Consider the following 71,466-nt stretch of genomic DNA (forward strand, 5'->3'; position numbering starts at 1 on the left):
AGGCTTAACTGACTGAGCCACCCAGGCGCCCCTAGTTTTTTTTAGGACATGTTAGAGTTTGGCATTTTATTATGCACAATGTATCTATGGATGTATTTATGTCCCCACAATTAAAAGTAAATACTACAAAGGCAAAAAATCTTGCTCTCTCCTCCCCAAACTCTATCTCAGAATGGCTATGTATGGATTTCAATAAATTCATGTTGAAAAAATAAAACACTTCCTATGTGCATGACACTCTCACCCAGATGTATTCATTGACCCGTCCTCACAACCTAGCATGCATTATCATAATTGTAAAACTGAAACTGAGTGTGGGGATGAGCACTGGGTGTTATATGGAAACCAACTTGACAATAAACTATTTGTAAAAAAAAAAAGAACAAAAAAAACCAAAAAAACCCCTGAAACTGAGGATATAAAACTACCAGTTAATATTGCATTGCTATTAAAATGCAGAGATAAGGCTCACACATAAGTTTTGTTGTTTTTATTGTTAAAGTTTCCCAAAGATCAGTGTTCTTGCTTATAATACTTTGTGATATAAAATGGAAAAATATCGGTTGAATGATGACAGAGTCAACTGTTGTAATGACTTTATCCAAAAGGCTGAGCAGTAAATTGAACCATAAAAAGTCCCTTAAAACATTCCAAAACCCTTGTTCTTGATCTTGCCAGTTTATTTCTATTTGGAAGATTTTTTGTTTTTAAATATATGACAATGAATAATTTTTGTTTTAATATTCAGTATCTTAAGTAGTGTAGATATTTTAAGAATCTTTGATTTTTTTTATTTTTTTTAAGGTTTTTTTTATTTATTTCTAGGAGAGAGAGACAGCATGAGCAGGGAAGGGTCAGAGAGAGAGGGAGTGACAGACTGAAACAGGCTCCAGGCTCTGAGCTGGCAGTCAGCACAGAGCCCGACGCGGGGCTCGAACCCACCAACCGCGAGATCATGACCTACGCGAAAGTCGGATGCTTAACCGACTAAGCCACCCAGGTGCCCCTCTTTGATTTTCTTAAAGGTGACAACAAGGTAGGCACCAAAATAGAAAATGGACCAATGTAACTACATCAAATTTAAAAAAATGTCTGCATGTCAAAAGAAACAATCAACATAGTGAAAAGGCAACCTATGGATTAGGAGAAGATAATTGGCAATTACATATCTAATAAGGGGTTAATATTCAGCATACATAAAGAACTTCTGCAACTCGCCAAAAACATAAACAATAAAATCAAATAACCCAATTAAAAAATGGGCAAAGGAATACACATTTCTCCAAAGAGGACATACATATAACCAATAAGCACATATAAAGATGTTCCACATCAGTAATCATTAGGGAAATACAAATCAAAACCACAATGAGACACTACCTCACTTCCATCAGAATGGTCACTATTAAAATAACAGAAAATAGGGACGCCTTGGTGGCTCAGTTGGTTAAGCATCTGACTTCGGGTCAGGTCATGAACTCATGGTCTGTGGGTTAGAGCCCCACGTCAGGCTCTGTGTTGACAGCCAGCTCAGAGCCTGAAGACTGCTTCAGATTCTGTATCTCCCTCTCTCTGACCCTCCCCAGTTCACGCTGTTTCTCTCTCTTTCTCAGAAATAAATAAAACATTAAAAATAAAAAATAAAATAAAATAACAGAAAATAGTAAGCATTGTCAAAGGTGCAGAGCAGTTGGCACCCTTGTGCACTATTGGTAGGAATGTAAAATGGTGCGGCTGTTATTCAAAATAGTATGGAAGTTCCTTGTACAATTAAAAATAAAATTACTATATTTCCTGTAATCCTACTTCTGGGTGTATATCCAGAAGAATTCAAAGCATAATCTTGAAGCGATGCTTACACACCTATCTTCACTGTAGGTGTGTAATTCACCTACACTTATTCACAATAACACATAAGTGGAAGCAACCCAAATGTTCATCAACAGATGAATGGTTAAAGAACATGTGATGAATACACACAATATATATTACACAGCCTTACTAAGGAAAGAAATCTTGTCACATGCGATAGCATGGAAGAACCTAGAGGATGTTATGTGAAGTGACTAAGCCGGTCAGAAAAGGGCATATGAAATATGATTCCATTCATAAGAAATGTCAAGGGTGCCTGGGTGCCTCAGTGTGTTAAGTGTCTGACATTTGATCTCAATTGAGTCACAATCTCCCTGTTGGTGGGATGGAGCCCCACATCCGGCTTTGTGCTGACAGTGCGGAGCCTGCTTGGGATCCTTTCTCTTCCTCTTTCTCTGTCCCTCCCCTGCTTGCACACTCACTCTCTCTCAAAATAAATAAATAAACTTAAAAAAATATATAAGTGGGAAGTTTTGAAGAATGCTATAAAATAAAGATAAGATAGAAAACAAAAAATGAGATTCAGGTTAAGGAAGCTAGAATAAGCATTTTTAACTAGTTCTAATAGGGGACCAATAAAGAGAGAATTGAGAATGCACTAGAAGAAATATTGAAAAAAATGACAGCTGAAAATTTTTTCTTAACTGATAATTCAATAATCCAGGAGGAAAAAATGGCTTACAAAGGAACATCAGTTAGAATGATTTCCAAACACACACACACATACACACATACACTAAAGGAAGTCAGGAAGATAATGGTATAATGTCTTTAAGCACTTTGAGTAAACAATTGAAAATAAACAGTTGACTCTTGAATAACATGAGTTTGAACTGTGTGGGTCCATTTATACATGGGTATTTTTGTTTTGTTTTGTTTTTCTTTTTTTGATAAAACAGTATAGTACTGTAAATGTATTTTCTCTTATGATTTTCTTAATAGTGTTTTCTTTTCTCTGGCTTCCTTTATTGTAAGAATGAAGTATATAGCACATATAACCTTCAAAGTATATGCTAATTGATTGATGCTAGTGATGCTTCAGCTATTAGTATTTAAGTTTTGGGGCATTCAAAATTATACATGGATTTTCCGCTGTGCAGAAAGTTGGGGCCCCAATCCCAGCATTGTTCAAAGATCAACTGTATATTTGCAAAAATTAGTTTCAAACAATTTCAGAATAAAACCACATTATGGTTTACCAACTAGGAAATTATAAAGAATGATCTTCAAGGAGAAAATTAGACAAAGTAAATGACAAATATTTGGTAAATAAAACATTGCAAGGATCCAATTATTTTTTTAATGTTTTATGTATTTCTGAGAGAAAGAGAGAGAGAGTGAACAGGGGAGGGTCAGAGAGAGAGGGAGATACAGAATCTGAAACAGGCTCCAGGCTCTGAGCTCGTTGTCAGCACAGAGCCTGAGGCAGGGCTCGAACCCATGAACCATGAGATCATGACCTGAGCCGAAGTCTGATGCTCAACTGACTGAGCCACCCAGGCGCCCCTGTAAGGATCCAATTATAATTATTATATCTAACTTGTGTATTTTTTAAAGGATTATAGAAATATTACATATAATTAATAAATACAAATAGATAAATTAGGAAAAGTAAAATAAGTGAACATGTTTTGATTCCATTTATCATTGGTGGGGAGGTTAGCATATTATTTCATTTTATTTTGCCTAAAGTAGTTCTGTCTAGTAAAATTTTAAGAGTAAGAGAAATGATTACAGTGTATAGATTAAAAGCTAATATAGGTTTTCAAAGTCGGCTAAGAAGAAAAAGATTCTATTTCTCAAAATTAAAGCTGACAAAGGAAAAAGAAAAACATTTTTTTAATGGAACAGGCAGAAATATAAAGGTAAAATGGATGAATTGAATGGCAGTATATCAGCACTCACAATTACAGCAAATTTATCAACTAAAAAGATACATTTTTCATAATAACAGAAAAAGTAAAATGTAAAAGGTAAAAAAGAGATAAAATTCATCATTAGCATGAAGAATTTCACACTATCACAACCAAAAATTTAATATAACAGAAAAAATATAATAGTTTTAAATATATTTGCAACTATTGATGATATTAAAATATCCATATAAAAATAATATAACTATCGGAGGATACAGAAAAAATTGAAAAGCATTGTGTTAGATTTCAAAAACACTTCTTTAAATTGTTAATATTCAAACAAATAAAAGTCAGCAAAGATATAGAAGATAGAAATACAAAATCTGGAACATTGATTAATAGAATATTCTATATTCAAAAATTAGAAATTAACATTCTTCTCAAGTTCAAATAAAGCACTTAAGAAATTGATTTCATACTTGGTCACAAGGACAAATTTCAAAGAATAGGTAACATATAAGCCCCATTCTCAATTCACAAAATACATAAGATGTTGACCAAAAAAAAATATATGCATAATTTAAATATAGTTGGAAATTAAGAAATCAGTCTAAAACTATCTGTGGACCAAAAAAGAAATCAGAATAAACCTAAAGATATAATATAAATATTAATGAAAATAATGTATGTCAAAGTGAATTTGAGTCCATGATATTAGTAATTCAAATATAACCCTGTTACTGAATTAGAAATTGATGTTCAGTTCAAATAAGGATAATTTCCTTTAAAATATAGAAAGAGGAATAAGGAAAGATATTACTTCTATTCAATAGTTTTTTGACAACATGGCAGCATAATAGAAAACGAAAGATGGAATTCATTAAAAATTAACAGAAGAGGGAAAATACTCTAGATTTTTACAGGTCATATAATTGTCTACATAGAAAACATAAAAGATTCTTCCAGATACATTATTAGAAAAAAGAGAAAGTGCTACTTATTTTCTCACTGAATCTCCGGAGCCAATACCGTTCCTTTATATTCTGTGATGCTGGGCATGGCTCCCACCAAACTATAGTTCCCAGGTGCCCTTGCCTGCAATGGTTAGGCAGAGAGATGTTAGAAGAAAAGTGAAAGGTGGAAGAAGAAGAAAAGAAACGGCTAATGTAGGTGTTGTTGTTGTTGTTGTTGTTTTGAACTTGACAACAGCTTCGAAAATACATGTAGAAAAGCAGTGGACCACGAACAACTAAGACACGCATGATGGCAAATGATGAAGTACTTGCCTAACTAAAAGGCAACATAAATTTGTAATAAGATAGTGTGGTATTGAAAAAGAATAGAAATACTGACCAATAGGATAGAATATAAAATATGTAACTATATTCACATTTATAGAAGAATGTGATATATGAAAGACACATTGCATATCATTATGGTCAATTAAAATAACTGGAAAAATTGATAATCCACAAGGAAAGAAAAACTTAGATCCTTCATTTCACATACAAAAATCAATTCCAGATAAATCAGAAACTTAAATGTGAAGCACAAAAAATTAGGATGATAGATGAATATATTTCTGAGGTGGAGTCAGGAACAATTATTCAAGATGAATCATTAAAGAAAAGATTGATGAACTTGACTATGTCATTAGTGAGACCCTCTGTTCATCAAAATGTATTGCAAAAAGAACTGAAGAATAGGCAGAAACTAAGAGAAGATAATTGCAACGTACATAACCTACAAGGGACTAATAACAAGAATAAAATAAAACATCTCACCACATCTGGGAAAGAAAAAGGCAGATGTTCCAATTTAAAATGGACCTGACTCTTCAGGTTTAGGTTTGACCTAAACCACTGTGACCCCCACTGCCCACTCCCCCAAAAAATTTTAAAAAAATGTTCAGCTCACTAGAAATTAAGGAAACAAAAATAAAAATGATAGAATAGGTTTAAAAAATAGTCATTTTGACTATTCAGTTGTCAAAAATTAAGTCTGACAATTTAAGGGTTGGAGGAGATGTAACCCTTCTTATTCCTTAATGGTGTGAATGTAAATTGGTACTACTCAGGTAAACAATTTGGCATTATCTTGCAAAGTTGAATGCTCTTTCATCTTATAACCCAGTAGTTCCCTTTCTACAGAGTTTCTTTAGCCTTAATATGCATATAATACAGCAGAGACCTTGGTAAATTGCAGATTTTCAGGAATGAGCCAGGATTTCTTGTTTCTAACAAGATTCCAGGTATATTTCAGGCTGCCAGTCAGCTTACACTTCAAGTAGCAAGGTAAATCCAACATGAACCTTCCATATGCACAGAGAGATGTACATAAAATATCCAAAACAGTCTTTTAAAAGAAAAAGACTGGCAATTTTGCAGTAATAGAAGAATTAATAACAGATAGTGCCTAGTGGAATGTTATATTGTAGTAAAAATGAATGAACTTTGGCTCCACACAGCAACATAAGTGAATCTTGGTAAAAGAATATTGAATCCAAAAGCAAGTGTGATATAATTTTTATGAAGTTCAATAATAAGTAAAATAAGCAACTATATTGATTAAGCATAAACATATGATATGAAATTATGAATTATGAAAATAAAATATAATCAACACACATTTCAGGACAATGGTTTTTATAGTGGGAGTGATCCATAGAAGGATAGCATAAGGACCAGAAAATAAGAAAATGGAACTTACTGGAAGCATTCTACTTCTTGGCTTGTATATTATACCCATGAGTATCATCATGTTACAAAAAATTAATTTTAAAAATTAATAAAGTTAATATATACCTAATCTAACACTATATATTACATATATAAACATATCTAAAAATACCTAATAGCATATAGTTCAGTACTTCATGTATCTTAACAGATTTTATCTTCTCAATTCCCCTGTTCAATAGATATATCATAAAATTACAAATTAAAAAACTGAAAAACAGAGAGGTAAGGTAACTTGCCTGGGTTTGCACAACTAAGAAATGGCATCCAGAGGTTTCTCGAGACAAAAGCCTAGAGGGCATGCTTGCTTTTTCTTTTACTTTCATATCTCACATCCAGTTCTTCAACAATTTCTAATAAATATGCCACCAAAATTTATCCCAAATGTGTCCATTTCTCTCCATTTCCACCTCTACCTCAGGCCCAGTGCAAGCTTCAGTTATCTGGCTATAACATCCTCAACATTTCTAACTAGTCTTTCTGCTACCTCTCTTATTCTCTCTTACGACTTGAATCATGCCTCTCCACAACTCATGTGTTGAAGTACCAACCCTTACTTTCTCAGAATAACAGTACTTGGAGGTCTTTTTATAAAAATAGGGTCCAAAGGCAACACTCTCTAACACCTGCAGCATTGTACCTGTCACACTTCCAAAGCTAGCCCCTGGGTGAGTGATTTTGCTTTGTGCACCAATAAATCATTGACAGACTTGTGTTGGGTAGTACCCCAAGAAGCTTCCGGGTGAAAGTTGCTCAGACTAGTAGAGCCCTTGGCTTGAAATCACCTAATTTAGAGATTGTCTGGTATTCCATTCTCCTTTGGGTTTCACCTGGATTCCCTCTCCACATCAATTCAGTTGTAAATATTGCTGAGAAAAGATGAGGAGGAAGATTAGGGAGATCACTGCTCTGCTAATTACAGTTGGCCAGTGTCAAATCTTTTCATAGTTCTAGTCCCCAGACAAACATATGGACTGAAAATCTGGGCAATTCTTATGGGACGTCAGCGTTTTGTTGATAGGAACATGGCTTTTCTTCTCTTTGGTTACTTAAACTACAGTTTCCAAGATTTTGCAGTCACTTTTTAGAATGTGTCAACTTGCTGGAAAAGAGAAAAATCCATCTGGCTTCCCATTTCTATGCTTTGGCATTTTCCCAGAAAAATTCTGGGATAAAGGTTTTATTTCAAAAATTTTAAATGGCCTTTAGCCCATAGTACAACCCTCTTGATTCTACATTTATTATTAAACTTTTACTGGTTAAGAATACAATGACCTTTATTTGTCTAAGATAGAAATTACAAGTATGACTTCATGTCTATTAGGATGTATAAGGAGGTATTCAAATGCCTTAGCCTTGAAAATGTCAAAAAGTTGTTCAAATTCTGAAGCAAGACTTGCTCTAAGCAGGATTTTCTTTTTAATTAAAAGAATAGGAAATCAAATGCCATTTGCTAAACTCTTTGGTCATGGCTTAGATATTAAAATTTAGATCATTTCAATCTCATTGAGTACCTAGTAAACAGACCTCAATCTATTTCTCAGAAAAGGCTGCCATCTATACAAATCAATGACCACACTCTCAGGAGCTGATATACCCACTTAAATTATTTTCCAGATATGGATCTTAAATGGCCTTCAGGGAAAAGTCCCTTGATGATTACTTCTAATTTCAGTTGATGACCACTTCCATCGCTGTCCCAGCTCTTGGTAAGGTTGGAGTTTCCTTATTATTAATTCTGTCTCAGGTATTTCTGAGGTTGTACTTCCTTTCTCCCCCTAAAATCATTTTTACCTTATTCTATTTGTCTCAATCCACTATTTGAGATATTAAGTTAAAAAGGTAATAGCGTAAAAAAAAAAAAAACCTAAAGGTAAGCTAACAAATGCCAACAAGTAATTCTAGAGCAGTTTTAGCTTACCTTTTTGCAATAGCTGTAGTTTTAAATATTCTCAATTTCAAACAGGACAACCATTGTAAATTTGCCTTAATCTCTAGCCTTTCTTTATCCTTCCCCAGGCGTAAGAAACAAGTGGACTTAGATTTCACTCAGACTTTGAAAAAGCAATTGGAGATACACTTCAGTGCTATTTGTAACCATGATAGATGTCCCCATTCTTAGTACCAGAGTAGACTTTCATTTTTGCACTTTTTTTTCTAAACTGTATCTAATTCTTTCTTTGGAGGTGAAGTATCAGGCAGCAATCTGCCAAATAATTCTTTTACTGTAGAAGTAAAATGCCTTCTTTGTTTCTTGGGTAAACCCATCCAGCACCTGCTGAGCTGAAGAATTCGATATGTAAATTCCAGTAGCCTAAGTCCAAGATCTCCCTCCCTGAGAGGATGAGAATGTTTACCTTAAGATAAAAGAGTCTTCTCTCACTTGCACTTTTTCCATCTCAAGTTTAGAATGGGGATAAAGGTTTGATTATTTATCTGGAGTGTAAGGTTTGGTGATGGGTTCCCTTCCCTCCACCATCCACTTCCCCCTCCTTTTTCGTCTCCTTTTCCTTCTCTTTCTTCCTCACCAAGGACCATACATAACCTAAGCTGTGGCAACAGACACAAACAACATTGATAAAATAAATACTTGAATTTCTACAAACCACCCAAATGCCTTTCTTAAAAAGTCAACAATTTTACTCAAAATCCTCATGTAATTATCTCTTTTAATAATCACAAGAATTCCATGAAGTAAATCCTATTTTTATTTTATAAACCAGAAGTGTGAGGCTCAGGGAATTTATATTAACCAACCAAATTCTCACTAATCGTAAGTTTTGCAGTTGAGACTTAAACCCAGATCTATCTTATCCAAAGATTACGAACTATTCTGTAGATACCATTACCAATTTTTGAAAAGAAGAAAATGAAGAGGTTTCTGACCAGGTGGTTTTACAGAGCAGAAAGGGCGCCCAGCAGGGAATAAAGAGGTCTGGGTTAGAGTCATGTTAGTTATGCCACTAAGCACCTGGATGAGTGATTGCTTTTTTGATCACTGATACCGTTACAGATGAATCAAGAGAACTGGAATAAGTAAGTCCCCAGTCTCTAAAAGTTTTTAATGTTTACTTATTTTTGAGAGACAGAGACAGAGCATGAGCAGGGGAGGGACAGAGAGAGAGATGGAGACACAGAATCCAAAGCAGTTTCCAGGCTCTGAGTTGTCAGCACAGAGCCCAGTGTGTGGTTTGAACCCACGAGTCATGAGATCATGACCTGAGTCAAAGGAGAATGCATAGCCGACAGAGCCACCCAGGAGCCCTTATAAGTTCCTAGCCTTTTGGGTGCTGAGATTCGGTGTTTTTTAATTGATTCAAGGCCACAGAGCTCGACTTTGGGATCACCAGGTATGTTAATTGTCTAACTCAGTCTTTTTCCTGTTAGGCCTCCTTGAAGAGCAGAAGATAGGGACACAGGCACCCCAGGCAATTGGACACATGCCACCTGAAAAGGAAGCAAAATTGGCCTTTGGCTCCTCCTGAGTTTTGTCCCTTTCAGCATTTCTCTCTAGTCCATGGTTTCCAGACCACTCACTTAATCTCCAGTAGTTTTATCGTACCTGAAGGCCCCTTACAAATACTCAGGGGGACACCCCAGGCAGAAAATAATCTCTTAAATTCTCCTCCATTCTTATATTCTTAAGAAAAAATATGTTCCTCTGTTTTGTAGATACAAATTGGCTCTTCTCTTTGCTTCATTCAAAGGCCTGGTCCATAACACTTACTCATTTTCAATGACCTCACCCCTACGGAGCCTCCTCACCCTCACAATATACTCCCTCTGCCTCATCTGGTCACAGTTGATTCTATTGTGACCGGAGATGAGTCCATAATATTCTCTCCCCCGGGAACTGAAACCTTCGAGGGACACACAGAGATGAATGTGGTCATCTCAAGGCTGTGACTTCAAGACAGAGTCCATCAACTCCCCGGGTGGAAGCCTGTGGGTGTTTTTTTAGCAGTTTCCTTCTAAAGCTGTAAAATGTTCATGTGTTACATAATTGCTTGTTGGTTTTTTCTCTTCCTTGCTTTTTCAAATAACCCTGGTATCTTCCTAATTAATCTACTTCTATGCTTGTTTGTTTTTTTAACTTTTTAATGTTTATTATTGAGAGAGAGAGAGAGAGAGAGCCAGGAGGGAGGGGCAGCGAGGGAGAGACAGAATCTGAAGCCGACTCTGTGCTATCAGCACAAAGTCCCACATGGGGCTCCAACTCAGGAACTGTGAAGTCATGACCTAACCATGATCCCACTCAACAGACTTAGCTCTTCAGCACCCCCTTCTATGTTTAAATTCTATGTAACTCAAAGAACCATAAGTTGATTTAGAGTGATTTGCCTCTTTCAGATACTTATAAAATGTTACCTTGCTCAGATTCCTTTAACTGAATTCTGAAACCTTTTGACAGATCTTCTCCCATGCCCCCACCCCTCCACTTGTCTCTACATAACATATATTTTATTTATTTTCATTCTCTAATTGTTTTATTCCTAGTAGAATAGAAGTTCCATGGAAGCACATACTTGAGTCTCTTATGCCCAATGCTCTATTTCCAGGGCCTAGAGGAGCTCCTGACACATACAAATTGCTTAGTAAATATTTCCTGGATATGTGGGCATTTATGGGACTGGATTTTTGGAGATAGTTTTTCTCTGTCACTCAGGACTTTGAGTATCCTAATAAACTCTCCTCTTTTTCCTTCTTTCTCTTTTTGTGCTTCTCTCTGTCTCCATCTCTCTCTCTCCTCCACAAGGCCATTTTTGCTTGTTAGTTTGCCTTTTTGTTAGTTAACAGATTTGTAGGATGACACAGATTCCCTGCCAAACACATGCTTAGGGTTCACTCTTTTCACTTTTTTAATAACAGAAAATAGAAAAAAATAAGGTTTGGATGTGGGCTTCAGGAAAGCTCAGGCTGCCTTCAATGTTGTTGGCCTTTGATACCTGACTCTGATGCAGGAAAAGGGTGTCTTCCATGTGGACTGATACTGTTATAGAGAGAAAAATGTCTCTGAAAAATTAATGTTTGTAGGGCCTTGACTTCTCCAGATGTTGGGAGTGGAGAAGAGGAACAGAACGCAGAGCAGTATAGAGACATGGTGAGCTCTTGGCCATAACTCAAGATCCTTTTCTACTAGGGTATGGGAAATTGAAAAGCTAAGAGAAAAAACAGATGTCTGAAAATTATAATAAACAGAAATAACCTGATGGAGGCCAGATTCTTTCCTCCACGAGCAATCCATCAGGTTTTCCTACATTATTAAATAAATAAATAAGTAAAACTTAAAAAGTGTGCCCTGAAGTTCCAGCCCAAGAAATAAAATGAGCTCATTATTAATATAAATTAAATATATGCGAATTCTAAAGGATAGCACAGAAAATCCTTCTTTTGTTTCGGGCGATCCTCCGTAATGTCTTTTTCCTTTCTTACAGAAACAACAATAGGATCAATCAATTGTGACATTCATGCCAGTTTATCAGCATATGTATCCCTTTCCCAAATGCTAAGTAACTGTAGAGGACAAACATGTAACTTCTTTAAATGCTCTTCTAAAAGCCTTCCATGCCAGAGACTAGCCCTGGCTTGTTTTTATGATTTTCACTAGAGAGTAAAGAAAACTTTGTGACTTAGTGTCATAAATGATTAGGTAGGCAAAATATGAGAAATACCTTTAGATATTACCAGGGGCCCATCATTCCTTACATGTTTTCTGTGATCTGAGGGGTATTCCCTATTAGTTGACTTCTGAACTGAAATCTATGATTTCTTACCATCCTCAACTCCAGATGCCCCCCTTCTCCCCATGGAACTCATCCTTGTAGAATCTTCCTAGAAGAGAGACAACATCACTTAAAGAAATTTGATAGAAACATCAAAAGTATATGAAATCATCTACTTAAGTTGTAAAACATGATGCAGTTCTAATCATCATATATTGCGATGTTTGTACATTTTAGGTCAAGATTGACATAACTGATGAGGACAAACGTTGAGCATCATCTTCCAACAAACACCAAAAACACAAAAACTTACCACAACTGAGAAACTTGAGTTTTTATCATCATCTACTGCAAATGTTAAAGAAGAAAGACAAATTGTCTTTTACAGCATAACTCCCGAGGTGTGCTAAGTGCAATCTTTTTTGTTTTGTTGAATGCTCTCTAGCTCCTTCCGAACCATATTTCATGCCCTAGAGAACCTCTACTTGGCTAAATACTGATTAACCAATTACAGTATCGGGTGAGGTGTTCATCAGCAATAATTCTAACAGCACCCTTTTAAAGACCTAGTCTGAGCACTCACTACTCAATATATCTCGCTTTCACACACTCATGTCAGAAGGCTTTGGGGGGATTGTAAATGCTCCTTTTTTTGTAAAATCGTTATTGTCCTTCCATCATGAAATCAGACCACACTGTCTTTCTCTGAACTTCCTTCCCTCCCTCTCTCCTTTTCTATTTCTTTTTTTCTTCCTTTCTTTCCTCCATCTGAGCCCTGTGACATTTCCCATTGCCTCATGCCAGTACTGCGTTGTATCTTGTGCTAAGCTTATTTACACAACCTCCTATCCGGCCATTTAGAATGAATTCTTTGGGAGAGATGTTGACCTCTATTTTTTCAAATGAAGACTGAGGATAACACTTTTGCCAAGAAGGATGCTGGTTTTGGGGGCACAAAGTAGCTCCCCACCTGCAAGTTGAAGTCTGCGAAGTGTGCCAAAGCATCTGCTGTGCTAGACCAGTTGGAAAAAGACTAAAGTTTCCTTTCTCTACGCTCAGGGAATAAGCTCATGATAACAAAGCAATGAGCAAAATGAATTAATAGTAAAGACTAATTAATGCCTTCTGCAGTGATGTGTACAAGTTTCCCGAGAGGTAGATGCAATACCTACAAAGAGGAATCCTGTCAACACTGAGAGCTGAGCTGCTCTACAGCACACTCCACCCAGCCCGAGGGGCTTTTAAACTGGATTGTTATGATTGATTCCATCTGGTGAAAATGGAAAGAAAACGATGCAGGTTTTTCATTACAGTCCCCACATTAGCATAGCAGCCAATTGGCAGGGTGTAAATTCAAGGTTTCTCTATTTTTCTCTCCCCTCTCATAGGCTACGGAAAGTTCTAAATTTTAAAGGACAACAAGGCTATATTTCAGAGGTGACAGATTGAAAATCTATGATGTTCTCTCTGTTTCAAGCTCTGTTTAAGTAACTCCTTAACAACAGATTAGGCTATAGCTATAAACACACACACACACACACACACACACACACACACACACACTAGTTTTGAATACCTCCGCTGGAGACCCTGTTCTCCAAGGAAGCACAAGGGGAAAGAAAATGTTGAGATCAAGAATCACGATTTAATTAAACATATAGAGCAAAGTTGCTCAGAGTGTTGTTGGACACTCTGAATGAGCATGACGCTGGAGCCATGATGAAAGTCTCTGGGCTCCTTTTCAAAACTACGAAGTCAGAATCTCTAAACTTAGGACTTCGGAACATGAAATTGTGACAAGCTTCCTGGGTGATTCTAAATATTAAGAATCCCTTAGGTAAGAGTATTGAAAAGATACTGAAGGATTCTGAAGAAATCTTCATTTCAAAATGTGCTTCTTTTTATCTTTTCGGATTATTCATAGAAGACATTATTTTTGAAGTCTGAATTTAGATCATTGTCCTTCTAAGAACTTAGTAAAGCATGAGGTGTATCTTTAAAATTATTTGGGGGCACTTTCCCCGATATTCATAGAGTGAATATGTTAAAAGCAGTGCAACTAATGACCCTTTGAAAAACTTAAAAAACCAAGAACTTCACGTAGACTTGCATAAAGTTTATGGATTTCAGCTAAAATCCTACAAATGAGTGTAGGGAGTGAGTTGCAAACTTAGGAAGACAATAAATTGGAGGATGTTTGAACAGTTAAAAATGAAGTTAACAGTGAAAATATTTATTGTCCTTTGAATGAAAATACTATTTGGAATTAATTTGTTTGGCTTGGGAGAAATTTATGAAACGTATAGTGGATTATGTGGCCAGTTCTTTTTAGATTTCTAATATTTCAAATGAAATCTGCAATTCTCTACCTGAGGGAGGAAAATGCTTAGTGGCAAGTACTCCTGGCCAAGTCACTTTAGACTCCAATAGCTTTACTTTACAAGAATTTTTTTCTATAAAGTGCGAGTGCTTGCTTGGTTTTTCCTTGGATATTTTTTTTCTCTAACAAGTCTCTAGCCAGTTCCAAGAAGACATAAGAATAACTGACTGTAATGGAAAATATACAAAGGCAAGTGCAATAACGATTGCATTGTTTTGGATACAGATCTCTTTATAAACAAAATGCTTGATCTCACTACAAAACTTAGCTAAATGTGAAGAAACTATTTTGTAGTTTGGAGATGCAAGAGAAAAGATATTTTGAAAACCGAATGTCTATAAGCCTTTTTGTTGAGGTGTTAAGTTTGATTTCAATGAGCAGGGACTATTTCAAAGGGCTCAGACCAACTGTCATTTGATACTGTTTTATCTCACATGGCCCAGCTGATCATGTTTCCCCAGGCAGGGGTGGAAAATGCAAGCATTTATAAAATTTTAATTTGATATTGGTCTTTCCCTTCTGGCTCTGTAAGGTAAATCCATCTTTAGTTATAGTAATTACACACACACACACACACACACACACACACACACTCACACACTGACATGTTAAGGATTCTAGAAATAAGATCTTCCGAATCAATAGACAACAGTTAAAATAATGTGGTAGCTATCATCCCATGGGATCATTATATTTTAAAAGTCAACTGTATTATAAAAATTATACAAAATGCAAAAAAACACAAGCAACCAACCAAACAAACAAACAAAAAAAACCCCACAAATATAAGAAAACACAACTTTTGGAATTGAATTTGTGGAAAAGCTTTGTGTGACATTTAAGTCACAAAATATAAGAATTGTCTCCAAAGGATTTAATCCAAGCTCCTCTAACACCTGAGCATATATTTTGTACTTTATACATATAATCACTTCATAATAGCCTTAAAAGCAAACGATGGCACAGAGACTTTGAGCAGACTCATTACGACGAATTAGGCTGGGAGACAGTAACTGGCAAGTGGATTGGGCAGGAACTTGACACCTGAGGTTTTATGAACAGCAGGGCAGACTCTCCCTTCTGGATCATTTGCATCTTGTATAGCACTTAGCAAGCTAAATCATAGCGATTTCTAAATTACTGTAAACTTGCATTCCTACTCATCTAGAACTGAATTATGGTGACATTTCTCTGCTTGAAAATGGGCTCCAGTGGCCACATAATCAAGAACCCTCCCCAATATTACTTTCATTCCCATCTTTCACATTATTTTTCTTCACCAAGTAACAGCTTATATTAAGACCACCAGTTATTGCCATATCCTAAAATTAACTACAAGCAAAATAAGTGATCAAAGACAGTGCCCATTTCAAAATCTTTATTCTCCTTGGACTTTCTTAAGCATTGAACATTGATAGGTAATTGGTATTAAAATATAAGTAAATTAATTTTTTCTTTTCTTTTTAAACTTCTAAATCAGTTTCTCTTTTTATTGCTTTTTTCCTTTTGTTTATTTAAATACGGTTTTATTCATATATTCACCAGGAAGAAAATCTCATTTATGCCATATACAAAATTATAAAAACCAGTTTGATCCTGAGAAGGAAAAATTATTGATGAGATTTTCTTCCATGCTAAAAAATACATACAAAGCTGATAAGTTTTCCTTCTTACTACTAGCAAATGTCTTTTTAAACATATTGTCTAAAGAACAATAGGCCTCAGACTGAGGCCTTCACAATACAATTGCTTTATTTCTGCTTCCCTGATATAGCAGACAGAAGCTGGAGAAAGTTTGCAATCTATTTGTTCAGAGTCAATAAATGAAATTCACAGTAGTTTCTGGAATCTCCATCACTACACACTGGTACCAAACATAGAATAACAAACAGGTGTTTTTGTTTTGTTTTGTTTTGTTTTATTCAAGAGCTATGCACAAGAAAAATAGGTTTGTGTTACAATTCTTCAGTACTTTAGCTATTGTGGCCATACAGCAGCACCAAACGTTTTTTCTTTATAGTTTCCTAGGTAACTTTTTTACTGAGCTTCAGTTGGGAATGACAGCCTTTTAATGGAAAAAGAAATAGCATCTTATCCAAAATTATGAATATGGAAACTATGGATATCGGCTTTAGCCAGGAATACGAATGACTGTTCCAACAAGAAAAAGAAAAGAACATTGTTACACATTTTAGTTGTTTCTCAGAGAATGTCTCCTAAAGAAAAAGTCAGGGTCTCAATTAGAAGTAGTGACAAGATGTACACATTACAAAATTAAATTAAAAAATTAAATTGCTGGGGTGCCTGGGTGCCTTAGTTGGTTAAGCGTCCGACTTTCGCTTAGGTCATGATCTCACGGTTCGTAGGTTCGAGCCTCGCGTCGGGCTCTGTGCTGACTGCCAGCTCAGAGCCTGGAGCCTGTTTCAGTCTGTGACTCCCTCTCTTTGACCCTCCCCTGCTCACGTTGTCTCTCTCTCTGTCTCCTAGAAATAAATAAACATTAAAAAAAAAATTAAATTGCTGGGGCACCTGGGTGGCTCAGTCAATTAAGCATCTGATTTCGGCTCAGGCCATGATCTCATGGTTTGTGAGTTCGAGCCCCGTGTGGGGCTCTGTGCTGAGAGCTTAGAGCCCGGCATCTGCTTCGGATTCTGTGTCTCATTCTCTCTCTGCCCCTCCCCCACTTGTGCTCTGTCTCTCAAAAAATAAATAAATGTAAAAAAATAACTTAAAAAACTAAATTGCTAGTTTAAAAAAGAGAACAATGCTACAAAAACAGTAACATTTATATAAATTAAAATACATACAAAGCAATGCATTGTTTATAGAAACAAATACAAAAAAAACCAAAGTGTGGTGCATAAGGAGAGACATAACAAAGGGGGATGAGGAAAATGCAAAATATCAATAAGATATGAGAAAGGCCTTTATGGGCAATTAACACAATTATCTACCTTGAAGCCTGGCTAAATAAACAAATAGAGGACCAGTTTTCTGATTTCATTAAGATGTGTGTGAGGGACGGGCGTCTGAGTGGCTCATTTGGTTAAGCATGCATTTCTTGATTTTGGCTCAGGCCATGATCTCACGGTTCATGAAATAAAGAAATGTGTTGGTTCCAGACTGTCAGTAAGGAGCCTGCTTGGAATTCTCCCTCTCCCTCTCTCTCTGCCCCACCTGGCTCACTCTCTCGCTCTTGCTCTCTCTCAAAAATAAATAAATAAACTTTAAGAAAATGTGAGGGAATTTCATAAACTAGCTTTTGCAACTCCAACTAGACTGTTTCCTTCTGGCATTATGACTCTCTTATTCCTTCATATAGTAGTGATGTTAAAAGCTTAACTTTGATGACTGCCTATGTTCTAAATGTTTTACATAAATATCAGGCCCCATCTTCTAAACAACCAGTGGGGTGAGTGTCATTATTGCCTCCATGTTGTTGAAGAAGAAGATGAGGCAAATCACCCAAAGTCTCATCTGGTTAGACACTGACCCTGAAATCTGCCTAGCCATTATACTCCAGCCTCCACTGAAATCCTTTGTATAGAGCCAGTGGCAAGCATCTCATTACAGATTATCTGTAGCTTTTTAGCTTTCCTGTAAAAAAATATTAATTTTTCCCCCCGTGAAGACATTACTACAGCAAAGTAATTAATTGGAATAGCCAACCCCAGAGAGAAGTTCTAATCAGCAGAACTGAAATTTCTATTGAAATAAAGGATACACATGCTAATTATTATTAATATTAATTTTTTTCATAAACAATTCTCACAATGGAGAAAAGAGTTAAGAATTAGATGTCTAAGAGGCACCTGGATGGTTCAGTTAGCTAAATGACCCATTCTTAATTTTGGTTCAGGTCATGACCTTGCAGTTCATGGGTTCATGCCCCTCCCCTCATGGGGCACTGTTAGCATGGAGCCTGCTTGGGTTTTTCTCTCCCCCCTCTTTTTGCCCTTCCTCTTCTGTCTCTCTCTCTCTCTGAAAATAAATAAATCAACTTAAAAGAAGAATTAGATACTTAAAATTCAAGGGGGAAGGTAACTTAAAATTATTGTATATGGAGTTAAAGATCGACTAAAAAGGTTATGAAAACCTGATCAAATTTAATCCCTGCTTCTCATCATATAAGCATCTCCTGAGCACCTATGATGTGCTAGACAATGTTACTCAGTGAAAAAATGAAAAAAAAATTGCCTGGCATTAAAAAGTTTATATCCTAGAAGACAGATGTAGAAATAATTACAAATTGTTTTAGTCAAAATTGAGTCTACATTGGTTACAGTAGTTTCTAAAAGGAGCATGTACTCATTTCTATAGGTGAAGAATCAAAGTATTAAAATATTGAAAACCTTTGGGGGAAATAATATGTTGGAGGAAATAATAATTTGAGTGTGTGTTCCATGGACAGATGAGTGGCAGGAGGATTTCTGGTAGAGGAAGCATCACTAGCAAGCCTTCAAGTGAAGATATAACAGTATATTCAGAAAACTGCAAGTCTGGGTAACGCTACAGCATAGGGCTTAATGATTCAGGGTGGGGAATCCCATCAAGAGAGGGAATACTGAGGTAAGCAAGGGACAAATCATGGAAAAGTCTCCTGTGCTAAAACAGGTCTAATATATGCTTTAATTCAGGCAATTTTATCTCCTTGGGTAAAAGACAGTCACTTCTTCATCTGTTTCAGCCCCAGACTCCTTCTCCACATGTAAGGAACTGCTCTTGATTGTAACCTGAGTGGGGTTCAGTAGCCCCTAAGTATCTATTGTCTTCCCACCCTCTTACAGCCAGGGTGAAACTTGTGTCAGGCTTAGCCAAGTAGATGCTTGTTCTTAGCTTAGAATTCATCTGCCGTGGACGCCAGTGAAGGACTCCAGTGAGCTGGGAATCTATCTCATAGTTTGCTGAAATACATATCACAAAATGGAAGTCAATGAAAGAATGCATTATGTGAAGTTGAGCCCTTGGTATATGATAAAGACAGAAAATCAAAACTTCTACAGAATGGAATTATGTATTCTTCCACAAAATGTAAGTCATTCTCTAAGTAAAATGTATTTTCCATGTATAACACACCCATTTGTTTTCACCAAAAAAGACTTTTGTGATGCTTATGGATTATTGATGGGAGGCACAGCAATAAAAATTAATTCCCTGGTTTCAATAAAGAAGAACAATCTGGAGCAGAAGAGATCAAATAGTGACATTTGACTGCCAATGAATAAAATAGATTTCCATTAATAGATATCAGGATCAATGTAAAGTCAGAAAGGTTTGATCCAAAAAAAAAACAAAAACAAAAAAACAAAACCAACCAAACAAAACCTTACTAATGGCCAATTGAGAATTAGAGATCTGGGAAAGAAGGAGATGTGAAGATCTCTGTGGAGTATTTGATTTGTAAAATTTTTTAAAAAGTAAAAAACAGAAACAACAAAAACAAAAGCCACCTAACAGAACTGCTCATCAGAGCCTTGGATGAGCCATTGTGAAATATGATGGAGAACTTCTGCCTTTCACTGAATTTTTACACCTCAGTTAAGTCATGGAGCTAGAGCTACCAGAAGCAAAGGGAGGGTATCTTGTCTTAAATAAGTACTTTGTAATGATATCACAAGTGTATGCATATGTATGTATATATGTATGTATCTATGCATTTAACCTGGTCTTCTCCTAAAATAACTGGAGGTAATTGCCAGAATAAATGTGTTGGGGGAAAATGTGGTCTTGAAACAAAACTAATTCCTAGGGACACAGGGCACTTCTGCAGTCCACGAGGGAGGGTTTGGAGATAAGATGACAAGTGAAGACTTTACCTTTGACCAACCTATACCCTTCTTGTGTTTATTTCCTAAATTGTTTTCCTTATAGTTGCAATAGATGACCTCGGAAAGTGATTGGTTTCTCATACCAGTTCTGTAACCTGTGTAAAATGGACCATTCTGATTGGAAAGACCAAGGTGAAAATTACAGAGCTTTCCACCACTATAAAAGACTTAAAATTAATAGTTATACCACTTCAGTAAAAGAATCAGAAATATTAGTGCCACTTTCAAAGATTTAAATGTGCAGAGTTAATGACTCCAGGCAGGTTCTCATTTGTGTTTGGTGGCGGAAGGATAGTTTTAGAGGATAAAAATGGATTTTCCAAAGTTTAATTAGATGGCAACTCCTGTCACAACTGCCATTCCATCTGTGTCCGAATCATTATAGCTCTTAGTACCTTCTCTGTAGCCATGGATCCAAATAATGCCGTTTTCCCCTACTTCAATAAACAAAATTACTAGAAGCAGTCTGTTTTCTTTCACCAGACAGGAATAGCAATATAATTTTGCCATACAGTTTCTGGATTGTGTTAACAACTTGGCTTTGTACCACATTTGAGTCTGCAGAAATATCATCTCAAAAAACATTATGTGATACAATCTAGAGGGTAGACTTCATTAGCTAGACACAGTGGTTGGAAACTTGAATGCCAGCACCCAGGAGACAAGTATAGTTAACCTTTGAACAACATGAGTTTGAACTACACGGGTCCACTTATTTGTGGATTTTCTTCAACAAATACAGTGAAGTACAGAAATATATTTTCTCTTCCTTATGATTTTTTAACACTTTCTTTTCTCTAGCTTGCTTTATTATAAGAATACAGTATATAATACTTATACCATACAAAATATGTGTTAATCAACTATTTATGTTACAGGTAAGGCTTCTGGTCAACAGTAGGCTATCAGTAGTTGAGTTCTTAGGGACTCAGAAGTTATACATAGAATTTCAACTGCACTGGGGGTCAGTACCCCTAACCCCTGCATTGTTCAAGGGTCAACTGTATAATGGAAAACCATAGGGCTGCACTGATTTCTTATAAAGGCTTAGGAATATCGTGTGGGGATACTTCTCTAAAGTGATGACAATTTGCTGAACCATGTATTTATTACCACTAGGAATTTTGGATTTTGAAGGCCACACATTACTACGTGCATCTCGGTGCTGAGAATCTGTAAGATGTGACTTTGTCCCGTGTCAAGACAAGACTCTCCAGACAGATAAGGTCACAGTGATCCTGCTGCTTGTCCTTCATCGGATTAAATAATGTCTAAAAAACGTAAAGCAAGTTGGCTTGCTATATGCAGTGTGTGGTAAGCTTTAATAAGAGAATTTAACTCCTAGCTTTCCAAACAAGGGCATTCTGTGTTTAATAAATGATTATTATCCTTCTGAGAAACTAGACCCAAGGAGAGACTGAACAAATTGATATTAGCTGCCCAGAAACTTAGTATTATCTATCTATCTAGTCTAATCTGAATTGCCCAGCAGGGCTGATCCCACAAGTACATGGCATAAATGAGAATAAGACCAAATAAATCATAGTCCTTTGGCACTGCTGTCTCTCCCTTTGGTCACACCTATGACCTCATGGAGGCTTTCTCTATGACCAACTGCCAGGGAAAAGTATAAATACACTCAAACTGTAATTTACATTATGTGACCAGCAGGAAGAGATTGAGAATGGATACTGCAACATACAGCTCTGATTGGAATGACCTGGCAGGCAGCTTGGTAAGAAGTTAAGAATACACATATGCGCTCGTGAATCTGCTCGTGATTCCTGGAGACACTACGATTCTCGTAGTATTTGCTCAGCATGCTGAATAAATGTTGCATCATAAGAAACTCTTTCTACAATGCTTTGGAGATGAGCTTTAAACTGATTTAAACTGATGGGCTTTCAAGCTGCTTACCTCTTGTTACCTTTGTATCACCTGAAGGCCAATAGTGTGAAGGCTAACTTGCCAGAAATGGAGAGAGCTTGAGAAGCTAGAAGAAAGTAACTCTAGAACCGAGCTCTTCTGGATAGCTGGTAATAGCTCATCTGAGAATCACAGAGGCAGTTTTAATTTTCTTTTTTGATTAGATAACAAAAGTCTTCTTGTAGAGTCTTGGAGCAACTGGTACCCTAGAGAGTCGTAAATATTAAAGTTGAATCAAAATATAAATAGCTGGGGCACCTGGGTGGCTCAGTCGGTTAAGCGTCTGGCTTCGGCTCAAGTCATGATCTCACAGTTCGTGGGTTTGAGCCCCGCATGGGGATCTGTGCTGACTGCCATCTCAGAGCCTGGAGACTGTTTAGGATTCTGTGTCTCCCTCTGTCTCTGACCCTCCCCTGCTCACACTTGCTCGCTCTCTCTCTCGCTCTCTCTCTCTCTCTCAGAAATAAATAAAACATTTAAAAAACATAAATAGCTTCTAAGTGGCAGGATTTATTAATAATTTCAGATCAATTTTTGTAGCAGGGCCTTAGGATGCTTCCAATACAAAGGCTAACCTATGGATAGAAGGTTACTTGCTTTTTTGAACAACAGAAACAATACATGTTAGGAGTATTAATAAAAATCATACTTATAAAAAGTACACTGAGAAGACCAAGAATTGACTTTTTCAATTTACATCCAGTTGTGAGGGTCTATGTACACACACATGTGTGGTTGATATAAATATGCATATGGGGCAGGGCCAGTGGGGAGAATACCTACCTGCTCATTAGCCAGCAAGAGACATCAATTCCCATGGGTCTTCCAGTAAGATTACTAGTGCTTTTCTCTTCAGCATCGAAGTTCAACAAAGCACCATCATATATGTGAAGAAAGTCTCCAATATGAAATACCTCTATAGGCCAAACAAAACCAAGAAAAGAAAAAAAGAAAGAAATCAAAGGAAATAAAATTATTGCAGGGTGCAGAAAAAAACTCACAATATTAGGAAAACCTTATCGTTCTTAATCTTGTGTTGAATGAGATGAAAGAAGATAGTGATAACATAAAAAAATAATATTTTAGGAAAGGAACAACTGAAGAATAAGTTTGCAAAGTAAACGTGTAATACATGATGTAGACATTTTAAAAATCACACGATAAAAGGAAATCAGTCAGAAAGCATAACAAAATTTTTAAGAGAAAATATAAGCGATAAGAGACTTAGACAATCAAACATGCACTAAGATTTACCAAAACAATTAGAAAAAAATGGATGGACTATATGTGCGTGAACTTCCAGATTGAAAGGACTCCTTGAGTGCCCACTGGGTGTTGAATACATCCCTTCAAGGCATATTGTTGCAGAAGTTCAGACTGAAGATGAAGGAAATTCTCAAAAGTTTCAGAGAGCAAAGAAATGTCACATTCTGAAAACTGGAAATTGTTACATGGGCTCTTGGGTGGCTCAGTTGGTTAAGCATCCAACTTTGGCTCAGGTCATGATCTTGCTGTTCACAGGTTCAAGCCCTGCATGGGACTCTATGTTGATAGCACACAACCTGGAGCTGATTTGGATTCCTTCTCATTCTCACTCTGCCCCTTCCCCTCTCACACTCTGTCTCTCTCTCTCTCTCAAGAGAAATTGTTATGGTCCTGGGCTTCTGTCACTGATGTTAGATCCCACAGGCCCTTGGAGCAAAGGTTGTATTATTTCCTAAATACGCTTTAAAGGCCGTACCTTAGCAGAGAGAGTGTGATTTTTGTGTTAGTTTTAATCCATACTTCAGGCAAACTTAGTTAATTTTTGAAGAAACCTTACAGTGAAGACTCCCTTCATAAATGTTCTAATGCTTGTTGCAGATAAACCCCCTTTATATAAGATACAATTGAGCTGAGCTTACTTTCACTGAACAGAACTCCTCTGTGTAGGTTGTAAAGGAGGATGATTATAGCCCCATCAACTGTGTGACAACTGAAATATGCTATTAAAAAAATCTAATATTATCACCTGCCAAATTTGCTCAGGTTGGTTTGTAACAATGAGAAAAGTAGGTTGAAGCAAGAGAATATGGAATTCCAAATGAGGTATCTTCCAGGAAAAACAGAACCTGATCTCTCTGATTTTCTTTATCAATGCTTTTATAATGCTCTATGTGCTTTAAAAGTATTAACTCATTTAATTTTCGCAACAATCCTCTGAGAGGGTATTCATTATCACTATTATTACTAATGCATTATCATCATCATCATCATCAATGTTATTTTACTGACAAGGAGACGAAGGTGAAAATAAATAATTGTTCAAAGTCTTACAGCTTGTAAATGGCAGAGATTTATATAAACCTAAGCAGGTCTGGCTTTTAACTGGTGCACTGTGTTGCCCCTGCTCAATGGGTGCAAAAAATTCTTCAATGGTTTTATAATTCTGTCTGATCCTTCAGAAAATATTAGTGCAATAGTTGCATATGTATGTAGAATATACTGTATATAATTTATATATATATAGGAAATAAATGCAGTATAGTGAAAGAATAATTTTGCACTGTTTCAGCACAAAATAACATTTATATTGCACAATAATGTATGCAGTAAATATTTTTTTAATCAAAGTTTGTGAGATGCATTCATTAGGAGTTATTGAAGGGAATCCAGGCTACAAATGGGGTAAAGAGGGGAGCAAAGCAAATATACTAAATCTTTTTACTTTAATGTTTATTTATTTTTGAGATAGATAGACAGCTTGAGTGGGAGAGAGACAAAGAGAGGGGGAGACACAGAATCCGAAGCAGGCTCTAGGCTCTGAGCTGTCAGCACAAAGTCTGACGCAGGGCTTGAATCCATGAGCCATGAGATCTTGACCCCAGCTGAAGTAGGATGCTTAACCAACTGAATCATCCAGGCACTCCATAAATCTATATCTAATAATTGCTGTTTAAAACTGGTCAGTCCAACAAAATTCACCCAAACAAGAAAATTAAGATTAGTGCTAAAAGAAATGCATAATAGAGTTGAACACATGGCCTCTCGCGAGTGGGTCTTACACTGAAGTAGGTAAAATGGGGATTGCTATCTTATCAGTTTTGTAGTGGTTTTGACCATTTAAAAGTGGCGTTACTATATTTTAAGTGTATTATTTTGAAAAAAAATTATATTATAGATGTATATGTGCGTGTTAGCTATATATTTTAGTGGATACCTTTCATATTTTTAAATTATTTCACATAATTTAGTGAAACAAAGCTGAAACTGATCTATTCAGAGAAAATTATTTCTCTTAGCAGAAGTCCAATCAATTATACATAAGCATAGCATCTAAGAGCACCCAGTGGTCCAACCATTGCTGAAATTGATATGTCAGACATATATACCAACAAATTTGAAATCCTACTAGAGTTTCATGTCTTATAGCTTTATACATTGCCTTCTCTTTTAAAACACCCATTGGGAAAATAATTAACATAAAAAATAAAATGTCCACAGGGGATGTCTGGGTGGTTCAGTCTATTAAGCAACCAATTCTTGATTTTGGCTTAGGTCATGATCTTATGGTGGTGAAATAGGGCCCTGAATCAGGCTCTTTGCTGAGCATGGAGCCTGCTTAAGATTCCCTCTCTCTCTCTCTCTCTCTCTCTCTTTCTCTCTCCCTCTCTGCCCTTGTCTCTCCCCGGCCTGCATATCTCTCTCTCAAAATAAAATAAAATAAAATAAAATAAAATAAAATAAAATAAAATAAAAATAAAGCAAATAATAAAAATAAAATGCCAATGGTATTCAAGAATGTAACAAGATAAATACTTCAATCTAAGACAATTTAGCAAAACAACCTCCCTTTTAATAGGAAGCAATAGAAGCAAGATAAGCATATAGGAAACATTGAAACATGCTAAAAGGAAGAAAAGAGGTTAAAAGAACAACAACAATAACAACACTTTAACCCCTCTTCAAGTTTCTATAAGGACATCCCTCAGGTAGGCTAGGCAAAGATGCCAATATCATACTGTCTGCTGAAATTTCTGGGCCTCATTTCCCTCGTATGTAAAAGGGGCAAGTTTGACAAGGTGATTTGTAAGTTCTCCTTGAGCTGTAACCTTTTTCACCATGAAATTTTCCCACATTTATCTGATAGTATCACCTCCATTATCTTATTTTATTTTCTAACAACTCTTTCTGGTAGTCAGGGCTGTTGCATTCTATGTAGACAGGCTCATGATGGTTAAATAGCCTGTGCAAGCTCAAACAGCTAGTAAGTTGCAAAAGCGAAAGTCTAACTCACATTTTTTTCTTTTTACCATATGTCTAAGATTGTCCACCATGTTCCTATTTACAGTTACTCAAATCAAAAACCTCGTAGCTATCAAAGTGGTGCATGTGCCTTTTATTTTTACCTGTTCATTTACTCATTTAGTAAATATTAAACACAAACTACATCCAAAGCTTCATGGACTTTGAAAATGTCAGTCATTAGAGAGGCAACACCAGAGCCACATCATGACACCTAGGCATTCTTTCTCCCTCTTGGCAGAATCAGGTAAGACTAAGTAAAGTCTTTCATTAATTCTTATACCAGCTAGCATGACTCAGACATTCTCACCACTGCGTTAATTTAATTTATTGAACTTCCACTTAAGCAGTTCCAGTGAAGACTTTAAGTCCCCATTCTCCAGGAATCAGTAATCAAATGAGGGTAGATTGGATTGTTATAGAAAAAATCAGGATAGAGACCGGCAGAGATTTAGTAACAGTGGAACACATCTTGTGCTTTCAGTCTGGAAGCAAAGACACCAAAATTTGGTAAGCACCATAGATGGCCATTTTTATTTATATCATGCCTCCCAGGGTCCTTAAAATGTGATTGTTTTCATATGCTCACAAAATGAGAAGGGAGAGTTGAGAATGATTTCCAGATTTCTGGTTTGGGAGACTGAATAAATGATAGCACTCAAAAGTATAAAATGATAAGAGCAGTTAGAAGTAAAGGGAGACAATGAATTTCATTTTAGATATATGCCTTTGAGGTACACAATAGGAGAGTTCTAGAAAGCAAGCAAATGCACACATAAAAGTGCAGATCTCTTCCAGAGGCTGTGTTGGAGATAAAGACTCAGGAGTCATCATAATAAAGGGAATGATTAAAGCTTCACAGTCCTACGAGAAATGTGTAGAGAGCAAGAAGGACACAGAGTAGATGGCAGAATCTCAAACGGTTCTAAATGCTAGAAACACTTTTCAAAATGTTAGAGGAAATGGAGAGCCTCAGGATGTAAATGGGAAAAATCCACAAGGAAAGGGAGAGGAAAATGAAGAGAGAATATCACAGAAACTAAGAGAAACATTTACTACAATGGGTGGGTCAACATTGTTGAAAGTCAGAAGCCCGGTAAGTCAGACACTAAAAAATTTCCAATATATCAGTAAATATGAAGATCACTGCTGATTTTTGTCAGAGCAAGTTTAGGGAAGCAGAAGGATTCGAAGCCATATTTTGGTGGGTGGATCATGGGCCCACTGGTCAACAGGAAATGAAGACCGGAGGCAGCCAGGAGGCTACTGCAACTTTCTTACAGTGAACTTGCAGCCATATTCGTGTAATACAATTAAGAAATGACTCAAGTAATTTTGGCTAAAAGAGAAAAATTAAGAAAGAAACAGTTGGAGTAGGCTGTGCAGAGCTGATGATCATTTGTTGTGTATATCCTGAGAGTTTAGGGAAAAGAAGAGAGGAACGTCAAGAACGCAATAGGCAGAAACCATTGTTTTGAGAAAGCAAATAGACTTTGAGTTTTTTCTTTTCTCACATAGGGGATGAGTGAACCTGGAAAGTTACAGGAGATCATGTCTGAATCAGATCTTAGTCTATAGAAGCTCGTAAACTTAAATTTCCCAGTTGAGGAGCATAATAGGGCTAATGCTAAAGGAAGGTTCCCATTTCCAGAAGCGTTTTTGAAAAGCAGGGCCAACACTGAGAGGTGGTCCAGTGCTGCAGAGAGATGGCAGAACTCTACTGACCTGCCGATGGTGAGCGGGGAGGCGGGCGGTTTAGGAAAGGTCTTTTGGGTCCAGGACCTTCTCCCCTTCACCGTTCTCCATCAGTGCTGACTGAATCACATAAATTAAGCTTCCTGACCCCAGAATAAGATAAATTTTGAAAAAACAAAATGTTTACAATCCATCGCCAGAATAATGTCTGAAGATTATTTTTATTTGTGTCTTTCTTCCAATGCCACAGCAATTCTTTCTCTCAAAGAGAACTAGACGACATTATCTTAGATCTATGTGTTAAAGAAGAAGAAAAAAACAGTGCAACATAATGTCCTGTAATGGACTAAATACAAAACATCTGTTCTAATGAGAAAAACAATCTCATTTTAATAATGACTTGGAATAAAGGTCCCAACGGGAAACAGAGATACAGAAATGATTTCTATAAAACAGAGCATAACACCATGTATAGTGCCAACATCAGGTACAGCTTCTCAGATTTCCTTTTACATTTTTCAAATGTATTTTCCCATATTTCCCACAAATGCAATATATCTAACTAGAATTCCAACATCTGTTTTATATGAGACATGAATACAATATTTCCATAGAAATAGAGGACATCAGCATTTATTTCTTTGTACTCATTTTAAAAAAAAAAACACTTTAAAATCTTTTTGTTACATTTTAAATCAAAACTGCCTTCAGTCGCCTGCTGGCTATACAGGTCTAGATACCAGCACGTTGCAACATCTCTGGAACGGTCAGTTCAGAGTGGCAGTTGCCCTGAATTTTTGTTATAGGTTCCGGAGAGCAAAGTCTGAATTTCCTGTGCTGAGCTGCCTAGGTACCGAGGTACTGTTGTGGTTGGAGGGGTTAAAGTTGGAGCCACTGGTGCATATATTTGAGGGAGGATTCATAAAAACACGACAGTGGAGCCTGGGTAAATCCATTACTGGGAATGAGCAGTGACCAATAGAAAGGAAAGAAGAAGATCCAAGAAGGCTGAGGTAAGCAATCTGCAGCCCTGTCAAAGGAGAAACAATAGATCAAAAGGTGTTCACAGTGACTGGTCAGAGGAGGTTTTACTTTTTCTCATAGGAAGCTTGACAGCATAAATTAAAAATAAATTGTTTTAGTCATAGATTTTTTTCCCTCTTAATTAAGTTTTAGCAAACTTCAGACTCAGACCCAGGACTCCACGGTATATTCCTGGACAGCAAGGTAAACTATTTTCGCACTTTTTAAAAGCTTAAAGTTACGGATTCAAAGTTCTGCCTCATCAGAGGCAGAGTTGCGGCTTAATAACTAAAGAAAATCCCTATTCTGAAGAAAAGGATGTTTTAATGCGTCTCTCCTGGAAGATGACTAGAGCAGAATTCTGCAATCGTAAAAAAATGTGACAGCTCAGGAAGCCAGCTCTGCACTTGTCATTTTCCTCAATTTAGTGGCACAATTGAAAGATCAGCATTTCATAAATGATGCTTACTTTATTTTTTTCCTGAGGATTTAGTAAAATGTATGTTGTTCTTATTATCAAGCAATTGGATTAAATGTACAGTGGTCGGAATGTTACTGTCAGATATATGTAAATATATATTATTTTTCCTGTTAGAACAGTTTGTTGTACCCGTAACCTTGTTGATATCCAATGGGGAGGGTATATATCTTTTAGATGGTCATACACCAATTAGTGTTAACCCATTCTTTGATAGCAGCCATCCTGAAAATATGGGGCTCTATCTGAACCTAAACATGTTCTATGTTTTGCTTTTTCTTATCAACCACAGTAATGCCATAGTTGAATATATGCCTCACTGTGATACAGAGTTTGTAATCCAAATTCTTTGGTTGAATGACTTGAGTTTGTGCTTCTTATATTAGAAGTCTTTCCCAAAACCCCAATATAAAACTTACCGGAGAAGTTGAACAAAAGAGCAAGAGATTAATTACACATTTTTCTTCATATCTTAGAACCTTCCTTGACAACCAACTGCTAAAATGTTCTTTGATCTCTCTATTTCTTTGGTTCAAGGGCCAAAGAGCCTGGGAAATCTCATCCAGATGTTCTTCTCATTTAGGAGTAAAAGTAAAAGCATATGCTTACTTCTTAGAAACAACACAGACTCTCAATCTGAGTTATTAAAAGATCATTTTTTGTACTCTTGTATTCAACTGCAGGTTTCAGTTAACTTTCTTGTATTAAATAGCTTGAAATGGAAAAGCACTTAGAGCTCCTGAAATTTGCTTTCCATTACTCGGTTTTCATTGTGATTGGGTTAAAAGTGGAAAGCTAAAAAGTTACTGAGTTTCAGTGTTTGAAAAATGCTTTGCATATAGTGCCTACTCAATGTATGTGTATTAATTGATATCAATGTATAAACTGTTCAAATTGTTTACCTTTCCCGAAAGAAGCAATGTTTACTGTTTGTTTCGGAGCACACAGTTTTCTACAGGTGAAAAATATTCAACCATCTAACAGTTGTGTCCCCCATCCTAGGTACTATCATGGCAACCACAATCTGTTTCATCATCTGGGTGTTATTCATAACAGATACTGTGTGGACTCGAAGTGTGAGACAGGTCTATGACGTAGGTGACCCAGAGGACTGGGCTATGCATGACTTTGACTGTCCCAGGGAATGTTTCTGTCCCCCTAGTTTCCCTACTGCTTTATACTGTGAAAATCGAGGTCTCAAGGAAATCCCTCCTATTCCTTCAAGGATCTGGTATCTTTATCTTGAGAACAACCTGATAGAAACCATTCCTGAGAAGCCATTTGAGAATGCCACCCAGCTGAGATGGATAAATCTAAACAAGAACAAAATAACCAACTATGGGATCGAAAAAGGAGCCCTGAGCCAACTAAAGAAGCTGCTTTTCTTATTTCTGGAAGATAATGAGCTAGAGGAGGTACCTTCCCCGTTGCCGAGAAGTTTAGAACAATTACAATTGGCTAGAAACAAGGTATCCAGAATCCCTCAGGGGACCTTCAGCAATCTGGAAAACCTGACCCTTCTTGACCTGCAGCACAATAAACTACTAGACAATGCCTTTCAAAGAGACACCTTTAAGGGACTCAAGAACCTAATGCAGCTAAATATGGCCAAGAATGCCCTAAGGAATATGCCACCTAGATTACCAGCCAATACAATGCAACTGTTTTTGGATAACAATTCCATTGAAGGAATACCAGAAAATTATTTTAATGTGATTCCAAAAGTGGCCTTCCTACGACTAAACCACAACAAATTATCAGATGCAGGGCTCCCTTCAAGTGGTTTTGATGTATCCTCAATACTAGATCTTCAGCTGTCTCACAATCAACTCACCAAGGTCCCTCGAATCAGTGCTCACCTTCAGCACCTTCACCTTGACCATAACAAAATCAAAAGTAAGTGATTGTCAGGGTATGTCTTTGATTAAAATGCTCATGGTCATTAAACTTATTCTATATTTTCTTTAAGAATAGCAACTGCTTTGGGTTTTCCTCCTCCACCCCCCCCCCCACTAATGTGCCCTCAGATTTTTTTTCAATTTTTAGTTTTTGATTTTGTCTATTCACACACAATCTTAATGAACAAAGAAGTTCAAATCTTCAAGCTGTAAATTGAAAAGTGGACCTTACTATTCTACAAAGGGTGATTATCCACTGGAGAAATTGAATGCATCTTAATTGTACTCCTGGTCCAATATTTCTGCTTCACTGGGTAGATTTGTTTAGGAAAATGTACCAAGTAAAAGTGACCTCATGAATAGTAATAGAAAGAATATGATTTAAGAGGTATCAGAACACCTCAGTCCTAAAAATTACAGGTGCTTGAAACCACCTTAATTAATACTCCACTTTAGATTACAGGGTCTCTCAAACTTTGAAGTGTACAGGTTTGTGGGAACCCCACAGTTCCTGGTTGAGTAAGCCTGGATGAGACTTGAGATTTCATTTCCCACAAGTTCCCAGGTGGAGCTGAGACTGTTCCTCTGGGAACCAAGCATTAGGAATTAACGCTGCAGTTTAACACCTGTTCAGTTGAAACAGAAACAAATGCTCCTGAAAGTTGGTAACTCCTTAGGACTAATGGCAATCAACAAGGTAGAAGAACTGCTCCTTTCCTGAAAGTAGCTTTTGATAAGGGAGAGCGGGGTGAGTGAGAGCATCTTGCAGGCAGAGGTGCCATCGAGGAAAGACTTGGTTATAGAAAGGAGAATCTGGAGACACTAAATGCAAACCTGACATCTTCACAATCATGCCTGAGACCAGGCTGACCTTGGTGCAGAAGCATGCAATGTCATGGTCCAAACTCAGGGGTACTGGAAGCAGCCTGGCACTATCCATGCATCCTCCATCTTGGTACAAGCCCATGAGGAAGATAATATGAGGAGACTTCTCCTCAACAACCTTAGAAAATACATTCCTAAAGTGTGAATCAGTCCATTTGTAGGCAAATAGCACAGATAATTGTCAGAATGGTGTGCCACTTGGTTATTATTCACTAGTTTCCTTTAAGCAAATAATCACACAAACATCCTACTTATAAGAATAGACTATTTTTCCACTGGGAACTGCTCAGTTATTCAAGTTTTTCTTTTTCTTTTTTTCTTGTTTCTTTTTTTTTCTCTTTGAGTTTTTCTAACAGCATACTTGAGCATATCATCTAGGATTTAACAAACAGGCTGCTGCCACAGTTTTCCATGGTTAATGGAAATTTGTTTAGTCCTGCCATCAAAAGAAAAGATGCAACAGAAAAAAATGTTAATCGCTGAATCTGGTTCTCTGAACCAGATAGTACGATGGCCATCATTTGACCTGATATATATTGACCTGATATACGCGTTTTTATTTCTAATGAACATTCTGTGCTCCTTCAGGTGCATCCCTTAAGTGGCCACAAAAGCCCCTTGGACATTTGATGTGGGAAGTGAATTTACAGGGATTCCAAATGTATCCTTGTTTGTGAATGAAGGATTCCCCTGAAAATTTGAAGAAAAGTTTCTTTAGGAGTAAAATAGCAAACTTCAACACAGTTGCGCACGTAAGCCAGGCATTTTTATATTTACATAAAGTTATACCAAGAAGAGTAGAGTTTTGCCTCCCCTTCTCTCAACATTTTTAAAAGTTTTACAATGTTTTGTCATATATTTTTATTCTTCAGGTGTTCTTTTACCTTAACGTATATCTGGATCATCTGGAAGGCTTGTGAAATATAGCTTGGTGGCCGACCTTCACATTTTCTGACTCACTATGTCTAAGATGGAGACTAATAATTTAGTTAGCAAGCAATGCTGATGCTGTTGGTCCAAGGACCACACGTTGAGAATAATAAATTAATCCTCACAAGAATCTTGTTTGGTAGCATCAAGAGTTTCTAAAGAAAGAAACTGAGGGTCAACTAAGTGAGAATATTTACCCAAGGATAAAGAGTAAATATAATAGCCAGGACCTGAGCTCAGGCCTTCTCAGTATTGTCCCAGCACATTTTTCTTCAATTTCCAGATTAGAGGACTTTAGAAAAACTTCTACCAACACAAGTAAGAATAATTTTAATAGCAGCAACATCAACAGGGAGAAATTGATTTCTTTCTTAATGTAGATATCAGGCATGGTTATTTCTATATTCCCAGGGAATAAATGCAAAATAAGAATTTCCCTGGCTAGAATTATTGGCTCAAAATTATATCCATTATATCACACTGTGTTATAATAACTGCTAAAGTACTTATTTCTTCTGGCTGCATAATCTACTCTAGTTGTTAATAAAGTGGTTTCCAAGAAACATACCTTTTATATGAAGAGTTCTTAGAATTTATGGTACAGTAAACTTTCCTTATGAAAAAGATGGAAATGCTTATTTCTTCTTAATAATTTAAGAGACTTTAAATTTGGCAAAATGTTATCTATTCAAATAAGTTACTTCTTGGTGCTCTCGTAGAAACACCATAATTAATTTATAAAAATATAACTACATTTAGAACTCTTGTTTCTCACATTACATTTATTCAGACATGCATTGGTTATGGGGCATAAGAGTAATAAGATTGAAAGGGAAACAGGCAAGAGACCCTATGTAGTAGGAAAAGTACAAGGCAAGGACTCAGCTCTGTCATTTACTTGCTGAAATACCTTGTGTGTAATACCTTACCTGTCTGAACCACTTATTCCTGCAATGCCCATGTAGGGAGAATCATCATATTGCCTGATAAAGCCTGTGTGGTGTTAAGGTCATAATGAATGTGAGAAACTAACTTTATGTACACAAATGACTAAACAAATATGAGTCATTATTTTTTAACAAGTTGAATTCACAAAATGGCATAAGATTGGACCTAAGCAACCTCGCTTTCAGCATAAACTCAAAAGAAGGCCATTGCCAAAATAAGGTGGGTCTCATCTAAGATAGGACCCTTTCCTCAAAAATAGTTTCAAAGGAGACTTAAAAGCAGTATGCAGATTCATGGTTGAAATCAGCTAATGTCCACACTTGTCTGAATTTTGCTAATTTAACAGGACTTATTTCCTGAATACTCTTAAATTTCAGTCTGATCATTGATGCCAAGGGCTCTGATCCAAGGCAGGTGCATGATTTCTCACATTCTAACCATCTGAAAAGGCTCATGGGATGTTTCCTGGATTGAGTCCTTTGCAATTCAATTCTTGGCAAATGTATCCTTTGAAATTAAATACACAAATATAAAGATTCAGGATTCTTTTCTGTAAGTATTACATATGTAAACTTATGTTAAATGTACTTTTTAAAAACTCATCATACACAATTAATTGGAAGTTTTGCATTTTATGGTAGCTTTTGAGCACTTTCCCTAATTGATTTTCCACCTACACATCCATCTATCCATCCATCTACCCTTGCACCTATCTGTTCTTTCTATGAATCTTTGTCTCTACTTCTAATGCCCTAAATACTACCTGTCTTATTTTATAGTAGTCTAAGCATGACTTATCTCACCTGGAAGCTTAGAAAACAAATGATATATCTTATATGCTTTAATTTCCATCACATTTTAACAATATGTGCTTTCTAGTGTCCTGCACAAAGAAAGTATAACTGAATATGGAGATAACTATATATATATATATTACACATTTTTAGGGGTTACTTTTATAAAAGAGGTGCACAACCTCCAACCTACACAAAACTGGTTTGTATCTGGCACTTTCATAGATCAGGTCTCTAGGACTTCTACAGGACCGTTGCATGGCTTCTTGGTCTTCCCACCCCAGGTCACTTCTGTTCCAGTTCATTCATTCATGCCATCTTTGTCTCCATAGATGTAAACGTCTCTGTAATATGTCCTACCATACTGCCTGCGGAACAAGATTCCTTTGGTTATGGACCTCACCTACGCTACCTCCGTCTGGATGGAAATGAAATCAAACCACCAATCCCAATGGATTTAATGACCTGCTTCAGGCTCCTTCAGGCTGTCATTATTTAAACACATCTTTAACAATCTCAAATTGGTTTCGTGAGCTAATTTATCTGCAATGAAATTTGGTTACCGTTCATAACTTTAAGACAAAAGTCACATTCCAATGGTGCTCTCTGCCACCATTTTTGTTTATGTAGCTTATGTTTTCTATTCAAAGATGCTTTCACTGATGATATGTAGCATGGCTAGCTTTACTTTAATTAATAAAACAGACACAGAGTTAAGATAGTTTGCCAACTTATCAACTCAAAGGTAATTCTTTTTTGTCTCTTTCACAGCTTACTAATATCAAATAATGTAATTGTACTATTATGCAATATAAAAGCCATACTTATGTGCATGTTCAAGATTATGTATGCAGATACTAGATTGATCATAGAAACACAGTAATCTAACAGGAGGTAAGAAGATCTGTAAAAAAAAAAAAAAAACGGAAAAAAAGGTATTTTTTCATCACAATTTCAGATTGCTACATAGTATTTGTAGGTATAAGTTTGGGATTTAGCTCAAGAATGGATATACAATGTATTAAATACTTATTGAAAGGAGAGTTTTAGTCATTTAATATCAAATAACAGAGTAACAGCAATTTTCAGTTCACTACTATTTTTTATAGCTGCTATTTTTAGGTATAGTACAGTGTACTCTCTCTATTAAACAAGTCCTAAGTTTTAAATTTCTCATAACACATTCCTGAAAGAGTCTTAGTGTTTAACATTTGAAATCCACTTGAATTGCAAATTGTTCAGCTCTTATATTGCCAGTGGTTTTGGATTTTTTAAATAAAAAGAGTGAATGCTTTCTAACAAAATGGTAGCAAAATATTTCTTTGAAGGGCATTATTTACAAGTTTTATTAAGAATATATTTTAATAAAAAGTTTCAGTAGCAATAATTTCCATTTTTCTACCATGAATATATGCAAATATATTTCCCCACATTTGTTTTTCCTTTTCATGTGGTAAACATAAGAAAAAAATTGTACTCAAATCACTTAACATAATACATTTACTTCTCATGAGTTCAAAAGAAGGACTCAGAATACGATTAAGTTAACAAAGTATCATTTACTTTAGACTTCTGGTTTTGTAAAGCATATCTATAAATAATATTCCATAGAGATTAATACATGACTAGATATTTTCCAAATAGTATTCTGAAATATTCTATATAACTTTATATATCCCTTGAAAACTGATCATATATATTTGGGAAATATCAGATTAAGGAAAATCTAACATGCTACTTACTCCAATACTTCTCAGAAACTTAAAATGTCTCTATAAGGTGAATTTTCAAGAAAAGAGCATAACATACAGTTTTGCCTACTTATTTTCATGCAAAAACTTATATATGGTTAGGAGTGAAGAACCAATTAACTTACTTTGAACAGAGTTTTTAAAATGCTGGCTAAAGGTGAAAAATGAAATTAATTGACATTAAGAATATTTTTTTAACTTCAAAGCACATAAAGAAAAATATTACATTTACATTATGAAAATACAAGTAATCAGATATCATTAGACTGGGGAAAAAGAATATATTGAAAGAAATATAAGAACTTTAATTATTTGAAAAATTGCCATAGGAAAAGGTGATGAAATTACAGGAGCACCAAAATGAAGAGCAGAACATATGGTGAAATGTGTATGGAGTTATATCTTAGCTCTAGCTAAGGAAGAATTTTCTAATAATTGTTCAAAGTCATTCAACAATAAAAGCAACTTTTCTTGAGATGGAGTTAACCAACCACTGGAACTGTTCAAACTGAGAATGAGTAATGGTTCAAGACAATGGCTATAAAAGGAATTCCTGATCTGGAAGCAAGGTTGTAAAATGTTCCTCTATGATCTTTTCAACTCTAAGAATTCCATTTTTTCCTCTCTTCCTCTTTGCCTCCTTTCCTTCCTTCTTCCTTCCCTTCCTTTTCCCTTCCTTTCTTCTTTCCTTCCTTCCTTCCTTCCTCCCTGTCTTTTTTTATTCTTCATCTTAGAAAATATATATCGAGTACCATGTATATATTCCAGACTATCCTACCCACTGGGAATATAGTACTTTATACTATAGCGGATAGTTCATCAATTAGGTGAATAAATCACAAAAAATATATATATAAAATGTTATCTGTGATAAATTCCATTAACAGAGACCTATATGGTACAAAGGAGTTATTAATTAATACTTATTTGATGTAAAGATTCTTTAAAGAAGTAATGATTAAGGAAACGTATAAAGAAAGAATGAGAAGTATTCAATGCTGGTGGGAATTGTTTAAAAAAAAAAGTTCAGGCGGAACATAGACACTGTGGTTTCCAGGAACAATTTAGAAGTTACCTGAAGTGTTTTAAGTCAGACAGAACTAGGTTCATTGAAGATCAGTATCATGTAGTGGTAAAGAATATTAACACTGAAGCTAAAATTACTGAATTCAAACCCCAGCTTTCCCGTTATGTGGTCCTAGTCAGAATATTTAAATTCTCTGTGCCTCAGGCTCTCCTCATTTATGAAATGGGGACAAGTAATAGTACCTTCCTTTTTCAATTAGAATTAAATGTGTAAAGTGTCTTGAAGACTACTGAACACATGGTAAGTGCTAAATGAATGTTTATTGTTATTGTATGCAATATATATCTACATAGATAAAGACATACACACATATACGTGCAAGGTTCTTTCTGTAGTGAGTAAAACAGTTTGGAGGGGATTAAGACTAGATGGGAGTAGATCAGTTAGGATTTTAATCTTACAGCACAAATTTGAAAAACAAGGTATCTTAGAATATAAGGACATTGATGGTGTTGGTACAAATGGACAGACATGCATGAATGTGAGAGAATTAGGAGGTAAAACAGTCAGGATTTGGTGGGTGATTGGATAGATGGGAAAGAGAGCAAGGAGGTGGTAAGATTTATGCTTGTAAAACTGAATACATAGTAGTGTGTTTTCTCAGAGGAACATGCTTAGAAAATCATGAGTTTGATTTTAAGGGCAGGTAGTTTGCGGGAGCCTGGGTAGCTCAGTCAGTTAAGCCTCTGACTTTGGCTCAGGTCATGATCTCACAGTTCCTGACTTTGAGGCCCATGTCAGACTCTGCTGATAGCTCAGAGCCTGGAGCCTGCTTCAGATTCTGTTTTCCTCCCTCTCTGCCCCTCCCTCATTCACATTTTGTCTCTCGAACGTAAATAAATATTAAAATAAATAAAATTAATGCAATTAATTTGAAATTATTTTGAGTCATCCAAGAGACGTCATATAAGCTGTTGAATGAGAGCTAAGGTTAAAACAAGGGGTCTGGACAGGTGCATAAATATATAGGTGAAATTTTCTAGATTTTATTAATCGTTCCAAAACTTTTAGAAGAGGAGCGCCTAGGTGGCTCAGTCGGTTGGGCTTCTGACTTCGGCTCAGGTCATGATCTTGCAGTTTGTGGGTTGAAGCCCCGCATCAGGCTCTGTGCTGACGCCAGCTCAGAGCCTGGAGCCTGTCTTCAGATTCTGTGTCTCCCTCTCTTTCTGACCCTCCTCTGCTCATGCTCTCTCTCTCTCTCTCTCAAAAGTAAATAAAACATTAAAAAATTAAAAAAAAAAACAAAAAATTTAGAAGAATTCTGCATTAAATATTCTTATGCTCATGAAGAAAGACTGAGAGAATGCAGGCATAATACTCTCAGTATTGGCTAATGAAGCTACGAGGAATAGAATGAGCTTTCTACCAGACATACTTTTAAAAAATACATGCACAAAGTTACTATAAATTCTCTGAAATTTACAAATGATCTGCTGCTCTCTTTGTTAATATATACATTGTAACTACCACCAAAAACTTTTAAAAATCAAGAAAAAGCCTAGGAGATGAGCTTAAGCCATTTTTGAAGTTCTAGGATCTTAATAAATGCTCAATTTCTCATTTTGTGGCCCTACATGAAACAGAAGAAAATAAAACAATTTTATCTATGATTTCACCATGGAAATATGATGAACTTCGTTCATAAGCAAGTAAAAAAGGGCAAAAAAAAAGTAGTATTCAATGATTGTGAGCAGTATATTTGCAAATTACCATGGTAAGAAAAATAAAAAGATGAGTTGTTGGTGGTAAGAACCCTGTAATAGATTGTTTTATTTGCTTTCTTTAAATTCTCTTTAAAAAACAAAAACAAATGAAAACAAAACAAAAACTAACAGACAGAACAACTGCCTGGTGGAAGACAGTTTCTAGGTGACATCTTGGATAAATTTGGGGTCAAGGAATCCAATGTACGTGTGTATTGACAAATAGATGGATGGAGAGATTAAGATATTTAAAATTTAACTTGTTATAGAAACCATGGATTGGCCAGAAGGAGTGTAAATTTTATTGGTTTAAGTTAGGATTATATGTCATATATGAAGAATGAATTTTTTCAAAATTAACCACAATTTATTGGTAAGCGATATTTACCTGTCAAAGAATGACAGAGTTTTTATTGAGTCCAAAAGAAGGCAAGAAGGAAAAAAAAAGACAAGTGGAAAGTGTATAATTAAATAGTGCATTTGAATCCACATATATTGGTAATTACATGGTACAGTGGTTAAGGACTTGTGCTTTAGAGAGAAAAGATCAAGTTTCAAATCCAGCTTGTGGAATTTACTTTGCCAATTCCTTGATCTTTGGCAACTGTTTGAACTTTTCTAAGGATTGAGTCCTCACTTGCAAAATAAGGAACAATATCAACTATCTTACCCAGTTGCTGTGAGGGTAAGAGAAAGAACAGATGTGTAGTTCTTATCATCTGACACTTGGAAAGTAGCCAATAACTGGTAGGTTGGAATGTTATTATTAGCAGGGAGTCTGGTGCACAAAATTGCACATGTTTTCTCCAGACCATTTTGCAAATAAGGAACTGAGAAAAATGGATGGTGAAATTAATCCAAGTTGGTGTAAGATTTGGTGCCATGGAAGTCTAAATAGCCAAGTGGTAGTTATGGAACAGGGTCGGTGAACCAGACGAATGTTGGAGAGTGCAAGAAATGAAAGCAGGAGGGGATGGATCGATTGAGGAAAAAAAGACTGAAGTTTCCATGGAATGAAGTATAAGCTTGAGGGGAATTGCAGTGTACATAATCTGGAAGGAAAAGAATGATCTGAACCTGGGGTACTACAGGTTAAAAATGTCGAAAGTAGGGGCACCTGGGTGGCTTAGTCGGTTAAGCATCCGACTTTCGCTTGGGTCATGATCTCACGGTTTGTGGGTTCGAGCCCCGCGTCGGGCTCTGTGCTGACTGCCAGCTCAGAGCCTGGAGCCTGTTTCAGTCTGTGACTCTCTCTCTCTCTGACCCTCCCCTGCTCATGCTGTCTCTCTCTCTCTCAGAAATAAACATTTTTTAAAAAATGTCGAAAGTAGCCCAATGCTGAGAAATGAGAAGATTCTGGGTACAGGAAGGGATTGCCAGAACAAAGAAGTGAATGTCAGCAAGGTCACAGAGGAAAAGTATCTATGACATTATAAGAATTTCAGACGCAAGAGCTTATAGTTTATTTTAGCACCCTGGAGAGAAGAGTTCACACCAAATGACAAAATAGTTAAGCAATACAAGCCCTTTAAGTGTCTTGTTTAGTATCAAGTCACTGTTGAATGGCAGACCCAGGATTCAAACCCAGGTAGTCTATCTTCAGAGTTCCTGCTCTGACCAACATGTCATACCTCTTCTCATGATGAAATATGCCATTATGGTTGAAAAATAATTAACAAAATTACTCTAGAATAATAGACACATATCCATAGCAATTGATTATTAAAATACTACTTTAAAAATTACTGTGCCTTATGGAATAATATTTTTCATAATATCTGAAATATTGCATATATTGAAGATGATTTATGATTTAGAAAAACAAGGAAATGTCTGATTTACCAAAAGCTGTAGAAAATTTCTGTCCTTTATGCATCTGAGACATATTTCTGAAACTCCTTGCACAGAGTATTTCTGTACAAGGAAGAGAAGGAAAATGATATATAAGCATAGTATAGAATTTAAAACTCTTTAGAGAATATAGCACATCATTTGCAAAATCACAGGATTATCATCTTGAAGTTTGAATTTGTTGTTCTACCTTTGGAGAAATATTGCTTCCTTTGTGACATTCAGCTGAATAAACAAAATTCAAGTGCAGAAAGAGACTCATTGTCTGAGTCCTTAACGGTTTCTGAAAACAAGTTAAAATTGTCCTGGAAAAAGATCAGAACAGTCAAATGACTGGAGTGGCTTTTACAAAACCCATCTGAAAAACTATCCATAGTGTATGTTATGGTGCCAGGGTTCATTTCCAACAGGGCAAGAGCTCTGCCACATATTCCATTTGCTGGCTTCCTGCTTGTATTAAAAGTGACAAAACAAAGCTGTTGGTTAGTGGGAAACACTATCCAGGGTGAGAAGTAGAAGATTACCTTCAGATACATGGAAATAAAGATGGAACATTTTCTACATATGATTAGCAAATGTAGGTCATATACACAAGGGACAGAAAGTGTTTTAGGTGACTTAATAGTTACTGATGTATTAAAATTGAGGGTGGGGGGCACCTGGGTGGCTCAGTCAGTTAAGCATCTGACTTTGACTCTGGTCATGATCTCACAGTTTGTGAGTTCCAGCCCTGCGTTGGGCTCTGTGCTGACAGCTCAGAGCCTGGAGTCTGTTCAAATTCTGTGTCTCCCTCTCTCTCTGACCCTCCCCCACTCATGCTTGGTCTGTCTCTCTGTTTCTCTATCTCTCTCTCAAATACATTTAAAAACCACATTTAAAAAGTTAAAAAATTAAAATTGAAGATGGTAAGACATAGTTGTAAGACCATTGAGGATGTAAGATAAAGATACACATAAATTTGAATCCTAGTTCTGCTAAGGGAAACTGAGAAAACTACTCAAATTCTTTGGTTTTTTATTATACTAGACAGAGAAGAATATGTACTTTACATGATAGTCCTCTGAGGATAGGAAGTAGTGTATGTAGGATGCCTGGAATACACTAGGTGCTCAATAAGTAAAATCTTATCATTATTATTGGTATGATAACTAGTTGAAGTTCTTGAGCAAAGATGTGCTAAAGAAGCTTTAGACAGCAATTTATCTAGAAGGAATATGTGATAAAGTAAAAATAGTAAAACGTTAATGATGGAATCTTGGGACTTGGTATATTGGTATTCATTGCATCTTATTTTACTTTTTTAATTTTTAAAACTCTAGAAGCAGTAAAAAAAAGTTGATAATAATTCTTTCTTAAAAATGATTATTTACTTATTTTGAGAGAGAGAGAGAGCACACGTGTGTAGAAAAGGCAGAGAGATTAGAGAGAATTCCAAGCAGGCTCAGCACAGTCAGCTGGTGTCTGATGCCGAGCTGGGTCCCACAGACCATGAGATCATGATCTGAGCCGAAATCAAGAGTAGGACACTTAACCAACTGAGTCCCCTGGACACCCCAATAATTCATTCTTTTGTACTCATAATATCCTAGTGACTTACAGAGGCTCTAAAATACTAGTGATAGTATTAAATCTATCTAAAATCTCTGAATGCAAATTTCCTTATTTTGATTGAGAGATCCAAGATTCACCAATACCATTTTACTCATTTTTGGGGCACCCTGAAGGATAACACTTTCTCATCCCCCTGAAAGAAAGCAGAGAATTCATGAGACAATTTCTGGCCCCAGGGCAGTGAGTGGAAGGAGTTTGTATCATTTCCAGGCCAAAGGATTTCATTGGTGAGGTGCAACTCTCTTTTTCCATCCCAGTAATGTGAGGAGGAAGAAGTCCCCGTGTTCCAGGTTCTAGATGGTCGCCGGTGTGCATTCTGTCAGCAATCTGTGTACCTCCCTGGAGGATAAAATGGGGCAGGGCTGCCCTTTTGATTGGAACAGGGACAGATAGCATTTAAGAGAAAGTAACTTTTCTCTTGATACTAAGCCAGTGAAATCTGTGCTATTTGCTATGACAACATAACAGTAGAACTTTAATAATTCATTCACATTTTGCGTATCTTTTCAGTGATGTAAGTCCTGAAAACAGAGTTACATAACCAGTATAATATTTGCAATTTAATTTGTAACTTCTATCTAAATGATACATAAGCTTGCTGAAAGTCACACAGCTAAGAAAAACTTCCAAAGAAAACAATGATTTCCTGCCTCACCCTTCCCACTCTGGTCTCATTCTCTAGACACAACACTTTTTATATTTACTAGTTTTATTGTTCTTAAAGTTATCATCATATTGTTAATGACATGATTTTATCCTATTCGATTTAGTAACTTTAAGCAATCTGTACTAACTCTGTTATAGATGATCATTTAGCATACTATATCTACCTTCTCCCTTCTTCCTATCTTATTATCTACTTCCTTTTGGTAGTTATCTTATTATTTAGATTTTTTAACTTAGGTAATAAACTTGAATAAATAACTTACACTTCTATTTCCAGTTTCAACAACTCTAGGAGACCATCCCAACTTTTCTCCATGTGATATGAAACAATTAACATCCTAACCCTTCCTTTTACTTTGCCATCATCTCCTGTCAGCTACACCTTTATTTTCACGTCAAAGTTGTACACTTGTAAATAATAACTATGTTTTCTATGGTGTTTATAAACTAACTCTAAAAAAGTTTTTAAAAGAGACAATTTAGAGTATAATATATATACATATTTATGAGTATATACATATTATATGTATAAAAATATATATGTATATGAGTATATATACACATTTATATATATATACAATTTATATATATACTATATATATACAATTTATATATATATACTATATATATAGTATATATATATAAATATATAGTATATATATATAGTATATATATAGTCTTTTTCTGAGTTGCAAGAAGAGACAGGCTTCTCCTTTTCTGTATCCATCCCTTAGCAAATATTGAACTTACAAGTTTGATTTCTGAATCACTGGTTAATACATGTTTATCTTGTTTCTGCTATCATCCAAAGAGATGATGAAATGTGCCATGAGAAGTTGACTTCATCTTCAATTTCTTTGCTGTAATGGATTTAGCCCTTTTTAGAACTCTGCATAATGGTTTTCTTTTTTTAATGTTTATTTAGTTTTGAGACAGAGGGAGAGACAGAGTGTGAGCAGGGGGAGGGTAGAGAGAGAGAGAGGGAGGCACAGAATCTGAAACAGCTCCAGGCTCTGAGATGTCCACACAGAGCCTGACACAGGGATCAAACTCACAGACCTGAGATCATAACCTGAGTCAAAGGTGGTCTCCTAACTTACTGAGCCAACCAGGCGCCCCTGCACAATGATTTCAATGAGATTTTGAGAGGAATGTGAGCCAAATATGCTTCAACGGCATCTTCTCTGTCCACTGCTACCCCGTTGAAGATTCGATGTCATGTAGTTGTTTGAAACCTTCCCCTTGAAATATGGTTGTGAGTCCAGGGATGAGGTAAATGTTAGAAGCAGGTTGGAGAACTGTGTGGGAAACTCTCAAGAAGTGGGGAGCTACAAATCAAACCACAGTGAGATGTCACTTTACACCTGTCAGAATGGCTAGTATAAAATCAAAACATAAGACGCAACAAGTGTTGTCAAGAATGGGGAGAAAAAGAAACCCTCGTGCATTATTGGAGGAAAAGAGTATGGAGGCTCCTCAAAAATTAAAAATAGAATTACCATATGGCCCAGAAATTCCACTATTGGATTTTTAGCTAAAGTATATGAAAACACTAATCTGAAAATATACATGTACCCCTATGTTTACTGCAGCATCGTTTACAGTAGCCAAATTATGGAAGTGCCCTAAGTGTCCATCAATAGATGAATGGATAATGAAGATGTGGTGTATAAATGCAATGGAATATTACTCAGCCATACAAAGAATGAAACCTTACCATTTGCAACAACATAGATGGATCTAGAGAGACAAACCAAAAAACAGACTCTTAACTGTAGAGAACACACTCAAGTTTACCAGAGGGAAGTGGATGGGGGGATGGGTGAAATAGGAGAAGGGGATAAAGAGTGCACTTAACTTAATGATCACTGCGTAATATACTGAATTGTTGAATCACTCTATCATTTACCTGAAACTAATATAACACTGTATGTTAACTCTACTGGAATTAAGAGAAGAAGTGGGGAACTAATGGTAAAGATGCATGGAGTAGGGTATTGTAAAGAAGCTATGGTAGGAAAGGAAGCGAATTACACATGGACCCTGGGGGCACTTGACTCAGGTGGCTAAATCTAAATGACCATTGACCTCATTTTGACCTTCGAATGTAGAGGTAGGTACAAATTTCACTGTAGGAGGTTAGAGCCCTCGTTGAATATTACTTATGCTTTTAGTAATAGCACATCACTCCACTTGGTCTACATACAAGAGTTTGCTCACACGTGCCACTGGTGTGAGCTCTCTGCTCCTCCTCTTCCTGGGTTTTCACTCCCCGCGTGCCTAGGATCAACGGGATTCCTCTTCCCTCTCATCGCAAGGTGTGATTATTCAGTTAAACATTAAAAATGCTATGCAGTTTTCCTTTTCAATTTACATATATTTGATTATTACTCTTACCAAATTTATGGTTAAACGTGCTTCTTTTTAAAACAGTAAAACCTAGGGGAGCCTGGGTAGCTCAGTGGGTTAAACCTCTGACTTTTGCTCAGGTCATGATCTCACAGATCTTTAAGTGCGAGCCCCACATCAGGCTCTGTGCTGACAGCTCAGAGTCTGGAGCCTGCAGCCTGCTTTGGATTCTGTGTCTCCCTCCCTCTGCCTGTCCCCTGCTTGTGCTCTTTCTGTCTCAAAAATAAATAAACAAACATTAAAAAATAAATAAACATTAATAAATAAATAAATAAACAAACATTAAAAAAATAAACAAAACATTAAAACCTATATATTTCTGTGTATGGTAAGTGTATTTACTAGGGCTACCATAACAAAATACCATAGCCTGGGTAGCTTAGGCAACAAAGATTTATTTTCTCACAGTTCTGGAGGCTAGATGTCCAAGAACAAGGTATTGACAGCTTTGTTTTCTCCTGAGGTCTCTGTCTTTGGCTTGCAGAGGGTGGCTTTCTCTCTCTCTTCACATGGTTCTTCTCTGTGCACACAAAACCCTGATACCCCTCAGTGTATTCAAAATTCCTCTTCTTGGGGTGCCTGGGTGACTCAGTCAGCTAAGCATCTGACTTTGGCTCAGGTCATGATCTCACAGTTTGTGAGTTCAAGCCCCACATTGGACTCTGAGCTAACAGCTCGGAGCCTGGAGCCCGATTCAGATTCTGTGTCTCCTTCTCTTTCTGCCCCTCCCCCACATGTGCTCTGTCTCTGTCTCTCAAATATAAATAAATGTAGAAAAAAAGTTAAAAATTCCTCTTCTTATAAGTCAGATTGGGTAAGGACTAGCTTAAGAACCTTATTTTGACTTAATCACCTCCTTAAAGATCTTATCTCTAAATAGTCCATTCTGAGTTACTGGAATTTAGGGCTTCAACATCGAAAGTTAGGGGGACATCATTCCATCTGTAATAATAATCATCCAAAAATGCAATCTTTTCCCTTTTCTTAACTGTTGTAAGTGTTTTATTTAGTAACTGGGAGAGGTATACAATAATAGATCGAGTGAATGTTTTTCCTACATTTTGTCAGACTAACCATTACTATTCACTAATACACACAGCTATATTTGCCTAGGTGTTTTTAGTGCTTAGAGGAAAGTCTGATTGCTATAGTCACTGTAGTTAGAAGAGTCATCTAATTGTTTCTTTTAAAATGTTTAAATGCAAGGTAGCCCAGAAAAAGGTAGCCCAGAAAAAGGAAAACACACAAATCAGCACTAAATTCAATCCTAGCTATCAGCCCTACAAAATACACAAATCTTTAAATGTAAACCTGTAAAATTTGTGACAGAAATAAGACTAATTAGTGAAGTGTTGTCTAAAGCCAGTCCATTTTGTTTGTTCGACATGAAAGTTTCTACTCCTAAAATCTAAGCAAATAAACTTTACAAAGAATGAATGCTCCGTCTAAATTCTCAGCAGTTCTAAATGGCCAAGAGAGTTCAACAATCTCTAAGTTAGCTGATAGAATCTTTTGGTCCTAAGTCATAATTCCAAATGTTTGGGGAAAGATGTCAACAGAATAAAATGAGAATTGCCACATCAAATCTTCTGTGTTTATAAAAGAAACATCTGTGACTAAGGAGCCTGAGGGCAATGAATTAATATTCAAAGTTATCCTTCTAAAATGGAGTTGTGAATTTGATCATGTTCACAAGAAAATAAAACAAGCTGACATCCATTTGAATGATCTTTACAGATGTGAAATAAATATATACCAACCTGCTTTGCAATTAAATCCACATAATTAGTTCAGGGATTTCATGCAAAAAGTATGCTGTAATTCCACTAAATTTAAATTGTGCACAGTGGTAAATGAGAATAAATATTCCAAAATGATAGCTAATTTAGCATGTTCACATGCACACACACACACACACACACACACACACAACCAGAATCAAACCCATGCAAATCTGGAAATAATTATATCATCTCTTTACTGGAAAACCTAAAGGAAAAGTTCACAAGGAAACTAGTTTTACATTTAATATCTCATATTTCACTCACATAAGGAAAAATAAAAGATGGCCAAAAAGCGGTTTATATATATCTTTTGTTGCAGTCAGAAGATAGTTTGTTCTATGACCATATTGTAAAGACATCCAAATGTTCTTTCTTTATCTTCTTTGCTAAATGATAAGTATTTTAATTCCAGATGGTGCATATTACACAATGTCATCCATTAAAAGTTGTGTGAGTCCAGGCACATAAAACTCTTGCACAAAAGCACTGATCTGGAGTTCCCTTCTTTTTTGGTTGTTGTTTTTAGTTTCTCCTCTCCTTGTCTTTTGTTGTTGTTGTTTTTCTTTTTGCAGGAGGCAATGGTATTGATTTCTGGTAATGTGATATCTAGCACTATCTTTGTAAAGTAACAAAGATTCAGACATCACTAATATTATTTTCTAAGTAAAAAGTGAGCCGTCACTCACCATTCTTTTAATAAAGTTTATCAGGCTATGCACGTTATCTAGGAAAGTATGAAATGCAACACAGTAACATAGCTAAAAGGTTTTTTTTTAAAAGCCAGCATGCCAAGCATAGCAAAGAGTCAGATCAGTCTAACTTGAGTAGAAGATAATGTGTCAAAATTGTTATGCTATTTCTATGGGAGATTTTTTTAAATCAGAAACTGGAGATTCAAATCCCACCCAACCCTTAGGTTCTAGTAGGATCAGCCTATAAAGAATCACCCCACTGTCTAAGGTTATGGCTGAGATGAAGAAGAAAAATACATTTAAAGAAAAATAATGATTTAAATTACCTAAAGTAAGTTGCTAAATATATATTGATAACATTATGAATATACAGTATCTAATATATACTGAACTAAAAATATTAGGAATTTCAACTACATAAACAGGTGAGCAAACTTGAAGGGTTATGAAAAATCAAAAATGTTATTTCTCAGTCTGGGAAGCAGAGAAAAGAGATTGCAGAATCAATAAAAGCAAAGAAGTTTAGTCTGCTTCCACTTCTGAGGTATGTACGTCAGCCACAGAGAACATGCTCTCACATCCTGTATGGCTGGTGTCACAAAAATAACAGACTGTATTTGTCAGTCACACCACTGAGTTCTTGCAGAAGTTCAAGCCACTGCAAAATGCCTAGACTTTAATTTTCTCATTCATTAAATGAGAGTAGTAAGATTCGCTATAGCAGTCGCTCTGCTACTGCCGAATCCCATTTTCTATTTCCCAATTTTCCATAGAGGTAGGAAGGGTTAAACACTTATTCTTAGGTTCCTCGCTGACTTCATTTCTTTTATTCCTTTTTTAAAAAATTGTTTTAACATTTATTTATTGTTGAGAGACAGAGTAAGAGCAGGGGAGGGGCAGAGAGAGAGGGAGACAGAAATTTGAAGCAGACTCCAGGCTCTGAGCTGTCAGCACAGCTCAAACAGCACAGAGCCTCGAACCCACGAACCATAAGATCATGACCTGAGCTGAAGTCGGATGCTCAACAGACTGAGCCACCCAGGCGCCCCCATTTCTGTTATTCCTAAAGCAGTTTCTGAGACAAGGATTTGGGTGTAAATAGTGAGTGGAAGTCATCCTGAGTAAAAATTGAAGGGGGAGCGAAGTAAAAGAGCCAATAAAGGATGTATTCACTGACAATGACCAGGGTGGGCAACTGAGGATCAAACACTATGGGGTCGCTGGGAGACTTGCAGCAAGCCCCTTGGGATGGTCCAAGTGAGAGGTGAAAGGGTTGGGGCTTTTATCTCACTATTTCCATTCTTCTCAATTCATTGTTTTCATCTCTGTAACACAGGCAACTGAACATGACCACATCATGAATCGTGGAGATGTATGTATAGTTTGAACAATGTCATATTAAAAATATGTGCTTGTGCAGTATTACTAATTTTCCCTGGTGGTAGAAATGGCATACAATTTGGTAAAACAAAACAAAACCCTGAGTTTTATCCCATCCTGCCTTTGTCATTAGCTGATAACAAAACAGAATAATATTTCTGTCTGGGAATTAAAGTTTGTGATTTGAGAAATGATGAGCCTGAAATATTGATGAAGCCAATAGATTTTCCTGTTCTAGGTCCCAAGAGTCTGTGATTAAATACATTTTTATGATATTTATAATAACTTTACCCATTTTTGATCAGGCCTTCAAAATTTCAAATACCACATCTATTGTTTTTCATTAAATAGAATACAGAATGCCTTTCCAATGTCAGAAAGCCATCTGTAAAGTGAATAAATTAACATGGCTACAACAAAATCCTTCCACAGGAGAAATCAAATTATCTGGTAAAGCAATTGGACATAGCTTGCACAAACTTTCATGATGGTCCATTTAGTACAAGCACTATTACTTCAAGCTTTGGAAAGAAATTAGTCAATGTTTAATTCTGAGTTTTAAAGAGAATGACACATGTGTAAGCAATAAACTTAGAATCCCAAACAAACCAAATCCTCAGGAAAAAAAAAAAAACCTTCATGATTAAAATTGTTTCCTAAACTACCATGTTATTGATGCCAGATGTGAATCATAAAAACAGAAGATAAAGAACTTACACAGAGAGAAAGTTCCATTTTAAACAGTAGGATGTGAACTTATGAAAATAAGGAGTCAGTGTAGGTCTGGTTAGCCAATAAGCCTTCTGCAACGTATTATAACATGTTTTCATTAACCATGGTTTATATAGTCAAATCCTTTTTATGGGATAAAAACATAATTTTTTGATAAGTCTTAGACAGCTAGAGGTTAGTAGTCATGTGATAAGTGAATAAAAAATTACATCTTGAGAGATTTCTGGGAGATTTCCCTTTTTTTATTTTATTTTTCCACAATAAGATAAAAGTTTCATCTATGATTGGTAGCTTTATCTCGAACCCTGCCTTGCCCTTATCGAGTCCAAATCCACTTTTCACAGCCTCTGTAACATCTTTACCTGATTGCTTCTTTAGCACCACAAACTCTATGCTCAAACTTTTTCTTCCTAGAAATTCTTTTCTTCTGCCAGTTCCCCTTTATTCAAAAATGTATTCTTTCATTCAGTCATGACCTCATTCATTTATAATTTCTTCGTTCAAACATCTACCAGGAGGAAATGCATTGGTATGAAGTAAGGCAGGCATAAAGAACACGAAAATACAGTGATTGCTAGCAGGGAGTGATCACAGAAGACAGTTATCATAAAATGGAGGAATGCTATAATTGCCATTCATGAAGCCCAGAGCACTCTTTTATTCTGCAAATTTTCAAGATGCCTCAGATAGAACCACTTGAACTTGAATCTTGAATGGTAGGTGAAATTTTCCAGGGTAGGAAGAAAGGCAGTGCTATAGCATAAGTAAAGTCAAAGCGATGGTGAAAATGAAAGTGTAACCTATCTAAACTCTAGATTCATATTCCAGAGTATAGTTCCATTTGATCCTCACCCTGTGCTGTTAGTATCATATATATTGCATTACATATGTTCCAGTTCCCATAAGAGTTTATCCATTCCATTGGATGCAAATACTTTTATATTTTGTTATTGACAACATCTTCACTTAACTTTTATTTTTGAAGAATTTTTCCTCTGAATATAAACATTGTGGTAGACATACTTTCAGGACTTTAAAAATGTGATTCCAAAAAAGAAAAAGAAAAAATGTGACTCCACTGTCATATGACCTCCATTGTTTTTGATGCCAGATGTTTTTGTATTGTTGATGCCCTATATGTTATACACCATTTCTCCCTTCTTCCTTTTAAGATGTTTTGTTTCTGGTGTTTGAGTTTATTCACAATGAAATGAGGTTGTCTTTTTTCTTTATATTTATCTTGCTTGGAGTTTTCTGAGAATCTCAAATGTGTCAGTAGATGTTTGTTACCACCTTTGGGAAATTTGGGGTTGTCATTTCTCTATTATAAACTGAATTCTATCCCCTCAAAATTTGTATGTTGGAGTTCTCACCCCCAATGGAACTGTATTTGGAGACAGGGACTATAAGAAGGAAATAGGTTAAATAAGGTTATATAAGGTTAAATAAGATCATAAGTGATGAGGCCTCACAAGAAGAAGAGGAGGCACCAGATCCCTCCCTCCTTGTCCTTCTCCCTCACCCACACCTCTCCCTGACCGTCTGTCTCTCTTTCCACATGCCCATGGACAAGAGGTCATGTGGGAACACAGAGAAATGTCAGCCACCTGCAAGCCAGAAAGAGGGGGCTTAAGAAACCAACCCAGATGGTACCTTGAGAGCAAGTAGGCTACCTCCAGAACTGTAAGAAAATACACTTTTTATTGTTTTGGCCACTCCATCTGTGCTATTATGTTACGGTGGCCTGAGAAAACTAATATATCTTCCAAATATTTTTTTTATTCCCCATTCTTTCTCTCATCTCCTTCAGGGAATCTAATTACATACATCTTAGACCTCTTAATATAATCTCACAGATCACTGAGAATATACTGACTTATTTTCAAACTCTCTTCTCTCGGTTCTCTATTAAAACTGTATGTTTCCTATTGACCTGTCCGTGAACTTAGTAGCCACTTAGTTTACCATATATGAGTACTTTTATTTATTTATTTATTTATTTTTAAATGTTTTATTTATTTCTAGGGGAGAGATAGAGACAGCATGAGCAGGGGAGGGTCAGAGAGAGAGGGAATCACAGACTCTGAAACAGGCTCCAGGCTCTGAGCTGGCTGTCAGCACAGAGCCCGACGCGGGGCTCGAACCAACGAACCGCGAGATCATGACCCAAGCGAAAGTCGGACGCTTAACCGACTAAGCCACCCAGGCGCCCCTATATGAGTACTTTTAAAAAGTATTCCATATAGTCTAGCTCATAAAATTTACATTGGGCTATTTTCTAGAATTTCCATTTTTCTGCTGAGTTCCTTTATCTGCCTATTAATTTTGACCACGTTTTACTAGAAGTTTTCAAACTTAATTATACTTTTTTATTTAAAACTTTTGTACTCTTTTAATAATTAGTATTTTATGATTGGTTTCTGTTCATTGCTTTTCTCTTGACTGTGGGCCACAATGTCTTGTTTCCTCTCCTTGACTACCAGTTTCTTTTTATTGTATAGTGGATAGCATGGATGATACATTGTATAGACTGAATTCTGTTATCTTTTTCTGAAGATCACTGATTTTTGTTCTGGTACGGGCTTAGACTGGCTTGACTCGAACTCAAACTTATGGGTTCCAGGAAGTGGGCAGCAGCTGAAACTACTCATTTATCTCACTCTTCTGTTTGTTGCTCTTCATGGAGGACTCTGAAGTCTTCACTGAGCATGTGCAGTTCAATGGTTAGAAAAGGATTTAGGTTGGGGTGACTGGGTCACTCAGTTGGCTGCGTGTCCAAACACTTAATTTCAGCTCCAGGTCATGATCCCAGAGTCATGGGATCGAGCCCCATGTCGAGCTCCAAGCTGGGCTCCATGCTGAGTGTATAGCCTGCTTAAGATCCTCTCTCATTCTCTCTCTTTCTCTCTCTGCCTTCCTCCCTCTGTCCCTCCCCTCCCCTCTAAAAATTAAAGAAAAGAATAGGATTTAGGTAGAATTTATATACAGATTTGGGGTTCTCCCCTCTGTCATTCCTCCTTTACAGGATCTCTACCTTTTCTCTCCTTTCCCTGGTAAAATTGCGTTTTGTGTACTACCTTGAGCGGGCCCTCACCTGAGCTAGTATAGTTCCCTGCTTTCATGTGTTAACTCCATCCAGTTTCTGTCTGCTTTGGTCACTCTCTATCTCTGAAAATATTTTGTGTAGCATTTGTAATCTTTATCTGCACAAGGGTTCGTCATATATGTTATCCTACCATTACAGGAATAAGAGTTTGTGAGGAAGTTTTAATAACGGTTACATTTTTTAAACTAGATATTTGGCATATTAGATTTTCCTTTTCTTTTTTCATCTTTTATACATTGTGTTTTGTAAGTGCTTGTTTATTTCATACACTTTGTGAAATTTATTGTGAGACATCCTGAATTTTTTATTATATTATTGAGCCATATACCACAAAGAGTCTGGTGTGTGCCATGGGTCTGGATACTGAGTTGTGAATTATATAATGTTACCTTATCATATTATGGATTTTTCATCTTTTCATTTTTCATCTGCAAGCATCCAAACTAAAGAGGGTATTTAAACAAATATTAATAAGAATCAAACTGCTAAGATCCAGAATTTTGACATTAATAATTTATTGTGTTTATATACTACCATCAAATAAAACCTTTCAAATGAAAATAGCAATTTCCCTATTTCAAATATTTCCATAACTGTCACCAATCTGTGATGGTGAAAGAGAAATATAGGAAATGTGACTATTTCATTAAAAGTCTTAATATAACTTGGGGTGCTTAGGCTGCTCAGTCAGTTAAGCATCTGCCTCTTGATTTCAGCTCAGGTCTTGATCTCATGATTTGTGGGTTCAAACCCTGCATCAGGCTTCGTGCTAACAGCGTAGAGGATGCTTAGGATTCTGCCTCTCTCTCTCTATCTGCCCCTGCCCTGTGCTCAATCTCTCTCAAAATAAATAAACATTTTTAAAAAGTTTAAAATAATTTGTTTTAATCAGTCCCTTGCAGATGCAAGTAAACAATATTTTCAAGTTATCATCAAATAATAAGGGGCTTATTGTAAGGATATGGATATGAGTGGACATAGGAAAGTATGACAATCAGGTATGCATCCAGGTCTGGGGAATAACGGAAACCATAGCGGTACCGAGTATTACAAAGGTTGGAGCTGGATTCTAAGTAGCTCTAGGTGATTCAGTAGTGACTAGCTTTTAATGCATTTTTACAAACTTCCTAACATCTGCTCTTCATTCTTTTCCACAAACCAATCTGTTTCCTCACAGCTTTTGCTCCTTCATAGTTTTGATTTCCTTATGATTCCTCATGCTTCTCTCTTTTAAGCTTCCGATTTTTTTTTTGCTTGTGCATAAATCTCTCATTAATTGAGCTATTTTTTGTTACAATTAATAGAAATCCAAAGCAAATTTCCATTAACATAAAACGTAATTTATTGATGCATAGAACCGATACATAAAGGTTTCCCATTGAATTCAGCAATGCTTACTTCAGGAGCTCAAATAATATTACTCGGCCCCTGTTGCTCTCTCTCTTCATCTCTATGGCTCTGTCTCAGTCCGGCTGGTTCCATGTGATGGAGAGCTGGTTCCACAGTGACACCACTAGCCCTAGAGTTGTGCTTTATCATCTCAGTGATGCAGTTGCAAATGAATGTATATCCAATGGCTCTAACAGAATATCCACAAGAAGTACTCTGATTGACTCTCATTAACCTACCCTATATGATGTGTCCGTTTCTGAGCCAATCTGTGTTAGTGGAGTGGAGCCAGGAACTGTGTCAGCCTCTCCTGAATCATATCCCATAGGCTTCCAGTAAATAAGATAACTCTATTCCTGGAAGAAATAGAAAGAATTACGGGGTCTAAATACAAAGAAAGGCAGCGCGCTCTATGGTTCTTAGTTCAGGTTTCTGACAACAGCAGTGCTGTCGTTCAAGGCCGTTTCCACTGAGCACTCTCATAGTCTGGCAAGGATGCACTTTTCTCGGATGCAAAATTTGGCCGAAGTGCTGTCATAGGGGCTTGTAGAGTGGTATCACACTGTACGACGTCAGGTATATAGAGCCATCCTATAATAAAAGCTCTGAGCGGAATTGTTTTTCTTAGAGGTGTTTGTGGGTTTGGAAGATACCATAATTGTCACATTTAATAATAGTTAAATAACCATTACTTCCGATGAAGTACTTACTTTTATAGACACCAAAAGAATCCTTATTCTCTTATTTTTCACCTACTATGTCTACATATCTATCCCTTAGCTCTTATCACGGTGCCAAATACTATAAAATTTGGCATATTTGTAAATATGCTGTTATATACTATAACTGATTAGTTTATTATTTAAGTGGGCTAAAGAGACAAGGAAAGTTTTAACCCCAAGTTACCTCTTATAAAGGAACTAGTGGAAACCCTTGATTGACTATGATTCATTCCATAAAATTAAACAATTCCAGAGGCTATAAATCTTTACTGAAATCAAAGATAACGTTTATCCAAAAATGACTGTTTAGACATGGAAAGGGGTGGAACAAAGAATAGTGTCTATATTATTTATTTGTACTAAGCCTCAGTGAATGCTTCAATTCTGAATGTCCTTATAACTTAGTATTTTAATGTTCAAAGTAAGTCTAGAAATATTGCATATAAAAATAAGGAGAAAAATGCCATCTATAATTGTCTGGTTTTAATATAAAATAAGATACCACTGGGTACAATCATGCTTCATGTCTTTAAGTATTTTCAGTAAAAAGAAAAATGGGGCATGCATGACTTGAATACCAAAAAAGTATGAAAAGTTATGTTCATTCAAAAAACTAAACACAAAACAGAATGAATGTTCCTTTCCTTTCTATCTCTCACGCTAGGAAAAGGCTTACCTTTGAAATGTAAATTCTAAATTCAGTATTCAATAATTCTAAAGTTTTCCCAGTCAAATTAAAAGGAAATTCTCTGTCTTCAATGAAAAATTCCTCTGCATTCCTCATAATAAGAGATATGGTTGGTATCATCTACTTATCATAAACACTTGTGTAAACACAATCTTTCCATAAAGTTCAAAAAAAGTTCACCCTACTTTCCGACCCAATTTCACATGTTTGAAATACTCCACAACCCTTACTTTCATTGAGAAGGAGCCGTGGAAAGATCAAACTGGCACTAAAGACTTTTGCCATGGTATTTTCAACTTTGCTTCATTCAGTACAAGTTTTTAAAACAACAGAAGTGCCAAATTCATCATTTGGGCTCTTAGGCTTAATATTTGCAAAGTACTCATCTAAGCCTCTGCAAAGGAGACATTAAAAGTGATTCCAGAATAGACTACGTTTTTTGGAGTCTACAGGTAGGCCAGTGGCCACTGTGGGGTTTGGAGTCCTCCAATGAAACATTTGTGGTAAATTGGTTTTCAGCTAAACCATGATATTCTACTTTACACCATTTTATGAGACTTTCCCCTAATTTTACAGGTTAAGGAATATGAGAACTTGCAAGTCATTGCAATATGAGAACATTTGAGTCACGAATGCCTCTAGATAAAAATATCCATACTCATTTTCGTATTTGGGAATATATGTATGCGAATGTACATATTTGAGAATTTGCAATAAATAAATTTTAATTCAAAATGTTGTAAACTTAATTAAAATTCATAAAAAATAAACCATCACCAGTCTATAAAATTGTGGAGTGTACCCTGTATTCAGACTCTTTAGAATGAAATTTCATGAAGTTTGTCTTTTCATCCTTTTTCTACTTTCTCGTTGCCCTTTACTTCCAGTTACTGACATTTGCCTTCTGATCTCCTATATCACTGAAACTGTTTTGTTTCCTTTTCTTTCTATTTTTTTTTTCAAAGTCACCAGGGACATCCTTGTTACTAAATTCAGTTATTAATGTAACCCCTGTGGCCATGTCTGTTTCCTACCCGAAATCCATTCTTTCTTTCTGTGCTAATGGAATAGCAATTTTCTTTGCCATAGTAATGTCCTGTCTCCCTCTCTCTCCCTTCCTATCTCTCACTCTCTGTCACACACACACACACACACACACACACACACACTACATTTTCCAGGTTTCCACACCACAGTATTTACCCATTTGACAAGTCAGCCCAGGGAACTACCTACAGCGAAGACTGGAGATTTTGGAGCTTTTAGAATTCCTGGTATAGGCACTGTATCCAGTGTTTACTTACCTCTGCCTTCACTATGCTTGTATTTAATGGACAGAAAGTTCAAGGTGGAGAGCTGTTTTATGCCTGTAACTTGGAGGAAAGGAAATGTCTTACACGGAGCATAATGTAATCCTTAACTGATACAACTTAGTTGCTGTATTTATCCTCCATAAAGCCCTTTTTATGAAATCAATAATTTTCCTTGGTTTTGTGACACATTCATGTTCATATTTTTCTTACACCTCCCTGTCCACTCTCATTAGAGTTTCTACTTTGTTCTGCTTTGTGTTGCTTTCACTGTGTCTTCATTTGTGTACTAAATTTATTTTATTTTATTTTATTTGTATATTCTTTTCTGAACTCTGATGAACTGTTTCAGCTTTTCTGTGTCTTGCTATGTGTTTTTCTTTGAGCTCTTGTATCTCTGCTTAGCTGGGTGAATTAGGGCAATATACTTAATGCCTTCATTTTCTTCATTTTTAAAATAAGAATAAGAAAAGTACCCATTTTGTAGATTTGTCATGAGAATTAAATGAGATAATAATATATGCCAATCAATAGAATTATTGTTGGCACAAAATCAGCTTTCAGTAAATGTTGCTTATTAGCACCTTATTAAGCTGATGGCTTCATTGTTTTTTAAAACATTTTTATAGAAGTATAGTCACATATAGAAGATTATTAAGCTCAATGACAAAATATGTGAAGGAGATTTATTGACAGAAGTTTTCTCAAAATATCCTTACTTAGTTTTTTTCAATGATTATGGGATTATAATTTCTTTCATTCCTTATCTTATAACTCTCTTTTTTTTTTAGATTAGGTTCATAAGAGATTTATCAACTTTATAAGCTTTTTCGAATATCAAATTTTGGCTTTCTCCATCCTTTCTACTAATTTTGTTTTTTATTTTATTATTTTAAGTTCACTTTTCCATTGTTATCTTTCTTTTGTTTAAGTTTCTGCCTTGTTATCTAAATTCTTTAAATGAATATTTAAATCATTCAAATTCTATCTTTTCTTCAGGTTTAATATGTCCATTTAGTCTACAAATTTCCTTCTGAGAAATGCTATTGATGCGGGGCGCTTGGGTGGCATCCGACCTCGGCTCCGGTCATGATTTCATGGTTTCTGGGTTCGACCCCCGCATCGGGCTCTGTGCTGACAGCTCAGAGCCTGGAGCCTTTCTTCAGATTCTGTATCTCCCTCTCTCTCTCTGACCATCCCCTGCTCACGCTGTCTCTCTCTCTCTCTCTCTCAAAAATAAATAAAACATTATAAAAAAAAAACAAAAGAAATACTATAGATGCATCCCACATGCTGTGAGACGAGGTATTTTTGTTGTCATTGAGCTGAAAATATTTCCTAGTTTTCATTGTGATTTCTTTTTTGATCTATGGATTATTTAGAAGTGAATTTTTATCCCTTCAAGTTTTAATTTACAGTCCAGTTACTCAACATACAGCATAATGTATGTGTATTCTGCAGCTTGAGGGAGCCAAGTGGCACATTTGCTATTTTGTAGCATATTCTGCAATTAAGCCCAATTCTCTGCCCTTCTTTTCATCTCTTCACAATTTGCCAGTAATGGCAAACTGAGGCAGAGCTGCCTCGGCAAGCTCAGATCCAGGCAAATAAATAACTGATATTTTAAGTTGCCAAATTCATGAGAGGTCTGTTTTTGTTTGTTTTATAATTGAAAACCATAAACATTTTTCTTTTTTTTTAATATTGTTTTTTTAATTTATTTCTAGGAGAGAGAGAGAGACAGCGTGAGCAGGGGAGGGTCAGAGAGAGAGGGAGATACAGACTCTGAAATTGACTCCAGGCTCTGAGCTGGCAGTCAGCACAGAGCCCGACGCGGGGCTTGAACCGACGAACCGCGAGATCATGACCTAAGCGAAAGTCGGACGCTTAACCGACTAAGCCACCCAGGCGCCCCAAAACCATAAACATTTTTCAAAGAAATGTATTGCAAAACAGTGAATTTCACTTAAGAGGTGCATTCGGTTTTAATAGTAATAATAATAAACCCTCTATGAAAGAGCAAAGACTCATTTTGCAAATAACGCTGCGTGAATGATTTCATGAACAGTGTACAAACAAGGGACATAGATTTGATTTTAATGAAGATTCAAAGATCAATATAAATATTGATGGTGGGGAAATGTTTCCTATTCCAAACTCCAGTATTCCAGCTCTGTGTCCTGTTCTGTGATTATTATTTGTAAAAATCGTAACCACCTGTGGCTTAAGTTTTGTAACTTCAGTGATGTGTTAGAGGACAAGTCTTGGTTTGAAGTATTTATTGCAACTAAAAGCCAGAATAGTACTTGACCATGATGATTAAATACATAAAATAATAAGTAATTTCCGAACATGTCCAGTATCTTAGTTTTTAGTTCTGAAGTGATATCTGTGCCTTTAACTCCCCCCTTCCCCCTCCCCCACCTCCACGATATGAACTGTACCTGGACAGTAACTGCAAAGGCCAGAAAGCATCTAAAGAGCTACATCTATTGGCTATGACTGATCTCTTTTAAATCATTTCTTTACTTATTTTGTTTACTTATTTTCATAATGCAAAGCATGTTTATTTGCATCTACAACCGTGAGGATTATGACACTAGGTAAATATGGAAGCGGTCTTCAGGAAAATGGAGATCAAGACTTTGATTCCTGATTCTGGAACCGCTACATCCAGCGGGAAGACATCTGCGCTGCCTTCCGAAGTTAAGTCTTTTCACCTGATGCCTCCGCAGCCTTTTCAACAGGCCTTCCTGCTGGACCGGCTCTTCAATTTCCTTTCTCATCTGCAATTTGGTAACCCAGACAGTCGATGCTCTACATCTGTTTACCCGGGAGCTCTCAGGGCATCTGAGACCAGCTTCAGATCTCAGAAGCCAAGATCTCCAGGCCCTACTGAAAGACGTGTAGTAAAGGAAGTGCTTCTCTATGTTCACTGCCAAAAACAGGCCATGGATAAAGCAGCATCACTGACTCGTGGCTCCTAAGATGCTACTTCTAGCAGCCCCCCGCTCTTCAGGGACAGGGCTCGGGACCTGGGATTCAGGCCCTTTGCAATTGTGTAAATATCTTAGCTCTTGCAATTATGTTGTTCAAATCTTTGATATCCTTACTAATATTTGTCTTCTTCCCCCTACTGATTTAATTCACAGAAATGCACTTGGTCATCGCATTTCCCAACATGCCCAAATGTTCTCTTTCTATAGATTCCGGTTTGGTTCCACTGTGTTTTAACAGTTTATTCCTAAATTTTCAGGTATATTGAAAAGTTGAAAGAATTTTACCTTGGATACCCATATACTCACCACCATGATTCCACAATAAACATTCTAATTTACTGTATTTATGGAATACTTATCACATATAAATATTTCTAGTCACCTGTCATCCATTTATTATTTGACACTTCTCCAAATAAATAGCAGATATTGATATACTTCTTATTAGATACTTCATTATCTAGAATTAATATTTGTTATTTTTGTTTTATATAAAATTTACATAAATTGAAATACATGGAAAACATTCAAGAGAGCATAGGTAGTAATCTCTCTGACATCAGCCATAGCAACGTCTTTCTAGATATGTCTCCTGAGGCAAGGGAAATAAAAGCAAAAATAAACTATTGGGACTACATCAAAATAAAGTTTCTGCATTGCGAAGGAAATAGTCAACAAAACTGAAAGGCCTCTCATAGAATGGGAGAAAATATTTGCAAATGACACATCCAATAAAGGTTTAATATCCAAAATATATGAAGAACTGATAGAATTCAATACCGCAGAAAACAAATAATCCCATTAAAAAATGGGAAGAAGGCATGAACAGACAAAAAGACATACAGATGGCCAACAGACACATGAAAAGATGCTCAACATCATTCATCATCAGGGAAATAAAAATCAAAGCCACAGAGATACATTACCTCAAACCTATCAGAATGGCTAAAATAGAAAACACAAGGAAAAACAAGTGTTGGTGAGAATGTAGAGAAAAGGGAACACTAGTGTACTGTTGGTGAGAATGCAAACTTGTGAAGGCACTATGGAAAACAGTAAGAAATTTCTTCAAAAAGTTAAAAATAGAACTATCCTATGATCCAGGGATGGCACTATCGAGTATTTACCTAAGAATATAAAAACATTAATTAAAAAGGATACATACACCCCTATGGTTTTTGCAGCATTAATTTACAATAGCCAAACTATGGAAGTAGCCCAAGTGTCCATCAACTGATGAATGGATAGAGAAGATGCGGTATATGTACACAATGGAATATTATTCAGCCACAAAAAAGAAAGAAATCTTGCCATTTACAATGACATGGATGGAGATAGGGAGTATAATGCTATGCAAAATAAGTCAGTCAGAGGAAGACAAATACCATATGACTTCACTCATATGTGTAATTTAAGAAACAAAACAAGTGGGCAAATGAAAAAAAAGAGAGAGAAAATAACAAATCAAGAAACAGACTCCTTAACCAAAGAGAAACCAAACTGATGGTTACCAGAGGGGAAGTGAGGGAGAGGGCATGGGGAAAATAGGGGATAGGATTTAAAGAGTATGCTTATCATGGTGAAAATAATAAAATTAAATGAAAAGAAATTTGTAAATGTTTAGTGTTCATTTGGGGAGTTTTAACAAAGACAGCTGTGTCAAATTCTTACCAAGATATAGAACATCCATTCAGTCTTGAAAGTCAGCTCTCAACTTCATCCTCTTGCAAACAACTCTTGTTCTAATTGTTTCCATTATAGATTCATCTGCCTGTCCTAGAATTTGATATAAAAGGAATCATTGAGTATATATCCTCTATAGAAAGTTTCTTTCGGGGCGCCTGGGTGGCTTAGTCGGTTAAGCGTCCGACTTTCGCTTAGGTCATGATCTCGCAGTTCGTGGGTTCGAGCCCCACGTCGGGCTCTGTGCTGACTGCCAGCTCAGAGCCTGGAGCCTGTTTCAGTCTGTGACTCCCTCTCTCTCTGACCCTCCCCTGCTCACGCGCTCTTTCTCTCTCTCTCCTAGAAATAAATAAAACATAAAAAAAAAAAAAGTTTCTTTCACTCAGAATATTTTTTAAATCCGTCTACATTGTACATGTATCAATTGCCTATTTCTTTTAATTACTATGTAGTATTCCTTTCCTTTTTTATCTATTTTGGTAACTTTTACCTTTTTTATTTGGTTTGCTAATATTTAATGGAATTATTAATATTCATTGTTCTAGGCCTATCATTTTTCTATTGCTTTTCTGTTCTTACTCTTTTTTATTTTCTATTCTGTTTTTCCACCTTTTTTTAAAAAAGGACTTTTATTGAAATATAATTCATATATAAGACCAGGTAAGTTTAAGTTGTGCAACATGTTGATTTGATACATTTATATATTACAATATGATTACTGCCATAGCATTAGCTAACACTTCTATCCTGTCACATTATTAACATTTCTTTGTGGTGCCATTGTTGTTGTTGTTTCTTGTTGTTATTTTGTTATTTTTTAAATTTTTTAATGTTTATTAATTTTTGAGAGAGAGAGAGATTGAGAGAGCGTGAGTGGGAGAAGTGCAGAGAGAGAGAGAGAGGGAGACACAGAATCCGAAGCAGCTGCAGGCTCAGAGCTGTCAGCACAGAGCCTGACTCTGGGCTCAAACTTTCAAACCATAAGATCTTCTTTTTTTTAACTGGTTTTTGTTTTGTTTTCTTTCTTTTTTTATAGTTTGTTGTCAAACTGGTTTCCATATAGCACCCAGTGCTCCTCCCAACAAGTGCCCTCCTCCATGCCCGTCCCGATTTTCCCCTCTCCCCAACCCCCATCAACCCTCAGTTTGTTCTCAGTATTTAAGAGTCTCTTACGGACAAACCATAAGATCTTGACCTGAACCGAAGTCAGATGCTTAACCAACTGAGCCACCCAGGTGCCCTGCTGTTCTTGTTGTTTTAATTTAAGTATAGCTTATGTACAATTTTATATTAGTTTCAGGTAAACAACGCAATGAGTCAAAATTAAAATGCCCTATGAAATGCTCACCATAGTAAGTGTAGTAATCCTCTTTTCTGTTTTTTGTTTTTATTCTTTGTTTTTTTACAAGTCTACTTTAACATATATTTACTTGTTAGTTGCATGACTCTTTTCATTATATTTTTAGGGATTAATCTAGGGATTAGAATATGCCTGCTGGAGTGTGGTGGGTTTTTTTGGGGGTTTTTTTTTGGTCTGTTTAGATTTTACAGTGTAGCTGGTTCCATTTTGACAATTCATGTTTGAATAAGATAATTTCTTCTGGCCTAATTACTTGGATGAGGTTTTCCTGAAGGATGGGCCAGTGGTATATTTCAGGATGGTGAGAAATACTTCTATGCCCTATGTTGATGTGTGTGAGAAGTTTATTAGCTTTTACTTATCCCCCAAATATTGAGGTTAGCAACTGGCAGGCAGTTCCCAATGGCATGAAGGACCTCCCTCCTCTCCTTGGACAGAACTACAGGTAGGTTGTCTGTATAATTTTTCCCTCAAAGCAGAGCCAGGCCCAAGGAAGCTCCCTCATCAGCCCAGGGACCCTGTTGCCATTTTTGCAAACAAGAAAGTTGCTTTTGAATCTCCGGATTGCAAAGTGTGTTTATGGCCTTTGAATTGAGTTCTGCAACCACAAAGATCCTCTCTCCATACCCCGTTGGTCTTCACTATTTGGACAACCTCTCTCTTATTTAATAATTCAGTGTTACTTACTATAGCCTCTGGGATTTTATGCATTTATTTTTATTAATTATACAATGAACTTCATGTATCTGTTTCTTATCCTCTTTGTTGATGCTGGATGATTGTCAAGAAAAAGAAGGAGACACTGATTATACTCAGACATTAAAAAAGAAAAATTCACCCTCTGGGGGTGCCTGGGTGGTTTGTCAGTTAAGTGTCTGACTTTGGCTCAGGTCATGATCTCATAGTTTATAAGTTCGAGATCCGCATTGGGCTCTGTGCTGACAGTTCAAAGCCTGGAGCCTGCTTCAGATCCTGGTGTCTCCCTCTCTGCCCCTTCTCTGCTCACCCTATGTCTCTCTCTGTCTCAAAAATAGACATTAAAAAATAAATAAAATAAAAATAAATAAAAATAAAAATTCATCCTCTGTGTAATTTTCTTTCCTCTTAACCTGTTTTGTTGTCTTTGTAAAATAAGTATGTATGTATGTATGTATGTATGTATTTATTATTTGAGAGAGAGAGAACTTAGTCAGGTTCTATGCTCAGCGTGGAGCCCAAATGGGGTTCAATCATGCAACCCTGGGATCATGACCTGAGCCAAAATCAAGAGCCAGAGGCTCAACTGACAGCCATTTAGGAGTCCCAACAGGTGTCATTATTTGAAATGCGTTTTTTCCTTTTTATTTGTCTGATACCCCCACTTGGAAGTCAATTCATGGGAAGCAGCAGTTTTGACTGCCTCAATTATTTCTGCATTTGCAGTCTATAGAACAGCTCCTGACATTATAATTGACAAATATTTGTTGAGACAACAGAAGTTTAGGAAATATTTGTTTAAAACCTATGTTTTCACCTACATAAAACTAATTTTTCTTGAAAGCATGATATACGTCCAAGTGGTTGTATGAGACAAAGATTTCAGCAGTTTTACTTAGGTAGTTTTAAAATTAACTTTTAATGTGATACACATGATGAAAACAAAAATATTCATGATTTCTCTAAAATTTCTGTGACATTCTGAAATTTCACAGAAATCATGAGATACTATGTTTAAAGGAATAAAGTTGCATTTGATTTAATAAAAATATTAAGTAATGGAATGAGTTTATAAGGATATGACAAAACTCATCAAAGTGGCCTGGTAATATGGAAGTTTGGAAAATACTGCATTGGTTCACATGTTTAAACAAGACAGTAATTACTAGGCCGTGCTGGGAGTCTGGGGGAGTCTAGAAATCAGGTGACTTTTTCTTAACCATTCAAATTGCACTGACTTCAATCTCCTACCTGTCCAGACAGCCTCTTCCCATGGATTATCTCTCCAAAGATCTCTGATGAATCCCTCTCATTCTCGTTGCCTACCCACTGCCCCCAGTATGGAGGGGGCCAACTCACCTGGGCTTCTGAGGCAGCTCAACACTGTCGACCTAAAAAAGGTATGCAAGAGGAAGTGGCCCCTATTATGTTTCCTTTCATCAAGTTTAGTTTCCTTTTAAAGGAGTGGCAGATTTGAGAAAGGTCAGCAGAGTTGAGTTGGATTTGGAATGTTTCTAACTTTTTTCCACACTTTCCCTTCAGGCACAAATTCTTTCTCCTGATGAGACCCGCATTCAGATATCTCTGTTAAGAACGTGCATCTGACCCTTCTTACACACTTCATTCCACACCTCACTTTCCCCACAGGCTATCAATTATTTATGTATATAATCACATTTCAGGATGACGACTGGGATTACTTAAAAGGCTTACTAAAAAGCTCTGCCTTAATATGTCAGGAAGAAGACTGGTCGAAAATAAAATTGGAGGCGCCTAGGTGTCTCAGTGTGTTAACCACCAGACTTTGGTTCAGGTCATGATCTCAATGTTCATGAGTTCAAGCCCTGCATTGGGCTCTCCACAGACAACATAGAGCCTGCTTGGAGTTCTCTCTCTCTCTCTCTCTCTCTCCCAAAAACAAATATTAATTTTTTAAAAATATAATTGTACTTATTTGTTTATCTTGAAACACTTTGTACGTGGAGGTCCCTTAGAAAATCTACTAGGAAGAGGCACCTGGGTGGCTCAATTGGTCAAGCATCCTACTTCTGTTCAGGTCATGATCTCATGATCTGTGAGTTTAAGCCCAGCATCTAGCTCTGTGCTGACAGCTTAGAGCTTGGAGCCTGTTTCAGATTCTGTGTCTCCCTCTTTCTCTGAATCTCCCCACTTATGCTCTGTCTCTCTCTCTCTCTCTCACTCTCTCTCTGTCTCAAAAATAAATAAACATCAAAATTTTTTTTTAATAAAAAGAAAATTTGCTAAGAAGAGGAGTAGTGATCAAAGCAGAATGTCAATATTCCTTGGATATCTACCTACGTAACCAGAGAACAGCATTAATTCTAATTAAACCCATGGTGAATTATGAAATAATTACAATAGCTATAAAGTAAACAAAAATTACTATATATACCGAATGCTTCCTGTACATTGGAAACTGTGCTATATAGATTTACATGTAATAGGTCATTTAAATATATGATCCTCATGTTAATCCTATAAGGGTTTAGGTTTTCTTGTTCTAAGGAACAATAATCTGAGGTAAAGAAGGATTAAATGAGCTTTTCAAGGGTGTAAATGTTTAACATAGGAGCCATCTAAGCCCAAAGTTAAGATTCTTCACACTGTGTGATGAAGGAAATGTTTTGAAACCTTTAAATGTATATCAGTTAAAAGAGGGTGTGATAGTTCATTTTATGTGTCAAGTTGATTAGGCTGTGGCACCCAGGTGTTTGGTCAAACACTAGTCTGGATGTTGCTGTAAAGATATTTGTATATGTGATTAATATCTACAATTGTTGACCTTAAGTAAAAGACATTACCATTGATAATGTGAGTGGGGCTCATCCAGTCAGTTGAAGGTCTTTAGAGGGAAAACTGAGATTTCCCAGGGAAGAAGAAGTTCAGCCTCAAGACTGAAATACAGAAATCTAGCATGGGCTTCGTTTACCATCCTGCCCTACACATTTCAGACTCAAGGCTACAACACTAACCACCAACTGAATTTCCACCTTGATGGCTAGCCCTGGGAATTTTGGCCTTGCCAACCTCCACAATTGTGTGAGCTAAATCTCTATGGAATATATGCACATAGTCTATTGGTTCTGTCTCTCTGGAGAACTCTGACTAATAATGGGCTTACATTATGTGCACAGCTAACACTTCAGGTAAGGTGTGGATCAAGAACTTGCTTACAATAGACTGCTATAACAGCACTTATGCATGACATTTTCTTATGTGCTGACCATTATAAACCAAAAAAACTCTTCATGCATACTTTCAAAACTCCTAGCTCCATTTTGAAACTACATACGCCTTTAAGATTTCAGGGAACTTCAAGATTACCACCTTAGATTTCAAAGGATGAATAAACCTTTACTGGTGCACTCCTTCAGGCCCAAGTCTCCACACACATGCTCCGAAATTCTTCTTGAGTGAGGTAGATTCAGTTGCCTTCAATGAAACCTCATCTGAATACCACATGACAGGTGTTTAAGTATTGCATACGTTACTTTCCTTCATGACCTTTAAGTTTACTGTCATTCTACAGATTCTGAGGTTCGATGGAGAATCTTTGCAATGACTTGTAGGAATTTGAAGAGACACTTTCTTCCTTTTCCCTGTCAAATTCTGAACTAATAAGAGTTGACTATGAGATGCATGACACAGTTAATTCAAATTTTAGGCAAACAATGAGTAGGGTTTTAGTATAAAAATGTCTCAAGTATTACATGAGACATACTTATATTTTAAAAAGTGTTGTTTATCTGAAATTCAAATTTCAATGTTTCTATATTTTTATTTCCTAAATGTTGCTATATTTTTATTTCCATAATACCTGCTAGTAAGTGAGAGATACAATTACAGAGTAAATCAAACAAAAGGGTAAAACATGACATTTGCTTTTGATATAATGATAAATAACATTGATAAAATACTTCATAATTGCCAGTATTTTTACTTTAATATTGCTAAGAATATGCTAATAAATCATAATCATAAAAGCTGACTTAAAGAGCTTTGATGTTTCGAGGTAGCATAGTTCAAAAGATATTTTACCCAGAGATGGTGAGGGTTAATAAGAGAATATTATCTCTTAAGATTGCTTAAGAGATAATAATTTTGAAAAATAGAAAAATTGTATACAAAATAAAGAAAAAGGTACAGACTTCCAGTTACAAAATTAATAAGTCACAAGGATGAAGTGTACAACATAGGGAATACAGTTAACAATATTACAACAACTTTGTATGGTGACAGATGAGAGCTAGATTTTTTCAGGGTGATCACTTTATAATGTATAGAATTTTAGAATCACTACATTGTGTCCCTGAAATGAATATAATATTATACATCAACTATACAGCAATAAAAATAAATAAAAATGAAACAATCTTGCATACCTGAAAAAAAGAAAATATTGTATTATCTGTCATTTTAATACATATAGAGAAACATGATCAGTATCTTGATGTATTCCCCTCGGGTCTTAGATGTGCATAAATATGGACATGTACATGGTGTATAAATATGCCCAAGCAGAGTGAAGAATTGGTAGAATATTCTCAAGAGGCCCCTTCTGTCGCCCTCTTCAACCCTGAAGTTTGTCAGGTTTATTAATTTGTATTTCTTAATACCTGTGAGTGACTGGTGTATCAGGACTGAATAAAGGCTTCTTGCATGAAGGAAGAGCAGGCTTTTATGAGATGTGGAGTAAGAGGAAAGTTGGGAAAACCCAACAGCAATCGCCCACTGAGTGGTTAGAACAGCAGTATATCAACAACCTAGTGGTCAGTAAGTGGCACACATACTGAACAATCACCATACCAATGGCTGTTTCCACCAATAGGCATTTTGACTGTATGAGGAAATAGTCGTCCAGGATGGTCTTCCTGTATTTTACTTGGGTCTGACCTATTTCTATAGTAATTTGACTCAATGAAATGGAATAGCCATGCAATATAAATTTCAAAATTATATTCTCTTTATCCATAGATTGATTGGAGTCTTCTTTTGTTCCAGAAACAGAGCTGGACTTTAGATTTTCAAAGATAGAAAAATAAAACATGAAGTTCACTTTGTGGGAGTTAAAGATGTTAATAAATAAACACAAAACATTCAATAAGGAAAAATGGAGAATCAAAGGATGATTCTATAATAATAACAATAGGAATTTTGGTTTGGAGGAATCAAGAAGGTCCTTCAGAGACATAAATGATTGACAGGGCTGTTTTGGGAGAGGGAGGAATGTATGTATGAGACAAAAGGAAACAATAGAGGTGAAGAAGTTGAAATAGAAAGAACTTGGTGTATTGGAGGCAGCGAAAGATTAATGTGACTGAATCTTTGGTGAGCAAGGAATGTGACAGGATGAGGTTGGAAAGCATATTTCAACAGAAAAGCATAGTTCAGCTATGTTAATGATGTTTTATTTAATTCCAAGCACAAGAAGTGTCATTGCTTTGTGGTAGATATCAACAATGTTATCAGACAGAGGATTTTTAAAAATAACAACAGTATAAATGATGCATTAGAGACAATGTTTAAAAAACTGATTGTCTATATTTTCTCTTATAAAAGAGAAGCATTTTCTCTGTTCTTCTGTTCATTTCTTCTGTTTCCTAGAAGCATTACTTAGTATTTTAAATAGTAATAAAAAGACTAGGAAATACAAATCAAACTGCAAGGTGACATCACCTCACAACTGTCAGAAGGGTTTCACTAAAAAACTCAAGAAACAAGAGATGTTGGCGAGGATGTGGAGAAAAAGGAACACTTGTGCACTGTGAGTGGGAATGGAAACTATGGAGAACAATATGGAGGTTCCTTAAAAAGTTAAAAATAGAAATATCCAATGACCCAGCAATCACACTACTGGGTATTTACTCAAAAAATACAAAAAACACTAATTCAAAGGAATATATGCAGCCCCATTTTTATAACAGCATTATTTACAATAACCAAGATATGGAAGCAGCCCAAGTGTCCTTCTACTAATGAATAGATAAAGAAGATGTGGTACGTATATACAATGGGTTATTTTTCATCATAGAAATAATGAAATCTTGCCATTTGTGATAGCATGGATAGAGAGTAGAATGCTAAGCTAAGTAGATCAGTCTGAGAAAGACAAATACTGTATGATCTCACTCATATGTGGAACTTAAAGCAGGGGCCTGGTCAGTTGAGCATTTGATTCCTGATTTCAGCTCAGATCATGACCCCAGATTTGGGGAGCCCTGCATTGGGCTCATCACTGAGTGTGGAGCCTGCTTAGGATTCTCTCTCTCTCTCCTATTGCCCCTCTTCCTTGCTCACACTGTCTTTTACTAAGATTAAAAAAAAAAAAAAAGAAACAAAGGAGCAAAGGGAAAAAGAGAGAGAGAAACTAAGAAACAGGCTCTTAAGCATAGAGAACAGACCAATACTGTGTAGTTGCTTTTACAAATATTTCACCAAATATTAATAAACTTATTAAAATTCCATCTTCTTTTTTTTTAGATTTTTATTTATTTATTTTTGAGAGATAGAGAGAGCACCAGTAGAAGACATCCAGAGAGAGAGAGGGAGACACAGAATCTTAAGCAAG

At 36.2% G+C, this 71,466-nt stretch overlaps 1 protein-coding gene across 1 annotated transcript; it reads left to right on the forward strand.

The window, feature by feature from the left end:
• The first annotated feature begins 29,241 nt into the window (after nt 1-29,241).
• Nucleotides 29,242-35,776, forward strand: KERA (keratocan). Its single transcript, XM_039240222.1, has 3 exons — nt 29,242-29,315; nt 30,806-31,699; nt 35,591-35,776. Exons 2-3 carry the CDS (start codon nt 30,814-30,816, stop codon nt 35,755-35,757), a joined length of 1,053 nt encoding a protein of 350 aa, XP_039096153.1. The 5' UTR covers nt 29,242-29,315; nt 30,806-30,813; the 3' UTR covers nt 35,758-35,776.
• Nucleotides 35,777-71,466: the final 35,690 nt, after the last annotated feature.

The sequence above is a fragment of the Hyaena hyaena genome, unplaced genomic scaffold (assembly GCF_003009895.1).
Source record: "Hyaena hyaena isolate Hyena2069 unplaced genomic scaffold, ASM300989v1 scaffold_170, whole genome shotgun sequence".
Classification (NCBI taxonomy): Eukaryota; Metazoa; Chordata; class Mammalia; order Carnivora; family Hyaenidae; genus Hyaena; species Hyaena hyaena.

What these genes read in the sequence shown, in the direction of transcription:
- KERA (XM_039240222.1), top strand. Translation starts at nt 30,814, where the DNA reads ATGGCAACCACAATCTGTTTCATCATCTGGGTGTTATTCATAACAGAT. An exon ending in TGACCATAACAAAATCAAAA is followed by an intron (nt 31,700 to 35,590) that starts GTAAGTGATTGT and finishes TTGTCTCCATAG; the next exon opens with ATGTAAACGTCTCTGTAATA.